General features: G+C 43.7%; 2 protein-coding genes and 1 long non-coding RNA gene across 5 annotated transcripts; 1 reads left to right on the top strand and 2 right to left on the bottom strand.

Annotated features, from left to right (window-relative positions):
* The first annotated feature begins 9,702 nt into the window (after window positions 1-9,702).
* Window positions 9,703-18,429, top strand: LOC124694419 (AAA-ATPase At2g46620-like). Its single transcript, XM_047227404.1, has 2 exons — window positions 9,703-10,119; window positions 16,599-18,429. The coding sequence occupies exons 1-2, from the start codon at window positions 9,703-9,705 to the stop codon at window positions 18,180-18,182; spliced, it is 2,001 nt and encodes a 666-aa protein (XP_047083360.1). The 3' UTR covers window positions 18,183-18,429.
* Window positions 18,430-26,302: 7,873 nt separating this feature from the next.
* Window positions 26,303-39,449, bottom strand: LOC124701225 (serine/threonine-protein kinase BLUS1-like). Of its 2 annotated transcripts, none has more exons than XM_047233272.1 (22): window positions 39,216-39,449; window positions 37,820-38,074; window positions 37,620-37,744; window positions 37,473-37,517; window positions 36,041-36,122; window positions 35,513-35,581; window positions 35,179-35,349; window positions 35,050-35,100; window positions 32,892-32,960; window positions 32,743-32,805; window positions 32,440-32,507; window positions 32,014-32,286; window positions 31,245-31,378; window positions 30,822-30,907; window positions 30,679-30,723; window positions 29,909-29,968; window positions 28,947-29,048; window positions 28,801-28,852; window positions 28,686-28,726; window positions 28,517-28,581; window positions 27,459-27,510; window positions 26,303-26,904 (listed from the first exon to the last, which is right to left on the bottom strand). In XM_047233272.1, exons 1-22 carry the CDS (start codon window positions 39,432-39,434, stop codon window positions 26,827-26,829), a joined length of 2,205 nt encoding a protein of 734 aa, XP_047089228.1. In that variant the 5' UTR covers window positions 39,435-39,449; the 3' UTR covers window positions 26,303-26,826. The 2 variants fall into 2 exon arrangements, with proteins under 2 accessions (XP_047089228.1, XP_047089229.1); XM_047233273.1 differs by having other exon boundaries at window positions 32,449-32,507.
* Window positions 39,450-51,007: 11,558 nt separating this feature from the next.
* LOC124701224 lies at window positions 51,008-56,849 on the bottom strand. 2 transcript variants are annotated; one of them, XR_007001946.1, is made up of 4 exons: window positions 56,380-56,849; window positions 56,004-56,298; window positions 53,852-53,934; window positions 51,008-53,330 (listed from the first exon to the last, which is right to left on the bottom strand). It is a non-coding gene; the product is annotated as an uncharacterized LOC124701224 (long non-coding RNA). The 2 variants fall into 2 exon arrangements; XR_007001945.1 differs by having other exon boundaries at window positions 51,008-53,934; window positions 56,380-56,845.
* Window positions 56,850-68,908: the final 12,059 nt, after the last annotated feature.

Below are 68,908 nucleotides of genomic sequence, written 5' to 3'. Positions count from 1 at the left end.
AGTCGAGGGACGAAGAGATCATCGAATCATTGTTCACAAACCCTAGTTTTCATAATCGTCGAGTACTTTTCGGCTGAAACCTTCGAGATCAACTTGCCCTCTACTTCTAACTAAACCCTAGCCTATAACCCGTAGGCATTGACAAGTCGATACCTTGTCAGGAATCGCATATATAATTTCTGGCCTCATGAAGGAGAGAGTATTGCCCAAGCATGGGAGAGATTGAAGTCTTTAATGCTCAAATGTCCCATTCATGAGCTTCCCCGTAATGTTATTATTAATAATTTTTATGCAAGGCTTTCAGGACACCACAAGGACTATCTAGATGCCTGTTTGGAGGGATCTTTCACAAGTAAGGAGGTTGAAGCTAGGTGGGATCTTCTTGACCGGATTGAGGAGAACGCTGAAGATTGGGAGAACGACAAAGGTAAAGAGTCGGTATAAATTATGATTATGAATGCATTGAAACTTTTATGGATACTTGATAAAATTCGAAGTATGAGTGCTACTTATGGTCTTGACTCTCAAGTTGTTGCAAATCTTTATAAAGCTTTTGCCTCTCATTTTGAATTGCCTAGGAAGAATTTTGATAAGTATCATGAACCTTTTAAAGACACTTGCATGAAGGATGAAAGCTGTTATTAATGATTGCAATGAACATGCCCAAACTACTGTTTCTTATAAGCATGTTAATTTTTGTGGAATGCATAGACCATGTGGAATTAATCAAATCGAAGATGAATATTGTATCCACCATATGAATGAAAAAACTAGAAAGTGGTCTAGGGCTCTAGATAATCTTGGTAAAAAGGTTTGTGCCATCTATCCTTTTATTTGTGAACTTTGCCATAGAGTGGGTCATTTTAATTTTCAATGCTCCTCCAATGATAATTCGAACCCCATGAGTGCTGCAAATTTGTACTGTGATGATGAAATTACTCCTAATCAGCATGATAAACTTACTTTATTTTTGTGGTGTGAAGAGTTATCAAGAAAAATCTCTTTGTTACATATGAGTGATCTTGATATTGACGATGTCCTGCGTGGGTGTTTTTCTTAATGCATTGATAATTGCCATACAAATACTTACATACAAAATATTTTAGAAGATGACACTTTGCCAAAATATGATAGGACCTCTGTGTGTTTTGAACTTATTAATGAAAAGGAGGAATCCTCCCAAGTTTCTTCTATTGTTTCTGGAAATAAATCAGGTTATGTGGAGGAGCCTCCCTTCAAGCCTCTTGAATCAAGTTTTTTCTGGAATGATTATTATGATAATGAATCTGAGTACAATGATCTTCCTAAGCCCTTTACCTACATTAGTGATCATGATTTGAAAGAGCACACTACTTTTGATATTGGAAATCTCTGGGAAACTAATTCGAAAATGATGACGTTAATAATTGCCATAGTATCGGTACTATCCATGCTTCCTCCCATAATGATATAGAAAGCTCTAAGCTTGGGGATGAGGTGTTTGAAAATCCTTTTGCTACTGATCATTATATGTTTGATACATCTCCTTCTAGTAACAACGATGGTATGGTCGCGGATGAACATACTTGTGAAAGATAACTATTCTATTTCTTATGATGACACTATGCCTCCAATCTTTGATGATTATTATAAAGAATGCTATGATATAGGTTATAACTATCCTTATGAAACTTGTCATAGTTATGATTGGATTGCTAAAAACAATTCCCTTAGTATGCAACTTGTTTACCATGTTCAAATTCTTGATAATGATCCTGCTCCAATTACTATTAATGAGTAGAACTCTTCTTATGCCAAAATTAATGATACTTTTATGCATATGAACCATGATAAGAATGTTTTAAGTAATGGGTATATTGTGGATTTCATCAATGATGCTACTGAAAGTTATTATGAGAGAGGGAAACACGGTTATATGCATCTTAATAATATTAAGTTTCCCCTCTCTATGTTGAGAATCTTGAAGTTACTCGTGTTTTATCTTCCTATGCTTGTCACTTTGCTCCTCATGAATGTATTTGTGTACAAGATTCCTATGCATAGGAAGTGGGTTAGGCTTAATTTTTTTTTGAATTTGCTTCTTGATGCTCTCTTTTGATTCAACTCTTATTTCTTGTGTGAGCATCATTAAAATTGCTGAGCCCATCTTAATGGCTATAAAGAAAGCACTTCTTGGGAGATAACCCATGTGTTTATTTTGCTACTGTTTTGTTGTGTCTTGGAAGTTGTTATTACTTGTAGCAACCTCTCCTTATCTTTATTTTATTGCATTGTTGTGCCAAGTAAAGTCTTTGATAGTAAAGTCAATACTAGATTTGGATTACTGCGCAGAAACAGATTTCTTGCTGTCACGAATTTGAGTAGGATTCTCTGTAGGTAACTCAGAAAAATCTGCCAATTTACGTGCGCGATCCTCAGATATGTACGCAACTTTCATTCAATTTGAGCATTTTCATTTGAGCAAGTCTAGTGCCTCTAAAAAATTCGTCTTTACGGACTGTTCTGTTTTGATAGATTCTGCCTTTTATTTCGCATTGCCTCTTTTGCTGTGTTGGATGGAGTTCTTTGTTCCATTAACTTCCAGTAGCTTTGAGCAATGTCCAGAAGTGTTAAGAACGATTGTGTCACCTCTGAACATGTGAATTTTTGATTATGCACTAACCCTCTAATGAGTTTGTTTTAAGTTTGGTGTGGAGGAAGTTTTCAAGGGTCAAGAGAGGAGGATGATATACTATGATCAAGAAGAGTGAAAAGTCAAAGCTTGGGGATGCCCCCGTGGTTCATCCCTGCATATTTTAAGAAGACTCAAGCATCTAAGCTTGGGGATGCCCAAGGCATCCCCTTCTTCATCGACAACTTATCAGGTCACCTCTAGTGAAACTATATTTTTATTCAGTCACATCTTATGTACTTTACTTGGAGCGTCTGTGTGCTTTTATTTTCGTTTTATTATCTTAGTTCTCTGAATAAATTGGATCATACCTTGTTTGGGAGAGAGACACGCTCCGCTTTTTCATTTGAACACTTGTGTTCTTCGCTTTATTCTTAATGTTCATGGCGAAGGTTGAAACTGCTTCGTTAATTGTTATATGGTTGGAAACAGAAAATGCAGCATGTGGTAATTGGTATAATGTCTTGAATAATTCGATACTTGGCAATTGTTGTGCTCATATAGATAATGTTTAAGCTCTTGCATCATGTACCTTGTACTCATTAATGAATAACTACATAGAGCTTGTTAAAATTTGGTTTGCATGATTAGTTTCTCTAGAGTCTAGATATTTTCTGGTTAAGGTGTTTGAACAACAAGGAGACAATATAAAGTCTTATAATAGTTACAATATGTTCATATGTGAGCTTTGCTGCACCTTTTATACTTGAGTTTGCTTCAAACAACCTTGCTAGCCTAGCCTTGTATTGAGAGGAATTCTTCTCGTGCATCCAAATCCTTGAGCCAAAAACTATGCCATTTGTGTCCACCATACCTACCCACTACATGGTATTTCTCTGCCATTCCAAAGTAAATTACTTGAGTGCTACCTTTAAAATTATATTCTTTGTCTTTGCAATATATAGCTCATGGGAAAATAGCCTTAAAAACTATTGTGGTGAAGAATATGTACTTATGTATCTTATTTCTTAATAAGTTGCTTGTTGAGCGGTAACCATGTTTCTGGGGACGCCAGTTGCTATGCATGTTCGTCTTGTCTGAAGTAAGGGAGATTTTCATGATCATATGGTTTGAGTATGCATACTGTTAGAGAAGAACATTGGGGCGCTAACTAAAGCCATGATTCATGGTGGAAGTTTCGAGTGTGGACAACTAATCCTCAATCTCTTATGAGAATATTAAGCTGTTGTTGAATGCTTATGCATTAAAGAGGAGTCCATTATCTGTTGTCTATGTTGTCCCGGTATGGATGTCTAAGTTGAGAATAATCAAAAGCGAGAAATCCAATGCGAACTTTCTCCTTAGACCTTTGTACAAGCGGCATAGAGGTACCCCTTTGTGACACTTGGTTGAAACATATGCTATGCAATGATAATCCATGTTAATCCAAGCTAATTAGGACAAGGTGCGAGCACTATTGGTAATCTATGCATGAGGCTTGCAACTTATAGGATATCTTATACATAACACATATGCTTTATTACTACCGTTGACAAAATTGTTTCTATGTTTTCAAAATGAAAAGCTCTAGCACAAAAATAGTAGTCCATGCTTCCCTCTGCGAAGGGCCATTCTTCTACTTTATGTTGAGTCAGTTTACCTACTTCTTTCTATCTTAAAAGCAAACACTTGTATCAACTGTGTGCATTGATTCTTACATGTTTACCTATTGCACTTGTTATATTGCTTTATGTTGACAACTATCCATGAGATATACATGTTACAAGTTGAAAGCAATTGCTGAAACTTAATCATCCTTTGTGTTGCTTCAATGCCTTTACTTTGAATCTATTGCTTTATGAGTTAACTCTTATGCAAGACTTATTGATGCTTGTCTTGAAAGTATTATTCATGAAAAGTCTTTGCTATATGATTCAATTGTTTACTCATTTTCTTTACCATTGCTTCGAATCGCTGCATTCATCTCATATGCTTTACAATAGTATTGATCAAGATTATGATAGCATGTCACTTCAGAAATTATCCTTGTTATCGTTTACCTACTCGAGGGCGAGTAGGAACTAAGCTTGGGGATGCTTTATACGTCTCAAACGTATCTATAATTTCTTATGTTCCATGCTAGTTTTATGACAATACTCACATGTTTTATATGCACTTTATATCATATTATGGAATTTATTGGACTAACCTATTAACAAGATGCCACAGTGCCAGTTTCTGTTTATTATGTCTGTTTATCGCAGAAAAGGCCAAAAAACCAAAGTGCTCGGAAAAATCCAGAAAAATCACGAAAATTCTATTTCACCGGAAGACTCACAGAGCCAGAAGGGCCAGGCCAGAGGAGGCCCAGGGCCTCCTCACAATAGGCCGGCGCGGCCAGAGGGGTGGTCACCCCACCCTATGGGGTGGGCCCCTCGGGACTCTTCCGACTCCGCCTCTTCGCCTATAAGATGCCTCGTGACCTAAATCTTCGACACCGATTGACGAAACTCCAGAAAGACTCCAGGGACGCCGCCACCATCGCGAAACTCCAATTCGGGGGACAGAAGTCTCTGTTCCGGTACCCTGCCGGGACGGGGAATTGCCCCGGAGCCATCTCCATCGACTCCACCGCCATCTCCATCGCCATCGCTGTCTCCCATGATGAGGAGGGAGTAGTTCTCCCCGAGGCTGAGGGCTCTACCTAGCTATGTGGTTCATCTCTCTCTTTGTGATCTAGTTGAATATCATCTATGTGTTACTCTGGTGATGTTATTAAAGTAGTCTATTCCTCCTCCATGATGTAATGTTGACATCATGAAGTACTTGGTGTAGGTTATGATTGTGATCTCTTGTAGATTATGAAGTTAACTATTACTATGATAGTATTGATGTGATCTATTCCCCTTTCATAGCTGATGTTGACAGTGTGCATGCTATGTTAGTACTCGGTATAATTGCGTTGGTCTATCTTGCACTCTAAGGTTATTTAAATATGAACATCGAATGTTGTGGAGCTTGTTAACTCCGGCATTGTGGTGCTCTTGTAGCCCTACATAATTAATGGTGTTTGTCATCCAACAAGAGAGTGTAGAGTGGTTTTATTATGTGATCAATGTTGAGAGTGTCCACTACTGAAAGTATGATCCCTAGGCCTTGTTTCCAAACATCGAATCTTCGTTTATTTATCGTTACGTTGCATGTTTACTCGCTGCCATATTTTATTCAGATTGCTATTACCACTCATATACATCCATACTACTTTTATTTCACTATCTCTTCGCCGAACTAGTGCACCTATACATCTGACAAGTGTATTAGGCGTGTTGGGGACACAAGAGACTTCTTGTATCGTGATTGCAGGGTTGCTTGAGAGGGATATCTTTGACCTCTTCCTCCCTGAGTTCGATAAACCTTGGGTGATCCACTTAAGGGAAAACTTGCTGTTGTTCTACAAACCTCTGCTTTTGGAGGCCCAACACTGTCTACAGGAAAAGGAGTGTGCGTAGACATCAATCCCCTAAGTCTTCATGAACTAGTCAAGTCTCCATGCCCTCCACATGTACCTGATACGTCCAAAACGTATCTACTTTCCCGAACACTTTTGCTGTTGTTTTGCCTCTAATTTGTGTGTTTTGGATGCAACTAACACGGACTAACGCTATTTTCAGCAGAACTGTTCTGGTGTCTCATTTTTGTGCAGAAATCCAACTTTCAGGAAAAACCTCGGAATTTATACAGAAGGCCCTATTTTCCCAGAAGACTCACGGAGCTAGAAGGGCAAGTCAGGTGGAGGCCCGAGGGCCCCACACCCTACGGCGGCGCGGCCCAGGAGGGGGGCGCGCGGCCCTAGCGTGTGGCCCCCTCAGCCGGCCTCCGACGCCCTCCTTCGGACTACTTATCGCCCTCGACCTAAAAACGCACGGGGAGAAGTCGAAGTCGCCAGAAACCCTCCAGAACGCCGCCACATCGCGAAACTACGTCTCGGGAGCCAGAAGTCTCCGTTCTGGCACTCCGCCGGAACGGGGAATTGGAGGAGATCATCACCACCATCACCACCGACGCCTCTCCATCAACCGGCCATGTTTCCCCCATCCATGTGTGAGTAATTCCCCCGCTGTAGGCTGAAGGGGATGGTAGGGATTGGATGAGATTGGTCATGTAATAGTGTAAGATTGTTAGGGCATAGTGCCTAGTGTCCGTAATTGGTACTTTGATGATATTGTTGCAACTTGTTATGCTTAATGCTTGTCACTAGGGCCCGAGTGCCATGATCTCAGATCTGAACATGTTATTATTTCATCATGATATTCATTGTTTATGGTCTTACTGCAAGTTGTATACACATGTCGCTGTCCGGAACCAATGGCCCCGAAGTGACGAAATCGGGACAACCGGAGGGGATGGTAGTGATGTGAGGATCACATGTGTTCACGGAGTGTTAATGCTTTGCTCCGGTACTCTATTAAAAGGAGTACCTTAATATCCGATAGATTCCCTTGAGGCCCGACTGCCACCGGCTGGTAGGACAAAACATGTTGTGCAAGTTTCTCATTGCGAGCACGTACGACTATAATTGGAACACATGCTTATTGATTGCTTTGTACTTAGACACCGTTTTATTATTATCTGCAAATGCCCTGCTTGACTATTACATGAGTTTCTCTCATCCATGCAACGCCCGTTATCCGTCCCCGTGCCTACAGTATTTTAATCCTGCTGTTTACTATAATCACTACTGCTGTCTTTGTTACTCTGTCTTCGTTATTTCACTCACTCTACTCGCTATAAAGCGTTACCTACTGATAAACTCTTGCGAGCAAGTCTGTTTCAGTGCAGCTGAATTGACAACTCCACTGTTAAGGCTTTCAAGTATTCTTTGTCTCCCCTTGTGTCGAATCAATAAATTGGGTTTTACTACCCGCGAAGACTGCTGCGATCCCCTATACTTGTGGGTCATCAGTACCTATTGATCAGATTTTGGCTTGTTGGTCCCCAACTAAGTTGGGTCCTAAGAAGTTAGTCACAATAGGCTTGGCAACCCAAATGGTTCTTTTTGAGAAACCACATTGAGTGCCCATATATTTGGCAAACACATTTCCAACCTTATCCTTGCAAAGAGAATAAGCACCATCGATCAAGATAGGGTTGGGTGAGTTACCACTAGTGTAAAAGGAGGAGATGTGGCCCTTCTCACGGCATATGTAGCATGTTCTTCTCTTCTCCTTCTTCTCACTTGATTTCTCCACAACGGGAGCCTTGGCTTGAACCTTCTTGGGTAGCGGCCTTTCTTCAAGTCGAGGTAGACCTTGAGCTTGGCCTTGAGGTAGATCATGAGCTTGACCTTGAGTGGGTAATGGGATGGGTACACGTTTCTGGGAAGCTACATGGTTAGGAAAAAGGTCTTTAGCTAATATCCCTCTTTGTATAATATTGTGCATCACAAAAATGTAATAGTAGCTCATGGGTTAGCCCAAACCCCTCTGAATACTAGTTTCTGACGGGTGTTGAATGGTAACAAATTAAATGGACTTCTTGGTTACAATTGTGTCGCAAACTGATGATGGTAAACTTTAATGAAGAAAGTGATCATTTTGTCTGGGATCTCACGCCTAATGGATTGTTTAGGTCAAGTCTATGTATGAGGATCTTATGAGTGATCATACCCCTTTTTTAAGAAAATATCTATGGAAGGTTAAAATTCCCCTAAAGATAAAGATATTCATGTGGTTTTTGAGTAATAAGGTTATGTTAACTAAATATAATCTAGCCAAACGACATTGTAATGGGTGCACGAAATGTGTCTTATGTGGAGAAGAGGAAACTATTCAACACCTATTCATTGAGTGTCCTTTAGCTAAGCTTCTTTGGCGCACGGTGAATTTCACATATGATCTTCCACCTCCAACCAATATTACTAATATGTTTGGTAATTGGTTGAATGGAGTAGATAGACAATCTAAGACTTTTATCTGGATTGGGGTTTCTGCTTTATGCTTGTCTATATGGAGGGTCAGAAATGATATCATCTTTAACAAAAAACAATATTTTCATTTTTTGGAGGTTATCCATATGGTGTCACATTTGGTTCAGCTTTGTGCCCTCCTGTCGCCGAAAGGACAGCGGGATGCCATGGTTTCTGGATGCACACGGCTCCAGATGGTCGCTCAGAATATTTGGTGCTAGGCTAGCTGGCGTCATACTAGGAGATTACTTTAATGTCTACTCACAGTAGTTTGTGCTTTTTTCGCTGGTTGATTTTTGTATCAATTCTGGACGATGCTTGAGTTGTAAAACAATACTTAACTTGAATTTATTAATAAATGGCTGTGTGCATCATCATGATGCAGAAGCCAGGGTGATATCCCCATTTCGAAAAAGGAAAAAAAAAACTAGCTCATTTGTGAGAAATTTTCTAGAATATTTGGTCCTAGTCGCAATATAGGGTTACAGGGTGGACATTTGGGAGTACAGTGGGGGTAGTGGGACTTGGGATTTTGGAAGTGCGGGTGGGGCAAAGGTTATAAAATTATATAGATCTAGGAGTGGGGAGTGGGTGTTCCGGTTTTTATGGGCCCTTCCACACCTGCAAGTCGCTAAACATTATGAGCCGTGGTTGCTACAAGGGCCCATAAGCTTGTGAAGTTTTGATTTCGAGAATATCCCCAATAGACATACCATAGCTATAAGCTTGTGAATTTAAATCAGAACTATAATAACCAGATTCGTGATAAACTGAACAACGATGATGACTAATATGCTAATAGTGGTCACATGGGTCTCTATGAACATCAGTTTATCGAGAAGCCACATTCTATGCCTCCGGGCAACGAGTGATCAGTGGCTCCTCAGTCATTTGGATGGATGGATACCCACACAGTTGGATCTACATTGAACAGAAAATATATAAGTAAGAGCATCTTAGTTCAGCCAGGGAAAGGAGTGTGGTTTCCTCAACCGCACACAACCATGCTGACTCCTATCATGGACATTGCATTTCTTCACGACAAGCTATATGGATCACGTTGTCCGAGGATCTCATCTCGCTTTGTCTCGCCGTTCATAGCCGTGGTGCGCCCACCGTTAGCAGTATGGGGTGTGTCATCAATCACCTTGGTGACGTCTCGAGCGGTGCCGATGTGCCCAGTGATGAGCACAATGATGCAAATTGCAATGACGAGAACAAGAATGTTGACTACGAGGATAGCAAAGAGGATGAGACCGATGATGAATACCAGTCTGCATGTGACGAAAGTGGCTACGATACCGCATGCGACGATATGGACATGGATACTAATGAGGACACGGCAGACAATCACGACGACATGAGTGAGAGCAAAACGGATAATAACGAGGCACCTCACAAAGAGGAGGAAGACCACCATGCTGTAGAAGAATTCAAAATCGATAACGACGGCCTGAGCTTTAATCGTGATGATAAAGAACCCTACATAGATCTCATTTTCACGCCCTTCGGTACCTTAGATTCGCGTGGGAAGATGCTTATGGTGAGGCGCCAATTGCAACGCCCGCTTGATGTTACCTATTTCACTTGTCGGGTGGAGGTTTTTGAGGCAGACATGAGCACAAGAGCGTGGGTGCCCAAGTCGGTTGGGCTAGACAGCCATGCTCTATTCATAAGCAAACGCTTCAGCAAATCTGTTTCAGCGGGTGGAGAAGTAGATGAGGATGCTATTTATTTTATCGACACGGGTGAAGTATTTAACATGAGCCCCAAAACTATGTCCCCACCGCATACTTCGGGGACCCCTTTTGTAAGCAAGTATAAGGTGTCATGTTTGTTTATTCCCGGTTATATTTAGATTCCCGTCTACTATGGGTTATTTGTTTCCCAGACATTCTATCAGTATAGAATTATACATGAGAATTGTCTTGATCTTTTCTGTATTTTATACTATATATGAAGTGTGCCTGCACCAACAAGTCGCTAGGCGCGTAAAGTTTGTATACGTAAAGCTATGTATGTGCTACTCCGTGATGTGACGGTAACATAGCTACTCTATTCGTTCATACTTACCTACCTTTTTGATTTAGTTAAATTCATAATTGGTAAACTTTGATCAGATATTTAATAAAAATATCAACATGTACAGTATACAATTTATTGGATTGGAATTGTAATAAAGTATTTTTCGAATTATATGCATTTAATATTATGATTGTTGATATTATTCTTATTCTTGGTTAAACTTTACAAATTTTGACTTTGACTAAACCCAGAACACGATGTAATTGTAATTGGAAGTAGTAGTTATAATAATCCTCTCTTGTCTTAATTAATAACATATAATATCATCAAAATGTTTAGTTGTAGTTGTATGTTACTACCCATGTTACCCACTATGGTTAGCCTTAGAAACAAGGAGAAACAATTAATTAGAGAGAAGTACGAGAAGGAATACAAACTCGATGATATGTCTAAAAAAAATGTTGATATACACATTTGTTGCATCAAGCGGGATTGCAAAGACGTTAGGGCTCCTTTGATTCATAAGATAAGGAAAATCATAGAAATAAGAAAATCATAGGATTGGGATGTCATATGAAAAGATGAAGTGTGTTTGATTTTAGCAAGGAAATTTTCAATGAGGTATGACCTCATTTTTTAAATAAGATTTACACTATAAGATTCTTATAGATCGACTTAGTTTCTATATGATATGTTCCTATTAATCAAATAACTTGTGTAGAATTTTTTTCATAGGATCTAAATACCAATTTCCTTATAAATCATATGTATCATAGGATCATGTATTTTGTAGCCTAGACTAATGCAACAATCCATGAAAACTTAGTCAAATTTCTAAGCACAGTCGCAAGTCAGGGCTCATGAATGGAAGATAAAGGTTTTTGATTATTCTGGTCAAGGAATAGATGCAAAGTGTCTGTTAAATTAGTCAAAAGGCATGCGTGACAAATATGTGAAGCTAGGGGCTCATGGATGAAGAGGTTTTGTTTGTTCTAGACAAGGAATAGATACGTGTTCGAGACAGAAAAAAAAAAAGAGAGAGAGAGAGAGAGATTGGGATGCCCCGACGAAGGCAATTTTTCTCGTGATGGCAGTTATTTGGTGACGACACACGACAGTTAAGCCAAACCGTACGAGTACGTGGCTTTCCTCTTCTATAAAACTCTTGAATCTTAACTCTTAAGGCTGTGCATATGCCTCTGGTTCCTGTTGATTAGTGAGGAGCTAATTACACCTCTAGTCCAACAACTTGTGCATCATGTGATAGTTTAGTCCTACATCTTGCAAAGTGTGAAACTGCAGTCCTAGAACTTGTATCATATGTGAAGTTTTGGTCCTCAATCAATCAAAAACTGACACATGGCGTTGTAGTTTTTGCACAAAAACCCCTAATATTTTTATCTCCTAAATCTGATCTTGGTACCGCCTCCTTACATGTGGGTCCCATCTGTCAGCGACTAACGAAGCAAATAAAATAGTTTCTGAGGAGGAGAATTCGACCTCACGACCGGAGGGTCAAAGCAAAGTGCTTTAGCCACTAGACCAGCCAACACTATTCGTAGAATATCAGCACGTCTTTCTATTTCACCGGGAATACTAGAAAGAAAAATGAGGATTAACACATAAAATTTTGTTTACCAGATGAGGAAGTCACGAATAAGTTAGTACTGACGCTTAACTACACAACTCATTATGTTTTACTTGAGGAAGTAGTTTTCTTATACACGCTTCGTTTGTTAAATTTTATAAAATTATTATAGCAAGAGTTTTAAATACGAATCATATTCCAGGTTCGAAACATCAAGCACAAGATCTTTAACGTATATAGGAACTAGAGCATATGAGGTTTAGTATACACATTCAAGTATATCTTTAGCATTCTTAAATTAATATCCATTATGCACAACAGTATATTGTTATCTTTTTCGTAAAGAAACATTTTTTTTACATCAGCACCGCCTCCAGTTAACAAACATGCAACACTTCTAATGGGCAACCTTTATACAAACTAATAAGTAATATGAAACAGTAGAAGAATACAACCTTTAGAAAACTATTATTTACTACATGTATATATTAGAACTCAATTTCTCTGTATTAACAGTTAAGGAGAAAACACTCTATTATATAAAATAGTATATATGTTGAATTGTATTTGCAATCTACTGCATATTTCTCTAATGAAATATATACCAATTTCACAAAGTTTACATGTTCATGTTTCTCCTGTATTTTACTTACTACACGAGTTGCAGTAAAAATGGAATACACAATTAAAAACACCGATAATATATTTAGACAATATATCAAAGATGGTGATGATTTCTCGATTAATTTAGAAATAAGTTATACTAGTTAGTTATCGATGTTTCTAGTAAAGTTCACAAGTGACATATTCTCATGTATTTTACGTACAAATATAATTGTTTTCCAAAAATGGTCTTTAGTGTCGACTTAAAAATAATTATTTCTTAGTCATCCCAGGAACAAGATAACTTGTAAAACAAATACTCCGAGGCCAGGGAAAATATATCTATTTATGAAATGTAGGATTGCAATAACAAATATGAGGTGTACAAATACGGGGATTGCAATATCCCAGGAACAAGTGCACTATGAAGTTTTAAAAAACGTGTTCTAGATCTAGCTAAATGGGGTGTACATTACTTAATTTTTAAGTACAACTCCCAGTCCAGGGAAAAAAATACTCTCATGCTAGGTAAAATATATGTGTTTACGGCTCTTGCAGTAAAAATTCGTGCTCTATGAAGTTTCAGAAAACAAATGCTTCACCGTGGAAATTGTATACAGTAAACTAGTTTAGAACAAACGGACATGCATTTGTATTTCACTCCCGACCCAATAATCGTTTACTGGAATAGTTTTTTTTCTATTTTCTTAAATTGGCTAGCATAGATGCATAAAAGCTCTCAAGAAAAATAACAGCATGCATCCATCTTATACATACAATCAGAGAGAAAATGACAACATGCATCCATCACTCTTCCTAAATTACATAATGTACAATTTTCCCAAAAAACGTGTGTCTTGCTAAAGAAAAAATTTAGTTGTTTCATGTCTAATCAAGGGTGGTGAAAATTCACCTAAACAAAAAGGTGGTGGAAATTTCGTGTAATCTATCTATAAGGAAGGGACTAAAAGGTTGGATCCGATTGGTGCAGCATCTATTACTTTGTATAATTTTATGTCGTCCATAATCAGAACGTAAAAGTATTTGTGGTCCAGTGGCCACCGAGAAATTGAGCTAGCAGCAGGTCGTGAGTTCGATCCTCAACGGGGAGTTTTATTTATTTCGTACCCTGACAGATGGGTCCCGCATGTAAGATGGCATCAAAGGTCACACAGGCAAATTAAACATATTAGGGGTTTTTGTGCAAAAACTACAACGCCACATGTCTATTTTTGATTGATTGAGGACCAAAACTTCACATCTGATACAAGTTCTAGGACTGCAGTTTCACACTTTGCAAGATGTAGGACTAAACTATCACATGGTGCACAAGTTGTTGGACTAGTAGTGTAATTAGCTCATTAGTGAGCCTGCAAAGCTAGCCAACGTACGTTGACATGCGGAAGCTGCTGGTCCTGCCAGTAGCCTGAGGAATACGCTTTGGAGATTAGATTCCCCGTGGCACCGCTGGCCGGGCCGGTCATGGCTGGGCTGCCACGGCGAAAGCGACCGGCCGGACGGCCAGAATCTGTCGCCCGTGCTCTCATGACTTTTTTTTTTTGCCGTGGAGATGTGACTTTCTCCCGATCTTTTGTCATTGTGTACGGTGGGATCTAGCTATAAATCTCATCTAGATTTTCTAGGTTTTAACCTGTGATCTCGTAGGCGATGGGCATTTCTGGCTCCGAGCGTCTCTGCACGTCTACCTGGCCTTGGTAGGACGGTGAAGTGAGGCGTTTGTGTAGCTGTCGGTTCTGGGCTGGGGGAAACCCTAGTCCTTGGTGGCAAAGTTTCCGAAAGAGAGAGCTCATCGAACACGAAGCCTCCGATTGATCTACAAGCGTTGATGAAGATGCTGGTATTAAAGGATGAAGAGCTTGACGATGTGAGGAATTGGGGGGGAGGTTGAATCTTGTAAGCGACCATTGGGTGAGGCACCGATCAATGTCAAGAACACGAGCAATACTGAACATGGGACTAGAGCGTTCCATTAGAAAATGGAAAGAGTGGGACAAACCAGGAGAATGCAGGTAACCTGGTTGTGGTGCTCCTAGAGAACTGGAAGGGTATGTTGCCCCCATCGCTGGTGAAGCCACCGGTCAGAAGAAAACCGAGGAAGGAAGATTCAAGCAATTTATGGGAGGGCTCCACCCCAGAGCGCCTCCAGGGAGCAATGAGTTGCATATGTATGAGCTGTCACAGACTCGGCGGTGATGCGACAGTACGAGAGCTTCGTGATCTCGTGACGCGTTTCAATACCGTGCTTTGTGTAGTAGAAACACAATTGCAGAAGTCACGAGTCAAAGGTTTAGCTAGAACCTTAGGTTTTGACCATGGTATTGTTGTAAGTAGTACGGGGCATAATGGTACACTCCCTATGTTCTGGAACGATGAAATAAACTTGGAGATTTTACCGAGAGGGACTCCGAACCCTGGAGATTGACGTGAGTTAATGGTGCAACTTAGACTTTAGAGAGGTTTGAGACCGAGGATATGGCCAAATATATCAGATCGTCAAGCTCGTTGTCGTGGATGTGCATAGGATATTTTAACGAGGTCCTTGCCATATCTTCTTGTGGTTGCTTTCCATTGGGTACCCTGCGGCATCTCACGGGTATGACATGTGATCATTGCCATATCTTCTTACGGCAGACCGAAAATGGTAACCGGCTCATGGTCTAGAGGGGACAAATGAAGAGGTGAGCGGGCGACTGGCTCGAACTGTGTCATAATGGGGAGGGGGGTAGGGCTCCAACCACGCCATTAACTGTCGTTTGTCCACAACCATCAATTGCTGCCACGTTAGCCTGACGACAGGACCCACATGCCAGTTTTGTTAATAAATAAGTCTTGGGGAGTTGATGTTTTTTATTTATTACGTGCTCTTGCTGGATCGGTGGTTTTTTGAAACCCTAACATAAATTGGTGGTTTTTTTTACCCCTCTAAATTAGGGTGGTATTTTTTTCAATTTTCTCGCCCACGCCAGGCGGATGCCTGGTTAGATTCAAGGCACGCATTTGACCTCCATCCGGCTAGTTTGAGTATGTCAATGCATGGGCGTACATACCAGTCAAGAATAGATTACACTAAAATTATACTCAAACTATATTCAATGCCCAAGCAGCAGTCTCAGGGTGTCAGTCGGGCTACCTGTTCAACGGCTCGTCATTGAGTATTAGAGTTGAGCTAGTATGTTGGTTGAATGATACACAGAGGAGCCAGCCAGGGGCGATATGGAACAAAATCATTTCCAAGACATCAGAGATGCAAGTTGTTAGCAGGGTCGACGACGGTTGGGCACCGCTGTAACTCCGGCCGCCGACGCCGACGCCGACGCCGACGCCGCGCCGTCCGTTTGATTACATTGCATTCAGCCATCACGTATACAGGCTGTTCAGCGAGTGAGTAGCTAGCTAGTGGTTGCAACCAAGAGCTGAAATAACTATATTTTTTGAAAAAAAAACAGCTGTTGCTGTCCGTGTACGTATCTAATATCTATACTTTCATTCAAGCTACGATTTGTGGAAAGTCTTGCCGTTGTTAAACCAGCGGCAAGAGATTGAAAGAGGCAAGACAAGTCAGACGATCGAGAAGGCGGGCAGCAGAATGATCAGCGCCGACAATGTCAAACACACGCTACCTGGCCCCTGTACGTCCGTTTCATTTCATTTCATTTACCGCCGCCTCTTGCCCTGTTTGACCATCGGAACGCCGTCGCGCGCCAACTCTTCCGTCCTCTTAAAAAGGCCCAGCCCCACGTCCCGCCATTGCAGACTCGACTCACACTCGCAACACGATCGTACAGGAACGTACACTCCACGCTCAGCTCGGCGTCATGAGCGCCGTGGGCGTCGTCCTCGCCTACGCCGCGCTCGCCGTCGCGGTGGTCCGGCTGGTGCTCTCGTACCGATCGGCCATCTACGCGCTGCACCGGCTCTGGCGGTGGGGCGACGAGTGGGCGCAGGCGTACCAGTACCACGAGGTGCCGCGCCGCGTCTCCATCGACGGCGGCGCCGAGAGGGACAACCCACTGTTCGCCAAGGCCGCGGCGTACGTCTCCTCGCTGCCGTCGCTCGAGGACGCCGACGCCGCCTCCGTGCTCTCCTCCTCCGCGTCGCCCAGCAAGAAGACCAACGGTGGCTTCTCGCTCCACCTCGGCCCTGGCCACACCGCTCGGGACGCCTTCCAGGGCGCGCGCCTCGCCTGGACCTACCGCCCTGCCCGCGACGAGCACGACGAAGCCCTCGTGCTGCGCGTGCGCCGGCACGACAGGACCCGTGTGCTGCGGCCGTACCTGCAGCACGTGGAGTCCGTGGCCAACGAGATGGAGCAGCGTCGGCGCGAGCTGCGGCTGTTCGCGAACGCCGGCGGCGTGGACGCGCGCACGGGCGCGCCGCGGTGGGCTTCGGCGCCGTTCACGCACCCGGCCACGCTCGACACGGTGGCCATGGACCCGGACCTCAAGGCCCGCGTCCGCGCCGACCTCGAGGCCTTCGCCAAGGGCCGCGCCTACTACCACCGCCTCGGCCGCGTCTGGCGCCGGAGCTACCTGCTCCACGGCCCGCCCGGCACCGGCAAGTCCACCTTCGCGGCGGCCATGGCGCGCTTCCTCGGCTACGACGTGTACGACGTCGACCTGTCCCGCGCGGGGGACCTCCGCGCGCTGCTTATGAGCACCACCCCGCGCTCGCTCATCCTCGTCGAGGACCTCGACCGGCACCTGCTGCACAAGGGCGATGGCGACGCGGAGGCGAGGGTTCTGAGCTTCATGGACGGCGTCGCCTCCTGCTGCGGTGAGGAGCGCGTGATGGTGTTCACGATGCGCGGCGGGAAGGAGCACGAGGGCGTGCCCGCGGCGGTGCTGCGGCCGGGGAGGCTGGACGTGCACATCCGCTTCACGCTCTGCGACTTCGAGGCCTTCAAGGCGCTGGCCAGCAGCTACCTGGGGCTCAAGGACCACAAGCTGTACCCGCAGGTGGAGGAGGGCTTCCACGCCGCCGGCGACCGCCGCTTCAGCCCCGCCGAGCTGGGCGAGATCATGCTCGCCAACCGCGGCTCCCCGAGCCGCGCGCTCCGCACCGTCATCACCAAGCTCCAGCGCGCGTCCGTGTCGGGCGTGCCGCCGCGGCTGCCGCACAGGCGGATGACCAGCTGGTCCGGGGCCGCGCAGTTGGATGCTCCTGCCAGGACGGAGGTGGCGGAGGAGGAGACGGGCGGTGGGCTGTTCGGGAAGGACGCGCCCATGAGGGAGTTCAAGAAGCTGTATGGGCTGATCAAGGTCAAGAGCCGGAGGGAGGGCGCCGGCGTCGTGCCCTTGGATGACGACGCGCCAACGCCAACGGCGTTGAACGTGCGCGGATCGGGCAGCAACCACGACAAGGAACGCTGATTTTGGTTAGGCGGTTCTAGGCAAGAACACAACACTAGTACACGTCCAGCAGGAGCACATTTTTGTCAGTCTTTTTTCACACGACACGCCAGTAGAGTAGTATACTGTAGTAATGACACGTCGATGTACATGAAGAGGCAAGTCATACCTCATCAGGCTTGTGGTTTGAATTTGATTAGACAAATTTACAATGTGTGGAAGAAAGAGGACAATCTTAGGAGAAAACAGAGGAAAATCTTGAAATTAAGTTGCTTGTGTGTTAGGCCATTTACTTCTAGCCGGACCTAGTTGATCCCTCAAATTTAACTCATTAAGCAAAGTGACCTTATATGAAAGTCTCTCTTCATCATCTTCTTCCTTCTTCTTTTTTCTCTTCTTCTTCCTTCGGACGCATGATGCCTCACACTCCGTCATTGTCTTTTAGGTTTCAAATGGCACCCGCCTTTGTACACCCGCACCACATCGAACGTACATGCGCCGCAGAGGTCGGTGATCTCTAATTCTCAGGGTAGGCGCACAACCTGAGGTAGTTTCGCCGATGGTGTTATTGACAAGTCACTAGAAATGTGATGCAGCTTCTCTGGAGACGCACAAGCCGTAGGCGCGAGGTCGGCAACTCGCACTACCGTGAGATGGCCTAGAATCTCACGAATGGAGGCCTGAAGGCTGTAAAAGCCTGGGTAGCGCTGCCACCACCCCTAGCAGCGCCACCACCACTCTTTCCCTCCCCGAGCATCCACATGCATCCATCCAAAGCCCTACCTTATGGTCTTGACCTAAAATACATATATAAAGGTCTCCAGACGCATCTTTAAAAGGAGGCGGAGTGTAACAGAGAAACATCGAAATAGAGTCAGAACCATCGAAGATTGGATGGGGAACCTCTGCCGGAGCCGCCGTCGGTGGGATATCAACGCTCTCCAAATCTACATCAACACCACCATAATGAAGATGGAGTAGTCCAACTCTGGATTATGGGTTCGTGGAAGTAGCTTGATCTATCTCTCCTTGTTCTATCATTAGTACCATATGAGTTGTCCAACATGATTATGGTCATCGATGTAATTTCCTTGTGGCGGGTGTCTATTCTATGAGTTGATATTTGAGATTAGAATTCTCTTATGCCTGAGATGTATGAGTAGATGCATATTACGTACCCATTTCTTTAGTACTTGTTTTGATCCAATTTGTATGAGAGAATATGTGTGGGGGAACGTGTGTATTGGGTGGAGTAACATGGTGGTGGTGATTGAATAGCGATACAAAATTCATGATCTACTATGGTTTTTACCTTTCTATTGTTACCTTACTAGGGATTAAGTGAATGCATGTACTATAGTTTCATCTAGTGACAATCTAGGTGTTCTTGTTTGTTCAAGGTGGCATATTTGACATTGAAACACCATGTCATAGTACTTAAGGTTATACTTTGTTTATTCTTAATTCTAGATTATATGGAGTTTTCCCTTTCTGGATGAATATAAAAGAGTTGTGTTGCATCATCTCTATGTTAGGACGTGATGCCCATATGAATGCTTATTACACATATAGAAGTTCCATCAATATTACGTCGCTTGTGAATTATTTTATGTCCATTGCACCTTTATGAGAGGTAGATAAGTGAAACCATGAACCTGGTCCACTTTTTATCATAAGAAACACCTTTAGATTGCTTTTATCATCCTTCACATTTTTAGTAATTATTACATTTGAAAACACAAAAATACGTTACTATTAGCAAATCCAACCAAAAACCCCAAAACACCTTTAATATTTTTTTTTTAATTTATGACCTAGTTATTGATTGTTTTTAATTTATTTGTTTACAAGTTTGTTTCAGCTTACTTACACGAAACCTTGTGCTTAAGAACCACATAGCAGAGTTGGAGACACAAGGCATTATATTTTGTTTTGTGGGTTGTTTGAGAGAAAAAGGAGAGAAGTTCGTTGTCAATTCCCCGAGCGTTCGATATAAACCCTCGAGTCACCCTTATGGGGAAATACACTAGCTTGCTACAACACTCTACACTTGGAGTCCCATCGAGTTGGTACACACAGAGTTGTTGCCATCACTTATGCTAGCTCGTGGAAATAGTAGTAGATCTTCTTCCAGAATGTGCCACCTTTTTGTTGGGAACCACAAATTCGATATTGTCCAATCTCCATCCACGCCTCGTAAAGGCACACGTCCTCGATCTCAGTGTAGCCTCCGCTCCTTTTGGACCATTATGTGGCTTGGGGAGCGAGAAATGGCTCGTCCTCAAACAATGGCTCATCCTTAATGTTGATCGGGGCCGTTTGGGTGTCGGCATGGGTGGCACGTTGGGTCTCGGTCCTAGCCCCTTCGTTCATCATGGCCTCGTATCCATCGAAAAATGCATGGTACATGTGCCATTTGGTTACACGGGAGCTATGGACACAATGATAATTGCAGAAGAGAAGAACATACCAGGTCAGATGGCGAAACGGGCAACGTTGGCATTTTGTCGAGCAAGTTGCGAGGGACGGAGAGGGTGTCTGGCAATAAGCGTTTCTCGGCCTTTCTTTGCATGCTCGCGGACGACCCCCTCATCGGGATGTTGAGATCGATGTTTGGATTGGCCGATGTCTAAGACTCGTCGATCTCCGACAACTTGTCCCTGCACAACTGGGATGCCTCTGGCGCGTGGCCTGACGGATGCGTGGGCTTGTCCGCAGTGGATCCACAGCTCGTTGCTAGAGCGTTGGCCAGCACCTGGCCGCTGGTAAGAGGCGCCACTTGCGCGGCCATGGCCTCGGCGTTGGCATGGGCCTGCACTTGGGCAACATAACAAAATTGCTTCCGCTCTTTTTTGGACGACCTCCACCGCAACAAGCTTGGCCTTCACGTTGTCCCTATGTCTAGCTCGCTTCCTTGATTCCACCGCCCACTCCTCAGCCGTGAGCTCCTTCTTTAGCTTGACAAACCAGGAGCGACGGTGTTGGCCACAGAATCCATGGCCACAGTTGTTGGATCTGTGGCGGCGATAGGCGTGGTGTCGCAGTACAGTCTCAGGTAAAGCAGAGGGCAGTGTGGTCTCCATGGGCGTAGCTAGGTTACGTGTGCGGGTGGCAGCTGGAAGGTGAGTGGAGAGGGATAAGTCTGGTAGCGGGCCCGAGATGGACAAGTACTCGCGCCAAGCGGAAGTGCGGAATGTCGCGACCGCAAACCTACCCGGATTTTAGGCTGGGATTTCTTCCATAACAGATGCGTCCGTGGAGCAGGATCCGTCTACGTTTAGCCGTCAGGCTTCATTTTTAGACCTCACGGACATCAACAGATACAATGTGTCTGTTTGCGGTGGCCCGTTGGAGGTGGCGCTAGAGGACACGCGGACACCGACGGATGCAATAAACTTCTCTCTAAAACTACTCACAATGGGATATCATAGCTAGTATCATATACTACATGCATGCAAAAAAAGGTAATATGTCACATTAAATAATGATAAAAGAGATCACAGTGTTTCTATCATAGGTAGGTACCATATCATAATATCATAGCACATAGACCTAAAAAATTAGTATACCAAACAAATCTGGTACACATTTTTATTGAGATTCTACAAATCAGTACTTCACTTATTTGAGGACGGAGGGAGTACATCTAGCTCTAAACTTTGTTCACAAATGAGTGTACTCCTATTTTTTCAATGTATTTCAATTGCTTCTCTCTCATCGCACGAAAATCAAACCCAATAATATTGACCATATGTCCTCCTTGTTTTCTACATGCACTTAGCTCATTGGGGTAAAATAATTAAAGATGAGAGATGCATCTTCCCAATGCATTATTTACTTCACTTCATAATTTGTCTTGAAAAACCTTCGTGTACACTTATTTATGGACGGGGGAGTATGCATTATGGAGATAGTATCATATAATATGCATAAATATGAAGTACTAGCATATACTAATACTTACCATTGTGACTCGTCTAAATATTCAAGTATCGGCTAGGTGCCTTTGAATCCGCTATTGTCAGCTGCGTGGTTCTCCCGAAAGTGAAGCGTATGTACATGTACCACTTACAACGTCCAACGCCCGACTCCCACGCGCGAGCGCGACGCGGTCCCGTCTGGCCGTCTCCCGACACATACTCCTACGCGCAGAGCAACGCTCAATCAAAGCCAACAGATGGCAGCTGCGTCCGCGGGCGAGCAAATTATTGGCTCGTCAGAAACGGTCGTCTCCAGCTCGCCCATTGAACAGCGACGGTAAACTCCTCCGTGTCCAGCGCGCCGCGCGCGGCGTGGCACATGCACATCCAAATTAACCTCGCCATAAACCCCTTGCCGGCTGGCTGGTTGGTCCCTCGCCCGCCTCGGCACGCCGGCCGGCCGCCTCCCGCCCGGCAGCGCCGTGAATTCCGCCCTGAATGCGCCAACCGGATCTCTGCTCCGGCGCCCGCGGCCATGAATTCGGTCGGACGTACATTTCTTTGTCCTGTTGGCGTGTTGCTGGGACGAACCCACAGCACAGCTCCGGTGACCGGTACCTGGTGGCAGTGTACATAGCATCCGCATACCTGGCACGGACGACGGCGGTCTGGTGGTGCCGGTGCCGGTAGGCGTCAACCGCAACCGCAACCGCAGCGCAACTTGGGGGGTGTTTGGTGTGGCTTTTTTTGGCTTTGAGCAATAGCCACCAGCACCTAAATAGGTGCTTTTTTGGCTTTGGATTTTAGAAGCCAAAAACAAAGATCCTATTCTTTTGGCTTCCAAAATCCAAAGCCAAAAAAGCACCTATTTAGGTGCTTTTGGTGGCTTTTGCCAAAGCCAAAAGCCAAAAAAAGCCACACCAAACACCCCCTTGGTCCCCTGACCGATTTGGTTATTCTGATGCTCGTGTATTTTTTTTGTTGTATTTTTCTTTTCCGAATAGGACACTGGCTTTAAAAGAAACATAGAACAGTACAAAACAGTCTAAGAAAAACGAAAATTACAATGAGACTTTTTTAGAAGCCCTTTATCTTCAACATGTAGACCGTGTCGACAGCGCGCCGCCGCTGCCGCTCCTCCCTGAGTCGGCCTGACGTTGTTGGTTGCGGACGGGAAGTTGTCGAAGGGTCGAAAAGACCACATCCGTCCCAGAAACGAAGAAGTAGGATGAACTGCCGATGAAGCTCTCTGATGATCCGAAGATCCCCACAGCCAGACGAAATCCTCAAAGACCACACCACACCCACAAGCTTCTCGACGTCGCCGTCAAGATGGGGTTGAAGCCGGCGAAACATTATTGCGCAAGACGCCGCCACCACCACCTGAGCGCCGCCCCTACAAACAGCAACCCTAAAGAAGGGGAACGAAACCCCAAAACTGAAAACCGGAGTCCTCCTGCTGACGAGACCCGTGATCCACCGCACCTCCATGGCCCGAAAGCCACAGAGGCGGCCAGATCGGAGGCGGCCGCCCATGGGAGGCAGAGGAACCATAATCTTCTTTGGAGCTAAGGGGTAAGGACGTTTTTTTTTTTTGGTTATTTTGATGCTCGTGTATCCAGGCCGGCATGCAGTACTGCTTCCTCTATTTTCTTCTTTTTATGGGGCAAAAGGTTTGCTCCAATTCATTAACTAAGTATACTGTAGAAATTTTCCAAACATAAAAGATAGTTATTGCTGCATGTGATTACTTTTTCGTGTATTTCACCCAAATATTTTGCACCCGCTAAAACCCACGACCGGGCCTTCCTCTTAGCTTTATCCAGAATCACTTGTAGAGGGGTATGGCTATTGCAGAAATCCTTGCGTTGGGCTCGTTTCATATCTTCCACGTGGCTACCAATGTAACCGAAGATAGAGCTTTTAAATTCGGTGTAGAGCAACCCACCGTCATATTCCACCAAGTTTGAGACTGAGAGTCCCGTACGTTGTCTAGGATGAATAGTGGGGATACCAATCCACTCTTTAATGGCGCCCCAAATACAGAATGGTGAAACAACAATTGATGAAGAGATGATAAACGATCCTCGTGGTTTGTTTGTAAAGTGGGTACCGATCACAATTTGGCCATTCCAAAAGCGGTCATTTCTCTTATTTTACAAGTATATGCTCCGGCTCTGTTGGAGATTTCACGCCGTCGATAGAAAATATGAGTTCCAGTGGCCCGTCTTCGTGTCTCCGCAATCATGTCGAATGCCTAATTTTTCTATACCAAATAATGCTCTAGTTGAACAAATGAAAAAAAAGGACATGCACAAATTTGCCGTAAACAACAACAATGTAAACTAAAATAAGAAAATTACACATCATGAGCTTGCAAGCAGGAGCGGAGCTTCCCTTAGGGAAATTTAATTTAGGGCAGCTGCCCTATCTTAATTTTTTGGATAAAAACTACATATATTCATGTATGTTCTTATATGTAAAAGTAAATCTGACTTTTGAATCCCATAGAACTCGGATTTAGACATTTAAGTAGGCAAACGAAAGCTTTAGATAAGTCACACAACGCTCGTATCTTGATTTATTTTATTTGATATCATCTTCTCCGAGACTTTTGGCGATCTTGAAGAACTGGTCCACGAGGGATAAATTTTGAGAAACTCCGAATTTCAACGCAATGAGAAGCTACTTCGTTATTAGTACAATATCCATGCAATCCCTACATATCAAAGTGCAACTAAAAAACTTGTGCACTTTTACAACTATTAATATGTTTGTCCTAATAAATATAATAAAACTTATCAAATATCATGAATAATAACATTAAAAACTTTAAAATAGATAGATATTTTTCGTATGAGCGTGCTACATAGAGCGAGATATATTCAAAAGTCTTGATCGTGCCAAAGTTAAGAAATATTTTTAGAAAGATGCTATAGCTTTTCTACTTCCTAGGGCCTTTGGATGGAATTAAAATTTCACTTTTGGTACGTTTATAGGGTTCTACTTCTATTTAAAGATGTTGATACTAATAAACAACTTTTATCTTTGAGTGATGCGATTAAATCTTTGATTGGAATCCTTTCAACAATTTTTAAAACTGACTTACACAATACAAATATAGGAAAGGGGCAACCCCCAAACTTCCCATGGTTCAAGTTAAACAATAATGCATGCCTATGAATTTGCCCCACCAAATTTTCAGAACGTCCCCCGCCAGTTCACCACTGCTTGCAAGGAAGCTGCAATGTGCTGGTCTTTTGGGGAGCCCTGCTATGATCAGCAAGGAAAGATCCAATGGGCGATCCAGACAATTTTGCCCCGATCACTGGGAGAAACATCGACGAGTACCTAATGACAGTACAACGCTATGACCTGAAACTCCAAGGATGCATGCGAAAGATTGGCGGTCCATTGCGAGTGCAAATATTTCGCAACTAGTTAAGCCCACACCCCATCATCAGATGTCGCGCTTCCGAGTTTTCAAAAAATGTGAAATAAAATCGCGGACATGGGTTATGGTGTATCTTGTACACATATAAAATTTCATTCCAAAATATGACCATGTGTGACATGTGGAAAAAACAAAAGACCGAAGTGAATAGCATTTCATAACTATTCACATATCATTTGTATTTTTTGTGCAGGCCAGACACTTTAAAAAAAATGAAACTTCGCAGACGCATAATGCACAAGCACTACATAATATATTTCCCAGATTTGCTTTTGTATTTTAAAAAACTTGGAAGTACGACATCCACGGATACAACTAATTGCAAATGAGAGTTTTCCGTCCATTGCGAACACTGCAGGATTATGCTAGGTGGGGTTGCGTCGACATTGTCCATATGTACTGCTGAATCCAGCGCCGCCGCTGCTGCCGGAGATAGGGGTTGCCCTCAGGCTTGAATGCTTTACAGTCATCCTGTTGGCGTTGTTCAGGCATCGTAGGAACAAGGGCGAATGGCAATGTTGCTGGGTGTCAGTTGACATAACTTTGACCACATATCTAACGTCTTTATTTGTAAACCGAACAAATGAACTGTAATCATCCCGTAGTCTTCAAGACAATATTTACTAGAGTTTAGTCCACGTATCCAACATTCTGAAATTTCTACAAGCATGAAAGTAAACGGAAGACATTACAGGAGGTTCGGAGTTCAGTTAATTAATAATAAGTGAAAACACCATTAGGAGGGATCACATTCGTACTCTCAACCAAACAAAATGTACACGGGAGCAGTTCTCTTGCTTAAAATGGACACATACAATTGTTAGATTCACTACAAACTCAATTCTTTTCTCATATTTTCCAAATCATTCGGCATATATTATATAATACATTCAAGCTTCAATTATTCTAGCACTCCTCTGCGATCAAATGGGCTCAACTATACTGGCTGGCATCAATGGCCAACCGAATGACAAGCACGGCCAAAATGAATGGGCACCACAAGATGATAAAAATAAACAACTCTACTAACTATAAATAATATGTACAAACGGGGACCAACGAGATAAATCCCAGTCGACCATCAACGAGCATATTCTCTTACTAAACCTTGAAGAGCTCTCGGTCTCCTCTGCTCAAGCTCTTTGTGGATATGTCTTAGAGATCTCAAACACCTCGCTGGAAGGCAAGCCTGAGGGCAGGCAGCGTATAGTCACCAGAATACTCCTTTTTCTTTGCAGGTGTCAGCACTCACCAGAGCACACCTTGTAGTACTAAAAGGTGCCTTACCATGTCAAGCTTCTTGATTGTCCTGCTCTCTCGTGTCGATTATTTCTTCTTGGCAGTACAGTGCATTTAGCTCTTCTTGCAGCTGCAAGTAACGCAGAAGACCCATCAGACACATAATCATCTTTCACGTGGTATTAATTTCCACACTTGTTTTGCCATTTGTATGATGCTCTATTTCGATTTACCACCCTCCCCCAACCCTTAGCTGGAGATTAAACAATTCAACTCTTCACTGCAGATGATTCTTAAGAAGTCGTTTGGAAGCCAGGTTTTCATTTCATTTGTAGCATTTTGAAATGAATACATGTATTCATTTCATTTACATTGTAATTCCAGAAATGGACACTTGTTTGGTTGCCACAGGAATTGTAAATGACAGTAGAATTCAATATTGAATTTGTTTGGTTGCCACAGCAATTGTGAATGACAGGTTTCAGCTTGGAATTGTGATTACACATGGCATCATTTTGCTGGATTTCCTAAATGAAATGATGGTCAAATTTTGTGGCAACCAAACAGCCCACATATGGAATTTTAAAATGAATTCCAGGATTCCAGGCTCAAATGATGGATACCAAACGACCTCTAAGTGAAAACATAGGGGAGAAAACTCATGAGAAGTAGCTTGACACTGACCTGAACATGTTTCAGCTTTGACGCAATCAATTCATCAGTTAAAGAAATCATTCTGCAAGAGACAAATTTAGATTAATGCTTGGATTCTCAAATAATTGTTTGACATAAGAAATAATAAAGAATCTAAAAGCTAAATTACTGAAGAGAGAACAAAGATGCATCCTAGTCATGTTAAAATCTTGATTGGAGTACCCATTGAGTCTGACAAAGCCCAAAAATACACCATGATTTTCAGATTATGCTTAGCTGTTTCAGTACAAGATCTCTAAGACATATCCAGAGATCACTTTCTGCAGATGGCATGTACTATTTTTCATTTAATTTGACACACGAAGTCCCAAATTCACTAATGTCCACTGGATTTCCTACCACAGAATAATGCAGAAAGCAGTGTATTTTTAGCTAGTAACTACTAGTCAAAATATCATGAATTTGTTTCCTTGGAAACATTTATCGGTGAGGCATTACATCATACTTATAAAACTTTAACTCGGCTCACTACTGAGTTGAATGAGAAGATAGCTACACACACCTTGCAGAAGTAACTCAAAAAAACATAACTGGTGTGGGAGTAGGGATTGGAGAAGGCAATGAAGCAAAAGTGGAGGCAAGCGGTAGAGGTTGGGACAATGTGAAACAAGTAGACACGAACAGGCAGAACCCAAAATTAGCAAGACATGCACAAGATTGTCATGTGGTAACACAGTAACATGGAGATGATAAATGTTGCGGTTGGGTTAGGTTGGGTTCTAACTCTTGACGCAGCACATGCACACAGTAAAGCAGAAAAAACAGCGCACAGAATCAGGCAGCATTATCACTAATAATGCAAGAGAGCAACCTGATATCGGCAATGACAAGCAAAAGTCTAGCATAAGTCTAACAGATCACTGACATCCAATTGAGGTGTAGAACAGAGTGGTTTCATGCAGTAATTATAAAGAAAGTTTAGTGTTCACTGTTCGCAAATGGAAGTAGAAATTTCTCAATATACAAATTTTGGATGTGAGAGGATATGGTTACCCTTCCAAATACCAATTGCCAAGTAATTGACCTACCTAGATTGTAAATCGAATATTTTAGCAAGAAGTGTCCGTTCTCCCCCAGCACCTCCCGTTTCAACCTGGCAAAAAAGGAGCACACACTTATGCGTCGATTTTTTTTTATAGTAGCTATTCCACTGTACTGATCTTTGCAAGTGGATTTTCTATATATATTCATGCTTACCCTTGTATCACCCTCCACAGTCTGAACTCTAGACTGGAGCCCTGGAAAAAATAAAGTATTTTAAACATAGAAAGAGAAAAATAGAAACTTCCAGTAGCTACAGTAGAAAAATTACCATCCGTTTTCTCATTCTGTTGCAAGTTACTCATTAGGTTCGTGATGAGATCCTGGGAAAAGAAAATGGAATATGGTTACAGTACCGAACAACAAATATTGGTACCACACATGCGTTAAAGGTATTGTACTGAGTTACTTCCATACTTGCTGAAATGTGGTCTGCTGTACAAGGTTTTGAAGATGGGGAATCAGAACTGATGCAGAAACTGAGCTGTTGGAGAATTCCTTCCGATATTGATTATTAGACTGCAAAACCGATGCATTCAGGCATAAAAATAGAACAGAGATAAAAGAGAGGAAAGGGATATGAAGGTGCTCAATATTGTGCGTACAACAGCCATTACTGCACTGAGTTATCAAAAACAAATAAATGCAGAAGTACTACTGCTCCAAAATTGGGAACCTCTACCCTTCTATACCTCATAATCTTTTAAAGAGTCTAAATTCTTAATGAGTGGACATGTTAACAGCATGAGGGAGTGCATACTAATGGCCTAAAAAACGTATTAAATGCAGAAAATTAAGATCCAGATAAACTGTACACAATCAATAAAAATGATATGCGCCACAGGCATATGAATTAGATTTGATATACATAATTCAAACAGGGCAAATAAGCTCTACACAATCAATAAAAACAACATGCACCACAAGCATAAGAATTAGATTTGATATACATAATTCAAACAGGGCAAAATTGTCCATTTTCAACATATTTTCTACTGTACATGCTTTAGAGTTCAGTTCTTGCATGTGACTAATCCAAGAATTCAGTACCGTAAACCAGATATCAGTATCACCTGATATGCAGTTGATGTTTCTAAAAGAAAATAAAACATCTTATTCAGGTTACACACGTTCACACCAAATATGATCAAAGTAAAGAAATGGAGCCAAATAACTTCTTCAGAAAGATAGTTGCACAGACCTTAAACCATCGCATTAAATTGGAACTTGTGTAGTTTAATTTAAAATCAGAAAAAAAAAATATCACGAGTGTTACATCAAGGGAAAAACAAAAGATTAAGTGCAATAATATGTAATCACAATATAAAAAAAAACTCTCCAAGTGATATGTTTAATCAAGTTTAGATAAGAAAGCGTACCACTGGCTTGGCCTTCACTGGCCAAGCACCAACACTGGCTGATTTTCTCAGTGCAGATCCCTGAGAACTCCCAGTATCAGTGGTAACTCATGGTGAGGTGCATATTCATGTAGAGTGCAGTACAGATTTTTATGAATACTCCCTCCGTCCCGTTTTAATTAACTTAGGAGAGAAAAACGCTTCAGAAATTAATTTTTACAGTCCAGTCCTATACAGTTTCAAATTTTAAAATAGACTCCCTAAGATCTGAGATCCATTCCACCAGCTCTCCCCAATCGATCGATGGATCAGCTGAGATCGATCGAGGGAAACGGAGGTAGCCGCCAACGTCGAAGGTGGCGGACAGCACGTACCCGCCGGGTGGTCGGCCTGCAGGTGGCCGGCTTTGTCGACGAGGGATCGGCCGCCTCGACGTCGATGACGACGACGGCGTCGTCTGCCTCCTTCGCCCCGCGCGCGGCGGCGCCGGCGTGCACGTGGGAGCTGGCGTGAGGGTCCATGGATCGATCTGCGGCGAGCTGGACGGAGCACTTGATCACGACGAAGCGATCGAGCGGGTCGACGATGGATTGGGCTTGGGATTGGCGTGAGTGCGCACGGTTTGGCTGGGTCGAGCGGACTGATTCGAGGACGTGCGGGTTTGGCTGGGTAGAGCAGCCTGATTCGAGGACGTGCGGGTAGGGAGTAAAAAACGACACGGGTTTTTTTGCAAAATTGCGATCGAGTTAATTAAAACGGGACGGAGGGAGTAGATTTTAACCAATGCTTACCTCCTGTGGTCTAGGTGAAATTTTGACCACTGGAATTTCCTGAACCTGTCAAGTAGATTTTATTTAGTTTCCTTTGAAATGGTCTTGCTCTGCTATGGATCACTATCTACTGACATGTATGCATTGCTCAACTGGTAACCCACCTTTGCCAGATCAAAACTTTCGGATGTCACTGAAAATCGGCCTTTTATTTCAACCTTAGGTTTATCTCCCAAGGAGCCCACATACCCTGCATAAAAACAGAAAATCACATGCCTTTCAATGCACAAGTCACTAGGGATTAGAGTAGACAGGAATATTCTCTAAGGGTCAACACTAAGCCAATGTTAATGCGTGATTCCAAGTCTTTTCATCTACATTGAGAAAAGTGGTGAAATTTTATGTCAGAACAATGGGTGTTTATCCTACTTCCAGAAAATTGAATACGAGCAGACAGGGCACTTTCAGAAGCACATTGAATGATGTGCTGCTGTGTAAGCTAATGTTAGCCCATGGCAGCAGGTTTTTCCTGTACATTGACAAAATTGGTGCATAACAGTGTTAGAACAAGGGTTGCTTTATCCTACCTCCAGAAGACCGAATAGGGGCAGACAGACTATTTGCAGAAGCACGAGTTGAAAGTGACAGAGGACCACTAAGATCATCAATTTTTCCAGCGTCATTCTTTTGTTTACTAGATACTGATCGACCTCCTGCATCCCTGTGATGAGGAACAACAATCAAATGCAATTTAAACTGGTATGCTAATGCAAAGTACTAATATAATAGAACTTGCGTTAAGGAAGAGATCTTTTACAGTACCCATTATATATCACTGTCCATTCTTTTCAATCAAGTGTACCAGATTCTTTTTTGGAGGACATCAAGCGTATCAGATTAGTGTGGATTTGGTTGTACTCTACGGTAAGTATTGGAAGTAGCATTCACTTAGGGGGTATAACTATGATAAACACTTCTAGTTATTAGTATAGGGACACAACAAAATATCCAGTATGCTGGCGGATGGAAGTTAAAGATAATCAGTGCATAATGACTTTTAACAATATACAGTTAGATTATGCTCATACTCCATCCACATGTAAGGAAACTCCAAAATGTGTTATGTCCATGAATGCTTGGATATGCAAATTCGATTATCTATCAATACACTTATTTCAGAAATGAATTGGGTCATGATTTATAAATAAGAATTATCAGAACTCCATAGGTGAAATTGAAGAACTAAACAACAGTCCATTAGAATATAAACAGATTAAACCACATTTATTATTCAATCTGGAGCATATGCAATAGATCCAAATGAATGGAACTAGTCAGTGAAAACTGTTAATATACCTATCAATAATAGGACCTCTTCCATTGACGGAACTATCGCCGGTACCAGAATATATAATTGGGCCAGAGTAAGTTCTTTGTCTTTGTTTTTGTCTAACTTCACTTTTACAATTTCCCGCCTCAGAACCATGCTTCGGTGTAGAGCATAATGAGTCATTTTCTGATCCATCAACCTTCCATGCAGAATCGGCATTGCCAATGTCAGAAGCCAAATCTTCATCTGATTCAGGGCCATTTCCACCTGGATTTACTGCAGTGGCACAAGTTCGTTCACTGAAATATAACAAACTACTATGAATACACTATTAAGTATTAACACTAAAGGAGGAAAGTAATACAGAAATATGCATCAAGGTTCACTGATCCTCTTGTTATAAACCAAACATTGATCCTATAGAGTTGAATGAATGCTTAAATGTTACATACTGATTCGACCTATGGTTACTTCCATTCAGAAGTGTTGATTTTCCAAGATGACTCTCGGAAGATACATCCTGCCAATAGAGCATTCAAAGACATATTGTTACGATTCTTTCTTGCATGTAAGAAAACATTTGGTAACAACACAACGGGGAATGCAAATAATTTTAGTCTTAAAAGTTAGTGAAAAACTACATAGCAGTGACAAAAGGGTTGAAGATCTTTATCCTATACAGTTTCTATCATCAGTAGTTCACTACAGCACAGATTGAAAGTCATTAATTTGAAACTGAATCAAATCAAGCAAACCTTCTCAACTTCAGTTGTTCTGTCATCATTCTCCTTTATTTCAGGTGGATCGTCATCATGAATCTGCATAAGTTCGGGATTACTTGTAAGGTGATATCATAGGCACTATAACCTAAAGATTGTATTGGTGATGTAAGCAACCGCTTTACCAGTAATGCCTGAGCCTTTAGATCCTCAATATCAAAGTGCCATGCGCTGACACCTCGTTGGTACTCACTCTGTTGGACGGCAATCACAGACGACAAGAAAACAAGCTAAGTGGATTGAAAGATGGAATTCCATATATGCATTTGTTAAATAGAAAATTAATATGGAATTAGCTATACACAATGTTTTAAAAAAAGTTACGGCACTATCGTGATGCATCATGCATATCCCCCGAAAAAATTACAACAGCACCGTACAAGATTAGATTCCAGCAAAAACTCCACAGCGAGCAAAAGCACCTTAATTTGCATGGAGCCATAATATGGAATTAGTTATATAGAACGTTTTCAACAATTACAACACTATGATGATGCATTCCCCCCAAAAGTTTACAACAAAGTTCTGTACAAGATCAGGTTCCAACAAAAACTCTACAACGAGCAAATACACCTTAATTTGCAAGTAGCCATGATATTCTATGCAACTGAATAAGATGTGACTACCTAACGCTTCGTTTGGATGTTTGATTTGGGGTTAGATATTGGGTATTCGGGAGGGATTCAGGCCGAATTCAAGAATTCTATATGTTTGGATGGTCTAGGTATTCGGTGTAGGTATTGGGGCTTAATATCGAGGTTCAGTTTTTTTTGCCTGAGAGGAGTTGTCCCGAATGTTTAGCCTCAACCCTCGACATCGCTCCATATTCGCTGTTCCCGAAACGGTATCGTCTTCTCCGCTCCTATTATATCGATCTCATCGCAAGAGGTGCTCCCAGCTTCTGTGCAGGAACCCTAGCCTGACGTCGGAGCAGAGAACGAGGCCACAAGCAGCGATCAGCCGGCATCCGGCGCAGGTACCCCGCCGCTGGCCCCCCTCCCCTCTATTCCCGTCCGCCCCGCCCTCCCCTTCCCTCTCTTGCCGGCCATAGGTGCCTCGATTTCCTCTGTTCTAATTTTTCTGCCATACGTCCTCTGTCAATGGGTTTGATAGGCTGCTGTCTGAGGATCCCTAACGTACTAGTGAATATGGCCGTTGTTTGATGTTACCTGTGAAAGTGCGCGCTACATATAATACTGCAAAATCGATAGCCTGCTGATGTTTGATGTTGCCTATGAACGAACTAGTTAATATGGCTGCTGCTTGATGTTTCTGTGCAAGTTTAGCAGGAATTACGCGCAATGGACTCCGGAGATGGACCGTGCATGGTTGGGACTTGGTATTATCATCTCGTTGTCGTTTATGATGGAACTTGGTATTACATTGCATTACGCTTCGTTTATATTTGCTCGGTATTATGTTGTCACGAGTAGTAGAATGCTATGTTGTTGTACATTGTCCACACGTATGTACTAACATGGTACTGTTCAAAATCTAATACGACAGCAATTCACCACTTTGATCATCCAAACAACATTTGCCATTCAACCTTAATATCTAGTCCAAGTGATGAATATCTAACACAGCCAAACGTAAATATTGGTATTTGATCTCAATATCAATATCCTGGATATTGGATATTCAACCCAATATAATGCCTAGCTTCCCAAATCAAACATCCAAACGAAGCGTAATTGTTTGCATGTGAAACAAAACAGGTCTTCCAGTGAGTTCCAGACAAATGAATTGGTCATACAAACGAATGTCTTAGCTCAAACATGTTTTGGTTATCTTCTTTATATGAAGAGAATCAAATTATAACGTACAAGAGGTCAACTTCTAAAAATGGGTGGCTGTGAGTCTTATTTTGTTTTACACTTGGTCCGTTTCAAAAGAAGTGTCGCAAATTTATCTATATTCGTATGGATCTTCCACTAAATTAAGTCTAGATACATGTGCATCTAGATAAATCTGCAACACTTATTTTGGAATGGAGGGAGTAGATCCTAAAATCATCAATTGACATAGTACAATCAACCAACAAGTCATTAACAAAAGCAAACATATATTTAATTATTCATATAGTCAGCTGACCAAACTAATGCCCCGATTGCAAGTTCATTTTGCATAGAGCCTGGAATTACATCACATAGAGTGTGCGATTGCATACCATGCCATTCAAGTTTGTGTAGTAAATAAACTAAGTTTACTTTCATTGCTCTAATGGGAATAAAAAACTTCACTGAAAGCATAGAATAACATATGAGTGTTGATTTCACAAACCATAGAAAGTGCTTCCTGTTCGGAAGAAGCCAGATGTGCTGCATCCTTTTGCTGGAAAGGCACAGTAATTTAGTGTGATATAATTGTCCCAGTGTGAAGTAAGAAAATAAGATATCAAAAGAGCAAAACCTGGAGTGTCTTCACACGCTCCCATAGAGGGGGCAAATCAGTTATAATACTCTTAACTGTCAGCTGTGGGACCTTTGCGTTCTTAAAAAATGAATGCTTCAGTAACTTTTCAGCTGTTGGCCTCTTGGTTTGATCTTTTACCAAGCACATTGCAACCATTTCCTTAAAAGACTGTAATTAAAGCAGAAAAACCTTCATTAGAAGGGTAAAACATTGTAATCTAATATATCTAATCTGCACGTAACTGAAACAGCTTCCTAAGACAAGTAGGGTCAGTAAAACATAACAAAAAGACATTCACAAGCCAATAATTAGCTAAGAGGACCAGTACTACCTTTGAGAATTTTCTGTCACGGTCATAGTCAAGACCTGGTGGGGCATTTTGAAGGGTCATGAGAAGAACCTGCATCCAAAATGATAAACCGCAGTTAAACAAAAAGTGTATATACAAAGGGTTGCAACCTTTGACAATATCCTTGATTCACCACAAAAGTTTGTACACACACTAACTTCATGGACAAGACCACCTAGCTTATGCTTAACTTCTACAATATTGCTGTCATGGAAAGAAGATATGCACAGTAGCATAATGGGATTTTACCCAAGGAACAAGTGCTCTTTTCCAGGCAAAAAAAAGTGATGTAAGCACAGGTACTTTTTCGTATAACAGTAACATGAAAAATGATGAAAATTTCATGTCTGCAAACTGCCAATAGGACACCTTGATGCAAGTTTAAATATAGGAAAAATTATAATGACATTGCTTAAACACCTGTTACTAACGGTTGCTCATTCCAAAACAGGAAAACTGCAATAATATAGGAGTATTTTTATTTTTATTTGCAGAAGAACAACTCATTACCTTCATGGGAGGATACTTAGAGAAGGGAGCATGACCATGTGCAAGCTCCAGTGCAGTTATTCCAAATGACCAGATGTCGGCTCTGTACATAGGGTAAAAATAGTTACGAACACACCTCGAATATAGAATACTCTCTCCATTCCCATGCATTGGGTGTATATATTTTTCACGATTTTGACCATAAAGGAAGGCGCGGGTGCATTATTGCTATGACTTTGCCCAACATACCCGTGGGTGGTTTACCGTGCATGCAGCTTAAATTAGGCAATTGTTATTGTGCATGCAGCTTTTTCTTTGGAAACCTGTGTGCGTGTAGCTTGATTTGGTTGTGCCTAGGCATGCAATCTTCAATAGCTCACATGGGATTAATAGCACGGATAAGGAGGTGGCATATCAGTCGGGGACAGGGCAGTTAATTCTATAGAACGTGTATTATTTATGGTTACAGAGATATTTTTCATGGGTAAAATCGCCCACAACTATCGAACCAAACTAGTTAATCCTAGTTCTAGATATATGTGCCCTGTTTACGGACATGATAAAAATACAGAAATGCAACCCAAAGAGTATTGCAATTATAGAGTGGATAGATAAAAAACGACAAATGTAACAAAGATTGTTAGAATGATTTTTAAAACTAGAGATAGCAATTCAAAAACTATATTTGAGTGACCTCAGATGTACTAATGATGCATGCTGCCTAGGGTTGAAAACGGAATGAGCCGACGGAAGCGACAATTGAACATAAAGTGCAAATATAGTAGTTATACTACTTGGGCATCCTTCGGGCTGGGCCGGGCTGAAGAAAGCCTGACGCACGAAAACTGGTCCCAGGCCTGGCCGCGCCCATCGGACCGGCGGGATGGGCCACCTCCTATTTTGCTTATTTGGACTACCCAGGCTCGGCTCGGCCATTGGGCCAACATTTTCAGGCCTCTAGGACCAAGAATTTCAGGCCGAGCTGCCCATGCCCAGGTATGTAGTAGTACATAGGTTGGCCTGGTTGCAAGTGTTATGTAGGCCCTAGTTTCATGCATTCCATGGCCCGATGAGCAAGAGAAATGACCAAGTCGGTCTACTATTTCATACTTAGGCCTGGCTAGGATATATTTTCGAAAAGTTTCAGTATTTGTTTTTTCGTAATTTCCTTGTTGTTTCTGTTGGAACTGGCTCTCCAGTTACCTTTTCCATTTCCTTTTCCGTAAAATACCGTTTCCATATCCTTTTTTGCTCTCTGTTTCCTTTTTCTCCAGAAAAGGACGGTGTTCCGTTTTCAACCCTACTGCCAATGTAAATAGCTTGTTTATAGTGAAAAGATGATAGTCATCTGATGGACCAATGAAACTAATCAAGTGGCAACTAATGCATCAAGGTATTCTAGACTACACACTAGAGTAGCAAACATAACATGAATATGATATTCAAAACATACTTGAAGTTATAACCGGTTCCAGGCTGGAGAACTTCTGGAGCCATCCTAAACACCAAACCAAAAAACATAGCATGTCAAACATCTTCTCAAATGTTTAATAATTATTGAGCCTCTAGAAGAAGAAATTTTGAGAAAATATATAGCTACCAGCACGGGGTTCCCACAAATGTATTCCTAGATCTTTGTCTATCACCTCTGTCAAACAAGCAAGCAGATACACCGAAGTCCCCAAGCTTTACTATACCAGGGCTATCGACAAGGATATTACCCGCCTGCACAATGTCATATTTAGCAAAAGTGCTGATGAAATTAGCGCAAATTAAACATATACAGCAGATTAAGCTAACCTTGACATCTCGGTGGATATGTCCTTGCCTATGGAGGTAATCTAGAGCCTTTAGTGTTTCTTTTAGAATAGAGCAGATGACAGGCTCTTCGAGGCCATCGGGGTATCCAACCTTCATTAGGTGTAAACATGAACCCTCTGCCATGAACGGCATTATCACCCAAAGGTTGTGATCGACAACGAACGAGCAATAGGCCTTGATGACATTCGGATGATCTATCAAGCTCATTATCTGAGCCTCCTTCCGCACATCATCCTGCAGAGGACATGTATACATATTAGATACCACTGTGAGATGCTAAATAATACACTACGTACTAACTTCAAGAGGCAAGCGGTACATATACAAATACGTTCCCTATGAGATGTACTTTCACTGGTTGGTGTACTGTTTGGCGCTACTGAAGCGGGCACGCAATACTCCTGGTGATCATGCCAACTAAAAAAAATATGCAGTTACAGTTCCTTGCAACGAAGACGCAATTTAGAAAAAGTACTGCATCCTACTTTTCGTTAACCGCATCTACATTCCATCTAGGGGCCACAAGCGCACTGTCGGAGAAGAATTTGTGAAAGTACTGAATAGCAAAACAAAGCATGCTGGAATCGTGCCTAGCAATACAGACAGGAGTCCCACCGTATCTCAGCGGCAAGGGTAGTGCAAGTCAGCAGAAAAACGATGAAAACCCGACGATCAAAGTATAGTTCACGAACAGAAGTTGCTGAATCAAGTATGTATACATATCAGATACCAGTATGAATATACAAATCCATTCATTATGAGATGTGATTTCACTGTCAGGTGTACAGTTTGGCACTACAGAAGCTGGCAAGCTGTAATCCTGGTGATCATGCCAGGTAAAAATCCTTGCAACGAAGACGCAATTTAGAAAAGTAGCGCATCCTACATTTAATTCACCGCGTCTACGTGCCATACAGAGAAGAATTGGAAACTATCTATGTGATTTGTGAAATCAACCAATAGCAATCGAAGCTTACCAGAGTTGTGCCTAATAACAAACTAAAAGTACAGATAGGAGTCCTACTGTATCTCCAAACCAGCGGCAAGGGCAATGCAAGTCAGTAGCGAAATGACGAAAACAGAGGATCATCAAAGTAAAATTCACGGGCAGAGATTGCAGGATCGAGTATATCAACTCCTCAGATAGAGGTAAGTCGCATGATCCAGAGTCACCGTCTCAGCAACAAACAGGGTTGCACAGAGAAAGGGATGGGTAGATCGATCGATCAGCCCGGCTTACCACAGACCAGCTCGAACGAAGGAGTGTGTCCGCAATGCGTTCCTAAATGACCGATCAAAACCCTAGGACGCGCGCCCTCGCGCGAGCGAGGGAGAATCGGAGAGGAGAGCTGTGACAGAGAGAGGGGATGCTCACGAGGTTACTGTTGACCCGATCGAGATCGAGGCACTTGACGGCGATGGTGGTGTTGGCGGGGAGGAAGACGGCGCGGTAGACGACGGCGTTGGCGCCGAAGCCAATCTCCTCCATGAGCCTGTAGTCGTCGGGCGACGCGGTGAAGTCGGGCGGCGGCGGCGGGGCCGCCGCCGCCGCGGACGGCAGCGAGGCCCGCCGCATGCTGCCGCTCCTGACCATCGCGGGCGGGGGGCGCCGATCGCGGGCGCGCGGCCGCCGGCGGGGACTGCTGGGTCGACTGGGGGCGTTGGTTGACTGGTGTCGCGCGCGTAGGAGTGGGGACTCTGAGAGACCGAGGGGGGCGGAGCGGGGTGAAACGGAGGATTTTGCGGAGGGATTGTTTCTGGCGTGGCGTGGTGTGGCGGGCGTGGGACGCGAGGGTGTTTCCGGGTATGAGGATGACTTGTGGGGACCGGTGTGGTGGGGCCGGTGTGGAAGTGGGGGTAATAGGTGGTGGTTGGGGCAGGGTGGAGTGGCCTAGGGTGGGAGGTGGATGCGGCCGGTGCGCTGGGCTGAGAGATCTCCGCCTCCCGATGTTGGTCTGTGAGCTATCAGCCGGATCGTCTGTGCGCAATGCGTTTCACCATCGGTATAAAATACGGTATAGCCAGCCCATCTAACGGCGTGACGTAAACGACAACAAATATCTGTAAAAACTCAGCCTAGTGGCTAGATGTATAGTGATCAGCCTCTTCGCACATACTAAAAGACATATTTTCTCTCTCTCTTCTTCGTAATGAATGCAGAGTCCATGATGTTTAGTCATTTGCGGTAAAAAATGAGCACTACCATAGCCATGTTTGACCGCACCCTACCCACCACTTGGGCCTAGATTAGCGAGGATGTGCGAAAGAGGTACCCTCCGAGACCCACGGTGAGCTGTGATGATTGAGGCGACGACGCCGGTGGCGAGGACGATCAGCGCGCGCTGAGCTCTGCGGAGTGAGTCCTTCCAAAGCGCGTGGTAACGAGCCCTGCAAGCATCTGTAGACTTCTAAAGTTGTCTCGCTAGACAACGACCTGGGAGGAGCGCGGCCGCTAGTTCATGGCGGTAGAGCTCGACTTACACCGTGCGGCCGAAGAGATCGCCGATCGGGCGTCGGCAGAGGCCACATTCCAACAGGTCGCCCTCCACGCCGTGTTGGGGGCGGTACAGGTGGCCCGCAAGTAGACAAACTTCATCGTCGTGTAGGTTTCATCGGAGCAGCGACAAAAGGATCCATCGGCGGTGCGGAAGTCGATGGCGTTGCAGCAGGCGGCGAGGGCCGCCGAGATCGAGTTATCGGCGCCATCATAGCCGCTCAAGCGACGGTGCAGGTAGAGGCGAAGCAGCGGTAGGTCATGACCCATGCCGGGACCATGAGGAGGCATGCAACTCGAGAGAGGATGCGATGCGCCAACGAAGCCATGCGCCCGTGGCAACCAAGGGATGACGAGGGCCAAGCCAGCTACGCCGACGATGGGCATGCCTCTATGCAGCTTGGTTTAGTGTGATTAGGTTTACTGTATAATGGAGACATGTAGCCACCTAAACAAAAATCAAGATTTGTTCCATTGACTTGCGGGCAACGGGAAGGTGTGCGGCCTGTCCACGAGATGTCCTTACGGCAACAAACCCAATCCAATTTAGGTAGAGTTGGCTCTAAAAGAGACATGCCCGTGGAGCGCGGTAAATTTAGGGCATGTTTCTTAGAATATTCTCAGCAGGGAAAAAATAGGTGCGATTTGTCATTTTCGTGAAAATGCTCAGCTTCGTAGTAATCGACAAATCACATTTCTCACTTTATTTGCAAGTTGAGGTCGCTCTCCGTAGTGTAGTGCGCATCACCGTCGGTGCAGGGCGACCTCACAGCTGGCGAGCGGGGCATAGCCTCATAGTGCGTAGAGGATCCTTTGCTCGTGTGGAGCGGAGCAGCAAGCCCGGGTACCACGGCCGGGTACGCGGCCGTACCGTACGACCAGAACGGACGGGCTCGGCTCCTCGCGGGCCCACCCTGTGCCGGAGGTACTCACCGTAGTACGGACCGGATCATTCCCCCGACGCGTGGATGTGCTGGCGGGGACCCTGCAGCCATGTGCGTATGAGCCAGGAGCGCTGGGTAACAACCCTACACTAATTATTCATGGGTCCTCCCAAAAGAAAAAAAAAATGGTGCCACGGAGTGTGCACTTCATTGGAGTTACTACCAAAGTTCCAAAATATTTCACCAAAAAGAAAATGGTGCCAAGTAGCCAGCCAGCCAGCCGTGTTTGACATGTAGTAAAAAACAAAGCAGCTAGCTGCAGCTAGTTGTGCCGAGTCACCATGGCGGAGATTAATCTGCTGGCAGATGTTTCCAGGTTTGGCAAGTACAGTAATAATGTAACCAAATTAAGACGGAGATCGCGTGCCGACGGATGATAGGCCAAACAATCGCCCATGTTTCCGTATGGAGCCGATCCATGACGCGGGCTACCACGACAGGTTTGTTACAAGGCATGCGGTCAAACTAAGCTGCCGCCGCCTCCTCAGATTTATCATACTCCTCCCTCCGGTCTTTTTAATTGACTCAAATTTAGTACAAAGTTGTACTAAATCCGAGTCAAGTCAATTAAAAAAGACCGAAAGTTGTATTAAATCCGAGTCAATTAAAAGATACTGGAGGGAGTATTATTTTCCAAACTTTAGAGGATTGGTCTACTTATATTTATAACTAAAATAAGTTAGTTGGCTTTGCTTTGAAAATCATATGTCTGAATTTGTCTTGACAAGTACTTACGTTGGTTTACAATTTGTACTATTATGAGATTACAATTTAGAAAAAAACGAGGTTCAAGACAGTCGATTGTGCTATCCGACTAGATAGAATAGAGGTTTTACTCCAGATAGCACGCTGATTTTCAACAGAACCTTGACAACATAGCAGGAACAAACTCATACCATGCAGGCTGACGATGTTGATGCAGGTAAGAGTCCATCCCAGGTAGCCGCTGTTCTAGTGAATTGATTAGAAGCTAAAGAGATCCATGACTGTGCTGGTGTCTTCCATCGCTGGAAATGATCTCGCAGCACCTTCGCCACAATTTTGGGTTGGAACCGTCGAATTGTGGAAGATCAGCACGCCGGCCACAGCCAACATCACTTCCATGCGATTGGTTATAGTTTTGCGAAGCTAAACTAGGATGCAATTGGGTATAATGTGTACCTCCTTCCGGAGGAAGCATGAGAGAACTATATGACGTCCCCCAGTTGATGTGTGTCTAGCGGTGCCCTGGAGGGTGGTGGTTCCGTCCATCTCCCAAGCACGCGAGGCGGAGGAATCACGCACCCCAACGGCGGGATATCAGGGCATGAGATGTCCCAAATCGCCGTTGTGAGTTGAGAGACCTCCGTCCTGAGCATCATGCGAACGGCGTTGAGTTCCTAACTAATATGCACCTTCACTCCTTCGAGATCTAATGATAAAGTGGCCATACCCGAGTCGACGTTCTTGAGTTGCGCACTGGTGTCGATGATGAATGGGCGGAAGGCATCAAGGACCTCCTTCTTGTAGTAGGGGCGGAGCTGGAGAAAATATTTCCCTGATGCATGTTTAAGTTTGTTGCTTTTGCTAGCTGAATTAACACCTCCATGATACATACTTTTCTGGCTATAACCTGATGCACCACCTTAGTTTCAGTGCCGCCTGCTCGCCTTCAGCGACGGTCAAAGGCTGCTCGCCTTTCGCGTCGAGTCGCGTCGGCGTTAATTCGCTGCTCGTCTTTAGCGCCGCCTGCTCATCTTCAGCGGCGGCGTTAATGCCCCGCCAACGGGCTTCCTCGGCGCTATATAAACCGTTGCGTGCCTCCCATGCCGCGCAGTCTGGTGGTGCTTATCGTAACGCCGACTTCACATTGTTGGGAAACCTCAAGAAGAAGGTATGATGAGCACAGTAGCAAGTTTTCCCTTAGTAAGAAACTAGCATGAAACTAGCATGAAACTTAAGAAATTATAGATACGTTTGAGACGTATCAAGTAGGTAAACGATAAAAAGAATAATTTCTGAAGTGACATGCTACCAACATAATCTTGATCAACACTATTTGTAAAGCATATGATATGAATGAAGTGACTCAAAGCAATAGTATATAGTTTGCTAACAAAAAGATAATGACTAAACAACTGAATCATATAGCAAAATTTTTTTATGAATAGTACTTTCAAGACAAGCATCAAAAAGTCTTGCATAAGAGTTAACTCGTAAAGCAATAGATTCTTAATAGAAGGTTTTGAAGCAACACAAAGAAAGATTTAAGTTTCAACAATTGCTTTTAACTTTCAACATGTATATCTCATGGATAATTGTCAACACAAAGTAATATAATAAGTGCAATAAGTAAACATGTAAGAATCAGTGCACACAGTTGACACAAGTGTTTGCTTCTAAGATAGAAAGAAGTAGGTAAACCGACTCAACATAAAGTAAAAGAAAGGCCCTTCGCGAGAGGAAGCAGGGATTACTCATGTGCTAGAGCTTTTTATTTTGAAAACATGGAAATAATTGTGTCAACGGTAGTAATAATTCATATGTGTTATGCATAAAACCTCCTATAAGTTGCAAGCCTCATGCATCGAATACCAATAGTGCCCGCACCTTGTCCTAATTAGCTCGGACTTCCATGGATTATCATTGCATTACATATGTTTCAACCAAGTGTCACAAAAGGGTACCTCTATGCCACCTGTACAAAGGTCCAAGGAGATAAATCGCATTTGATTTCTTGATTTTGATAGATCTCAACTTGAGGACATCCATACCGGGACAACATAGAAAACAGATAATGGACTCCTCTTTTATGCTTTAAGCATTCAACAACAATAATATTCTCATAAGAGATTCTGAGGATTAATGTCCAAGCTGAAACTTCCACCATGATACATGGCTTTGGTTGGCGGCCCAATGTTCTTCTATAACAATATGCATACTCAAAACATTTAATCATGAGAAATCTCCTTTACTTCAGACAAGACGAACATGCATAGCAACTCACATGATATTCAACAAAGGTGTGACAGGTTGATGGCGTCCCCAGAAACATGGTTACCGCTCAACAAGCAACTTATGAAAACTAAGATACATAAGCGACATATTCATTACCACAATAGTTTTTAGGCTACTTTCCCATGAGCTATGTATTGCAAAGACAAGGAATGAATTTTTTTAAAGGTAGCACGCAAGAAATTTACTTTGGAATGGCAGAAAAATACCACATAGTAGGTAGTTATGGTGGACACAAATGGCATAGGTTTTGGCGCAAGGTTTTGGATGCACGAGAAACATTCCCTCTCAGTACAAGGCTTTTGGCTAGCATGGTTGTTTGAAGCAAACACAAGTATGAACCGGTACAACAAAACTTACATAAGAACATATTGCAAGCATTATAAGACTCTACACTGTCTTCCTTGTTGTTCAAACACCTTTACCAGAAAATATCTAGACCTTAGAGAGACCAATCATGCAAACCAAATTTCAACAAGCTCTACGGTAGTTCTCCACTAATAGATTTAAACTACATGATGCAAGAGCTTAAACATGATCTACTTGAGAGCTCAACACAATTGCCAAGTATCAAATTATTCAAGACAATATGAGGCATTTTCTGTTTCCAACCAAATAACAATAAGTATAAGTGCTGCGGCTTTCAGCTTTCGCCATGAATATGAAAAACGAAGAACACAAGTGTTCAAATGAAAAAGCGGAGCATGTCTCTATCCAACACAAGGATTGCTAGGATCCGAATTTATTCAAACATAAACAAAAATAAAAACAAACAGACGCTCCAAGTAAAGCACATAATATGTGACGGAATTAAAATATTGTTTCACTAGAGGTGACCTGATAAGTTGTTGATGAAGAAGGGGATGCCTTGGGCATCCCCAAGCTTAGACGCTTGAGTCTTCTTGAAATATGCAGGGATGAACCACGGGGGCATCCCCAAGCTTAGACTTTTCACTCTTCTTGATCATATCATATCATCCTCCTCTCTTGATCCTTGAAAACTTCCTTCACACCAGACTCAAAGCATTCTCATTAGAGGGTTAGTGCATAATCAAAAATTCACATGTTCAGCAAGGACACAATCATTCCCAAAACTTCTGGACATTAACCAAAGGTACTGAAATTTAATGGAGCAAAAAAATCCACTCAACACAGTAAAAGAGGCAATGCGAAATAAAAGGCAGAATCTGTCAAAACAGAACAGTCCGTAAAGACGAATTTTTTCGAGGCACTTAACATGCTCAGATGGAAAAGCTCCAGTTGAACGAAAGTTGCGTACATATCTGAGGATCACGCATGAACTTTTTCAGCATTTTACGAGTTTCCTACAGAGAGATCAACTCAAATCCGTGACAGCTAAAAATCTGTTTCTGCGCAGAAATCCAAATCTAGTATCAACTTTTCTATCAAAGACTTTACTTGGCACAATAATGCAATAAAATAAAGATACAAAGGTATTGCTACAGTAGTAACAAGCACCTTGACTCAAATATAAAACAAAAATTGCAGAAATAAAATAATGGGTTGTCTCCCATAAGCGCTTTTCTTTAACGTCTTTCAACTAGGCGCAGAAAGTGTAAATCAAGTAATATCAAGAGAAGAAGCATCAACAGAGGAGTTTGGAGTTTTCTCAACTATGCATTGTATCTTATCTATGTAAGAAGCTCCTCTTTCATTACTTTTAGGCTTACTATCCTCCTCAAATAAATTTTCAGGAACAATCCAATCAAAATTGTTTTCTAGTGCCTCATGCATTCCTATGAGTTTATAAGGTATTGGTATTTTAATCTCCCCTCACAATTGGCTTCATTAGTGTACTTTAGCCTATCTTTTTCCATCCTTTCAAGGATATTTGCAAAATTGGTATAAAAGCCAAGCATCTTATGTTAAATAAAAACTTTCCTAGCTTCTCTAGCTACATCACCAAATTCTTTAAGAAGGGTTTCTAAAATAAAATCTTTCTTCTCTCCTTCTTCCATATCACAGAGTGTAAGAAACATATGTTACATTATAGAATTAAGATTAACAAATCTATCTTCCAACATGTGCACTAAAGTGGCAGTAGCAATTTCATAATTAGGAGCAAGTTCTACCAAGGATCTATCTTCAAAATCTTCAACCTTACTAACATGAGTGAAAAATTCTTCTATATTATCTCTTCCAATGATAGACCCACTCCCTACCAATATATCTTTCAAAGTGAACTTAGGGAGAAGCATGATGAAATAAACAAAGGTAAACTAATAAATAAAGTAAATGCGAGTAACTATTTTTTTTGTGTTTTTGATATAAAGAAAGCAAACAAGACAGAAAATAAAATAAAGCAAGACAATAAACAAAGTAAAGAGATTGGATGTGAGAGACTCCCCTTGTAGCGTGTCTTGATCTCCCCGGCAACGGCGCCAGAAAAGTTGCTGCTGGCGTGTGGGAGTTAGAAATCTCTGAGGTGTAACAGCGCCAGTGGTAGCTCCTTGTGACGGTAAAGCACACGTCCGTTGGGAACCCCAAGAGGAAGGTATGATGAGTACAGCAGCAAGTTTTCCCTCAGTAAGAAACCAAGGTTTATCGAACCAGTAGGAGATGAAGGCCACGTGAAGGTTGTTGGTGAAGGAGTGTAGTGCGGCGCAACACCAGTTATTCCGGCGCCAACGTGGAACCTGCACAACACAATCAAACTACTTTGCCCCAACTTAACAGTGAGGTTGTCAATCTCACCGGCTTGCTGAAAACAAAAGATTAAACGTATGGTGTGGAGAATTATGTTTGTTTGCAGAAAACAAAAGAGAACAATGATTGCAGTAGGTTGTATTTCAGATGTAAAAGAATGGACCGGGGTCCACAGTTCACTAGTGGTGTCTCTCCAATAAGATAAATAGCATGTTGGGTGAACAAATTACAGTTAGGCAATTAACAAATAGAGAGGGCATAACAATGCACATACATATCATGATGACTACTATGAGATTTACTTAGGGCATTACGACAAAGAACATAGACCGCCATCCGAGCATGCATCTATGCCTAAAAAGTCCACCTTCGGGTTAGCATCCGCACCCCTTCCAAGTATTAAGTTGCAAACAACATACAATTGCATTAAGTACCGTGCGTAATGTAAACAATACAAATATCTTTAGACAAAGCATTGATGTTTTATCCCTAGTGGCAACAAGCACATCCACAACCTTAGGGGTTGTTGTCACTCCCCCATATTCAATGGAGACATGAACCCACTATCTAGCATAAATACTCCCTCTTAGAGTTACAAGTATCAACTTGGCCAGAGCCTCTACTAGCAACGGAGAGCATGCAAGATCATAAACAACACATATATGATAGATCAATAATCAACTTGACATAGTATTCCATATTCATCGGATCCCAACAAACACAACATGTAGCATTACAAATAGATGATCTTGATCATGATAGGCAGCTCACAAGATCTAAACATGATAGCACAAGAGGAGAAGACAACCATCTAGCTACTGCTATGGACCCATAGTCCAAGGATGAACTAATCACGCATCAGTCCGGAGGCGGGCATGGTGATGTAGAGCCCTCCGGTGATGATTCCCCTCTCCGGCAGGGTGCCGAAGGCGATCTTCTGAACCCCCCGAGGTAGGGTTGACGGCGGCGGCGTCTCTGGAACTATTCTCGTATCGTGGCTCTCGGTACTAGGGTTTTCGCGACGGAAGGAATAAATAGGCGAAGGGGCCGCGTCGGGGGGCGCCCGAGGGGCCCACCCCATAGGCCGGCGCGGCCAGGGGCCCCACCGCGCCGCCATGTGGGGTGACCGCCTCGTGGCCCCTCTTCGTCTCCTCTTCGGTGTTCTGGAAGACTCCGTGGAAAATAAGACCGTGGGCTTTTGTTTCGTCCAATTCCGAGAATAATCGTAAACTAACTTTTCTGAAATCAAAAACAGCAGAAAACAGGAACTGGCACTGCGGTATCTTGTTAATAGGTTAGTCTCGGAAAATGCATAAAAACATTATAAAGTTTGAACAAAACATGTAGGTATTGTCGTAAAACTAGCATGGAACACAAGAAATTATAGATACGTTGGAGACGTATCAGCGATGTACCCCCGCGCCCCGGCAGTTGCTATTTTTTTAATCTATGTTTTAAAATTTGTACAAATATCGGCCAAATATGGCCGAACTATCAATAAATTTACTTTTTCTTCGAATTTTGTTATTTTTTAAAATTTTAATCTTTTTTATATAGGGACTACGATTGGCAGCCGCCCGACCCCTATTTTAGTTTTACCGCCGGTGTTCCCCATATCTAATCTATATCTATACCTAATAATAAAGGGAGAAGCGTTTCCGTGGTATCCTCCGTTTCGTCCGTTCCGTTAAGTTGGTTTCGTCCGTCGCTGTGTGTACCTTGGCCTCGCGTAGAATCTGCATCGGTTGCGTGGCTCACGGCTGAGTCCAAGTTGATTACGTATGCATCTTGTTTGTTCATAACCTATAGAGCCCATGCACTTTGGGACGGCCCAGAGTCATCGCATCCTCCCGAGCTTCACGTCGTCTCATCGGTTTAGTCTCACCGGTTTGGTCTCCAGGCTTCGCACGAAAAAGGGTTCAGCCCGATCGATCTGCAGATTTTCGTCTGGTCTCTTGACCTGGCACGGAAAAGAGTCCACCTTGATCGACCTACTGTTTCCCTATGTAAACGCTCGTGTATATATACTAGTATAAATGCCCGTGCGTTGCCACAGGTAATCAAATTTTATTTTTCAATGCACATATATAGTTTACAACTCAATATGAAAATTCAAAAGACAGCGAAACGACAAAAAGGGCGTGCCACTATTTTTCCTTGTAACATGTCACATCCAAAACTTCACATTTGAAAAAAGCCACAATATAGTCTACAAACCAATAAGATTATATCTCGTTTAAGGCTGTGTTTGGTAGAAAAATATTTTTGAAGTTTTTGGGAAAATACTGCAGTTTTCTAAATTACTGCAGTTTAGAATACTTTGATGTGTTTGGGAGCGATGAAAAACTGTGGTATTAATACTTAAGTATCCCAAAAAACTGTGTTGTTTCGAAGTATTAAAAAATCAACTCCAGACCTCTTTTTTCTGAAACGGAGAAAGCGAGAAAAAGAACGACACACATGCTCCCTAGCTATCATTGACCGCAGCCCACCATTTTCCTCACGAGATACGATCGCAAACATGGACGACCAGGAAAGACAACCATCATAATATATAGCATAGCTACATGTGGCTCGGACCTAGTTCAGTGCATGCACTTTGCTGGCTCTGATGCATTTTCTTCATCTACTTCTCACAAGTCCAATGTCCTACACAGACATACGAGTGCTTTGCTTGAATCATTATTATTAGCTTGCTACACTTTTTTTTAGTTCTCGTGTAGTAGTATATGACGTTCACACAACTCCCATCAGTCGGTCAAATGGACGGTAAAACAACATTCTCCAAATACTTTGCAGTTTTTGTCGAAACAGAGAAATACTAATGTATCACAAAACTGCAGTATTCCTTCACCGTGCACTGAAATACTTCAGTTTTGCAATACTTCAGTTTTGGAAAAACTTTGTTGCCAAACTAAGACTAAACCATATTTTAACTACCGATACAATTGACATGATTTAAATATAAAATAAGCAATCTACTAATACATTTGTATCAATAAATAGTTAAATGTTCGTGTTTTACCACGAGAAAACAAGAAATGTAAATGTAATTTGATTTTTTGGTACCCTTCATCTCTATGACGACTTATAGTTTGATATCCCTTTTCATAACGTCATGTGTCTCATTTGCAAATATCACGACTTGACATCATATTAGCCATCATTGCATAAAATAATTAGCAACACATGTCATTTGGACTCGGTTCTTAGGACATGAGTACTCTAAATATGAAATATATGATTTATTTTTTTCAAAAACCCATAGCCTCATAGAAGGCAAAGATAATTACAATATCATACCATATCACCAACAATATGGGGTAGAGAACACATGCAAGTCAGTGTACAAGCTATTGCAATATACACTCGGTTTTGTCAAGCCACAGTACAAGCTATTAATTGCACTATTATCTACAACATAGTAAGGTATGGTACGTCTTCCCTTCCTACTACCTCTACTACACGCCTATTGCATTATCTATAGAGAAATCAATCCATAAAATTATCTGCAAACAGGACAAACTTATGTTGTTCTACAGAAGATATAATGCTTCTCAGTGGCTACTCCTTTTGTCTAACTTACTGAACACATTTCCAGAAAAACAAAAATAATTAAATTTAGAAAGAAATTTCCTTACAACATAGTAAGGTATGGTACGTCTTCCCTTCCTACTACCTCTACTACACGCCTATTGCATTATCTATAGAGAAATCAATCCATAAAATTATCTGCAAACAGGACAAACTTATGTTGTTCTACAGAAGATATAATGCTTCTCAGTGGCTACTCCTTTTGTCTAACTTACTGAACACATTTCCAGAAAAACAAAAATAATTAAATTTAGAAAGAAATTTGAACCAAAATATCTAGAAAAAGAAATGTGTACTTATCTGATAGAGAAGATCTTCTACCAGCATTCAACCACGGCATTCAACCACGGATGATGATCATAGGACATTGAGCAGATGATGTCAAACACATGCGGTTCCTGCATGGGGCAGAGGGATCAGACTTCCAAAGGCAAACACGCCACTACAGGCACCTTTCGGTGCAAAACATCACTTCTTCAATAATGTGCACAGTGCACTACATTCCGAATGTGCAAAAGTGAAACCAGGATTCTCTTCATTTCAATAGAAAAGAGATGTACTATATATGGTCGATCCTACAACATTGCTCGACCCAAATCTTATTGGGGAAAAAACAGAGAACAACACCAGACATACGTCAAATGTTCTAAGTCACCATGTAACATTACAAGGCATCCCCAGGGGCCTGATAAGAGAAAAACGTTCAATGAGCAATGGCAGCCGCCTTAAGGATGAGCTGCGGAGGTATCTCGCGGACCACTCCAAGCATCGAGTCGTACTCCTCGTCTTTGTGAGCAAACTTCTTCCTCAACTTCTTCTCAAGCTCAATCTCATCGAAGCTCTTCATTCTCGGCTGCATGAACTTGAGCTAAGTTGAAATAGTTGGTTGCTGAGTGGGAGATGAAGGCAATCTCCTCCACTGTAAGCTTCCTTAGGAACTTGGCAGGATTACCAACCCAGTGGGGTCAAACAAGATAGGATTTTTTTCAAAATTGAAAGCTGAACATATCTGTGTCTTGCAGCAGTTAAATAACCAGTTCAACAAATTATTGAATCCAAAATATGAGTATATGAGCTTCTAGCTTCCAAACATAAAATAGAGCTTATAATATAGACACCAATATACGCTTGGTTCGGTTGTTCTCAAGCAGAAATGCTCGTCAACGCCAGACAGATTTATTTAACTATATTGCATAGGAATAAAGCATTTAAATTGTATAATCAACCTTTGCGGAAACATGGCTACATGCTTAACCCAGGCGCATAGATTGAATTATTTAAACTGTGCATGCCATTTGTTTGGAGCAGGAGAATGACAATCTTCTAAACAACATGTCAGTATGTCACTGCAGAATGCCATCTTATAATGTACAAAGGTTGAATGCAGAATACTACTTTGTAACATAATGATGATAGTTGAATGCATAGTGTCCATCTACCAAGTACTGTAAGATTATCAAACTTAAGAGAGCAAGAAAGTAACCTCTCCAGAAGTCATGCATACAAGTGAGAATAGTTGATCTTTACCACTTCACACCTCATAGTGGACCAAAAGAAAACTAAATCATCTAAAACTTGCACAAAGTTCCATCCCATATTGTAAAATGGTTAAGCGTAAATCGTTACTAAGTCATTACTAACAGCACTCCAAGAGACATACATGACTGGCTTCAAAATACAGTAGAACTTAAATACATCATGTGAAAGAGACAGAGATAATTACCTCTGCTCACAAGGTTATTATAGATTACCTCCTTTTATTGATTTGAAATCGGTGCATCACAGCCAACACTCTCAGAAACTTACATCATAATTAGCAAAAAAAAAGAGAAAAATTAAACTGAGATACAAAAATCAGAGGTGATTCAATAAATTGGATAAACATCAGGTGTTAAATACATGGAAAATAAGAAATGAGGGCACATCTTGTCGAATAGCATATCGGTCCATGAGGCAATTGGCCTACATAACAACTATTAAGTGCAGCCATAGATATTGCCAATTCATTGGAAAAGGTTGATAGGCCCCCAGGAAATAAATACATGGAAAGTAAGAAATCAGGGCACATCATGTAGAATAACTCCGCATGTATTTCTGACTGAATAGAGCATAAGTCACAACAAATACCTCACCATGTATTTATGACTGAAGTTGATAAAGAAAGGGAGAAAAGGGAACTGAATAGTACCTGAAGCAATTCATACGCAATTAGTGGTTTCATCTCTACACATCACAAATTTGTAGCCCTAGTACTGCAGTAGATCATATATAGTGAAGCAATTATAGAATGGAGCAAGGGAAACTTGACTTTGTACCTCTGATTCACGTGGGAAAAATCCTGTCCCTAGTCGACTTTCTGCTCACTTTCTTGGTCACCTTGTACAACACCTCTCTTGTTATTTTCTCAAGACTTCTTTCAATGTCACTGAGCTCCTCATACTGAAGTTGCCAGATTCATGTCTCTGGTCGTCTTCTCTTCGGCTCCGAAAAGTGAAATATTATGTTTGACGCTTGCTCTCCTGCATTCACAGTAGTACATACACCTATGTTCGTCTACAAGAAAGAGAGGAACACTTCTGAGTAAACTTAGTTATTAGTAGGAATGATGTAAACTTCAAACGCCATACAAATATTGACCAGCCTTAGGTAACAAAAGAAAATCTATGGTTGTTATCGAGGATTAGACTACTTGAGAGGCCAAACTTCACAACTAACTGGCTATTAATGCAGCAAGAAGATCCATGTAAGTATCTTCCTGCTACGGCCCCAAACTTTTTCTTCTTGGCATTATGGATGCCTGTCATGGAAAAAAGATCAGATTAATAAATGATATAAACGTCCACATTAGTTCATATGTAACATATACTCAAACTTAAAAAGTAGTAGAATCCTAAGAAAACAAAGACACCAAAGCATGAAAAGATTAACCTATACTCAAACTTAAAAATACTATTTGACCTATACTGAAACTTAAAAAGTAGTAGCATCATAACCTGCAAAATTAATAGAATAAAATAGTATTTGACAACTACTGAACTATATAAAAGTGATTAAATTTCTAAATTTGGTGCACCTTAACCCAACAAATGAGTACATTATAACCTGTTTCTAACAGGTCGAACCACTGGAGCACTGAAAATTTGACACATAAGAGTAAATTCTAAAATGGTCACTAACAAGAGGCTAAAATAGCCTTAACAAAGACAAGGAGAGTGGTGTCAGAGTGGTAATGATAAAACTAATGGAAATCTTTGAAAAGATTGGACATAACATTCAAGAGTAGTGAGGAATCAGATGGTATGCATGAAGAAACTATACCTTTACTTCTTTATGGAAGTATGAGCAAATAATAAATGTCTCTGAAGCATTGTGTACATACATACCATCTCATTCTAGAACACCTGCCATGTCATATATGGGCTAGTTAGTTCATATGACATAGCTTATTAGAAATCCATTTTAGGTAAGCTCATATTACGCCAATGTTATGACTCATAGCTTACATAAGGGTATACTTAATTACTCATGTTGAAAAACTACCCTCTTCTAAAGTCTGTCAAATAATAGCCAGAGTTAGAACAATTTATCATCTCTGCTATTTATTTTCACCTCACAACCGAAGATATACATGGGCATGCGCCTCCACGTTGCTTATCTTGAATGTTTTGTATAGTAAAAACTATCACACGTGTATTAGTACATGCAAGCATTATGCATTTAACAGTTTTCACTTCTCGCTATAAGCAGACAAATATGCAAAGTATGAGTAAATTACTGCATGCAATTTGATAATGATATGTACTGCTGAAAACGAAGTAAACCAATCTGATACAAAATAAAATGATCAAACATCTGAATAGAAAACTGTCACCATCACGATAGACACAGATGGCAAATGTTTGCAGTATAAGAACCTAGATACACAGTTGTGCACCACTAAAAAGTCGGAGGTTCAAACATTAATATAGAAGCATTCAATTTGAGTTTTCACTGCCATAAACTCACCAAAGATGATGGAATCATTCAAATATCGCAGTCTGCCCAACAACTTGACGAACAATACTCAGAGGTTCAAACATTAATAATATTGGCAATGGATTACATGCACAATGCCACAAAAAAGTTCTTTATTTCTGTAAAGTCGGTAGGTCATTTTCCATCAAGTGAAATTCTCTCTGATAGAGATCAATTTCTGCCATCACTATATTATACAGGACATGAATACCGATCTACTCCATGGTTTTTCCGGCCGCGGCGTCCATCAGATCTGGGCTGCAGATGGTGTTGTTGGCCTCCGCACTCCTTACAGCAAGACAGTGGAATCGCGTGCGTGGGACGAAAGGCGAGGGAGGCGAGGCGCAGAAGAATCCACAGTGGGATGGGGCAGCAGGTGAGCTTGATGCGAACGGGATTCATCCACAGGTGCTTCTTCGGCGCCATGCCATCATCTCGACGCCCCTGAGCTCGGTGGTGGTGCGTGGTCCCTGCGCGAGGCCTTGGGGAAGGAGAGGTAGGCGAGGGAAATGACTTCGTCCCCGCGAGCACCTGAGGTCTGAGGGGCCGGGAGGAGATGCGACAGAGGGGGAGCAAGCCAGGAGGAAGAGATGGGGCCGGGTCGTGACGGCGGCGCTGGAATCTGGGGAGGACGCGCGACGCGGTTCTCAACTGCGGCGTGAGCGGCAGCAGGCGGAAGATCTACGGGCGAGCGGAGCGGCGATTGCGGGAGGGTTTCCTCCTTCCGTATAGAGGATAATGAAATTGGGCCAGGCCCATAAGGGACGAGGCGACGACACGGACGAAGGGGGACGACGAAAGGTTTGACGTATGGCTGGGCAGAATAAGGAACCAGTTTAGTCTTTTTAAGTAGTAGAGATAGAGAAGTAACATCTAACCACATAAATCATTGTCAACGGCCAGTAAAAGGCAAGCCCACAAAATTCCTTTGATACAGAAAACTATCCAATTAGGAACACTCACATACTTAACGGCAAGGAAGCATTTTTTCTGCAATTAGTTTAACTTGTGTACAAAAAATATGCCGAAATGCCTTTAACATGTATTAAGAAGCAAACACCAGCTTTAATTGGAATAAATATAACTCGCATTTGCAGTTACATAAACAACAGGCCATGCGTGATAACTAAAACAAGAAAATTATGTGATGCATCTGGACCGAGCAGAAATTTGGCTGCCGTACATGAAAATACACATAAATTAGAACCTCTTTCGCTTATGTTGACCAATTGATCTAATCAAGAACATAAATAAGAGTACTTGCAATTGGATCTACTGAAACTGGATCACCCACTATTTCATCTATGTCAATCGCACAATTGTGGTAACTTGCATAGTACCAATTCACCGTATCAAAGAATCGATAAAAAAAATAGATGACAAAATAAGAATGTTATGTCATGGTCATTCACAATCCAGAATGCTGCTACAGACAAAACAATCATTCATAACAAACCTTGGAGGACATCTGGATGTCACGGATCTTGGACGTGAACTGCAGGTTGGGTAACTCAGGTACAGAGGCTGGTGGTTGATTTCAGCGGCTAGTGGAGTTAGGGGACGGTGGGTGATGATCATATTCGATTTCAGCCGGCGATGAGACCCCAAAGGCATACGAGCCGCTGCTTTTCCAGCCGGCGGCGCTGGTTCCAAGCGTGTTGTGGACTCAATCTCAGCCATGGTAAGGAGCACTAACAACGAGGAGTCAAGGATCTTCCCTGGCTCCATGGCATGCCCCTTCCGCTGAAATCCTGATCCAAAAAATTGCCAGGTAAAATTAGTAAAAGCAAATCGGGCAAAGAGGTATGATTTTGCGAGAGGATTCCTCATACCGTGATAGCAGTAGAAGAACGCCGGCAGAGAAGAATAATCGCTCCGCTCGCACGAATCCACTCGCGCCGAACACCACCGATCCCACCAGCCGTGGTGGCCAAAATAGGGGTACCGAGCTCACCAAACCACGCCACTCGCCCATGAAAATCCCGAGACCACGGAGCCACCCGTTGCCGCCGGGTACAAGGCCGCCCGCACACATAGCCTACCGCAGCGACGCGCGCCGGCGAGGTCGCGCGCTTGCCCCGAAACCGCTGGCGGCTGTCCCCAGCTGCAGCCGCCCGCCGCAATCCCAGGTTCAGCCGCCGGCTGCAATCGCGGGTGAAGCCGCTCGCCGCCAGCAGCAATCGCCAGTGCAACCGCTCGCCCAAATTCCAGAACCACCGATCGTGCCAGGAGCAAGCCAGGAGGAAGAGATGGGGCCGGGTCGTGACGGCGGCGCTGGAATCTGGGGAGGACGTGCGACGCGGTTCTCAACTGCGGCGTGAGCGGCGGCAGGCGGAAGATCTACGGGCGAGCGGAGCAGCGATTGCGGGAGTGTTTCCTCCTTCCGTATAGAGGATAATGAAATTGGGCCAGGCCCATAAGCGACGAGGCGACGACACGGACGACGGGGGACGACGAAAGCTTTGACGTCAGGGTGGGCATTCGGTTTTAACCGAAATTTCGGTTCGGTTTTTGCGGTTTTTGAACAAATTCGGTTTTCAAAAATGGTAACCGAAATTGGCATGAAAATTTAGGAAACCGAAGATTCGGTTAACCGACAAATTCGGTTCGGTTTTCGGTTAAAACCGACTGAACCTACTCACTTGAACAAATAGTAGGCATCACCGAAGACAGAAATACTGATTGACATATCAACACAAAAAGCATCAACTGCGTAAGAAATCGACAAATGAGCACCAATCATGGAGGGATGCTATTTGGTAGGCTGCGGCACTCGTGGTACAGGTGCATCACTCGTGAGCGATTAAAAGGGGTAGCTAAGACTTCGAGCGACATGTTCTATTATGCAGGCTTCACGCTATATTCAGAAAAATGTAGTACATCAAAGACCAAAGTCAGACATTGAATGAACAATTTTGGGAACATCAAACGCAATTGGGCTTCTATGGAATGATCGGTTTATGCACAAATTGATGGTAGGTTACTCAATTCGGTCTATTCGGTCTTGTTCGGTTGGTGGGGCTAAAAGCCAAATTCTACCAAATTTAATTCGGTTAGTATAAATGGAAACCGAAAAAATAGTGGTTAATGGAAAAAAACCGAGATTTCGATTAGTTCGGTTTCGGCTTCGGTTCGGTTTTCGGTTTCACGGTTTTTATGCCCACCCTGACTTTGACGTATGGGTTGGCAGAATAAGGAATCAGTTTAGTCTTTTTAAGTTCTCAAAAAAAAAAAAAAAAGTAGTAGAGATATGATCGTGTGCGCACCGGATCAGAGGTGGAGGGGAGGTCCCGCAAAAAAGAACGCGTTCGTGCGCATCCCTGATCGGCACGATTGGCAACAATTCCGAGATCTCAAATCGGGGGAGACGGAAGGGGAGCTCTTCCCGTCAACACGCCCCACCTCGCTCAACAACATGGCGCCGGAGGTGGACAGTCTGCTCGCTCGAACCGGAGGAAGCAAGCGCTGACCAGTTTCGCTCGCGGTTCACGTGCTCGCACTCGATGTCGCGCGGGGACACGGTGAACCAGGCATGGTTGTGGAGCGCGCGGAGATCATCGATGGCTGGTATGGCCATGTAGTCAAGATAGGCCTTGGGCCACCCCTTGGTGACGACGACGACAATTAGAAGTTCGATGCTCGTGTTGTGGCGGTGGCAGGAGTAAACCACGCACGGAGTCGTCCGTGCACTATCCTGGAGTTCGCCGGCAGGCAGCCACTCGTAGCACCAGTGAAGTGATTCGGGGCTCCGGGCCTGGACGGGGGCATACGCGGGGACGCAGAGCGCATCGACGCGGAACACCGGGACGAGCTAGCGGCGCCTCCTGTGACCAGTGTTCGATGGCTAGGGGCAGTCGAGGAGCACAAGCTCATGTCCAAGGGGCACATACGGCCCTCCAGGTACTATTTTTGGTTAGCCTGAAGCCTAGATTCCTACAATCTCAAGCCGTATGAAACTATGCTGAATTAAAGATACTAGACAGTAAACTCGTGGCTGAGTTTGGAGGGAGAAGCCTACATCGAATTTATGGTTCCCCTGACGTACTCTACTTTATGGTTCCCCTGACGTTCTCTACTTAGTTCTCAACTGTATTCATCGGAGAACAGGCCTGGTGGGAATCCAAGGAGAGAAGCAGGGGGGAGGGGGAGGGCAACTCCCCTGCTGTTGCATGACCATGGACGGGCCTGCTGCAGGCCAATGTCTGGGCGGTCGAGCCGATGGCTGCTGGTCGAGGCGGGAGATGAAGAAGCGTTTTATGGGATGGCGCTGGCCTGATGAGGAGCCAGGAAGAGACAAAGGTAGGGATGAGGAGATGATCTATGGCCGGATAGCCCTGGGTGATCCGACAATGACCGCCGCTGTTGTTGTTTTATCTTCCTGCCTTTCAGGTTGGACGCCAGTGTGGAAGCCGGTGCTCGTCGTGAGCCAGACGTGCCAGAACATAGAGCTCGTTGAGCACAAGAACAAGATGGTGTCGAAGCTGGACACGACGGATGGCGTCCCGAGCCGTACATCATGCTGTCAAGACTGTATTCCCCATACATCATAGTGAGTAAATCTACATACCAAAAGTAGACTATATACATACCAAAATAGATGAATCTATAAAAAACTTAAACATCTTATATTAGTGAACGGAGGGATTACATAGTAACCAGAATACAACCGCAATCACGCATCAGAGATAAGTCAGTTTTCACATTTAGTTTGCAAAAGGAATTTACTAAATATAAATTCTATGTTAAAATGTATCTAAATTCTATTTTTTAGGTGATCTCGTATACCGCATTTTGTTAGAATTCTAAAGTCCTTCCTTGGCACATGAAGTAACAAAAAAGATTGTTGAAAAGACCCATCACCAAGCAATGGTAGATCATATTTCTATACAAGTCAAAGAGATGTCAGTTCTCGTAAAAATGATGTGTGTCGCTTAAATTTTAAAAGTGGCGCATGTCCATCACTATATCTTTTAATTAAACCGTAGCAACGCACGGGCAAATTTACTAGTGAACTCTAAAACGGCTGCGCCGGAGCCCAAGGGTACGGAGTGGAGATGCTCTAAGCTACGCGCCAGCCGGCGCCGCCCGCATGTGTAGATCAACCTATCCCTTCGTTCCTAGGTATTCTAGGTACGTGCTGCCTGCTGAGATCCTGAGAGTGTACGACACAAAACAAACCTAATGTAGCTGAGAAATATGATCGTGTCATGCATGCGCGCCATCGGTTTTCTTCTTTAAGATTCAATGCAGGACTTTTTGGCTAAGTTTTATTGAAACGTACAGTATAATGTTTAAGTTTGGTCAGACATATTGAAACACAATGGTACATAGCAAAATAAAATAATGCATGGGATAGTCGCCGGTCTCAAGTATATCTTGTATTCATATATATATAAGCCCTGACTTGACTGAGCTTCACGTATCTCTCATGCATGAGTTTTGACGCCTCCATGGAACTCTAGGGATTGCTGCATTAGTCAACAAGCTGCGAAATAACTTATTTTCCAATCACACACGATGCAAGTAACAATTGTTTTTTTCTCTGTAGACAGACATAACATCGACTTTGTATATACCTTTTCGTACTTCCATCAAAGTAGTTTTTTCTTGATGTCTCTAAAACATATACTCTGATCTTAGTATCTGTAGGAACTTTACTGCTTGTATTCATTACATTGTGGTAAATCAAGATATTATTTTTCTTTTTTTGACTGTAACTATGGCGGGCATGAGCCAGCCTGAACATATATTCAGTAAGTTGCCTACGAAGCTTTTCAGCCTCTACAAGATAGGTTCAAATGAACCAAAGTACACTACGGTTACAAGAGAGGAGAAGAAAAAGAAAAACACACACCGAAAACACACAAGACCGAGGAGAAAAAAGTGACCACCCCACAAAACTGGGGGCAGTTGGCCGATGAGAATACTCATCGCGACCCAAGCACAACGATCACAAGGAAGAGTCCCGAGGACACACCAGAGGGACAACCCAGCTCGAGGCTCCATTGGAGTAATCGAACGGCTTTGGTCTGCCGAGACCCAGCAACGACACTGCACCATCGACGTAATTGAAGGGCCACGCGCATCCGAGACCACACTACGCACCGACACCACCTGTGTCGAGGGTGTCGCCGAAAGGTCGCACGTGGCCGAGATGACGCCACGACGCCTGTGTGCGACCAGCTGGAGTCGAAGGGTATCACAAAGCAGAGACACGCCCATTGAGCACTCGCACATGGAGCACCCTCGACACGCCAAAGAGCTCCGACAAGGACCCGACACCGGAGCCCAGCAACCGGCAAGAAGCCACCACCACCACTGCCATAGCTCACCTTGCATCGGAGAGGAGACCGCACCCATGGCCGCCATCTGCATCACCATGGGGCAACCAGTACAGATAGGAGCATCGTCACTGATGGCAAGACAGAGGGGCTCAACACCCAGCCACGATGAACCCCCGTGTGGGGAGCGCGTCACCACCATGGCCGCCACTGCGAAACCACGACACCCGCCAACCCCAGCGACGAACCGCTGCAGGTTGATGACTGAGTAAAGAGGAGGCGACCCTCGCAGCCACAACACCAACCAGCAGTGGCCAGCATATACTGCCGCCAAGACAGCCGAACGCCAACCACCACCGGACCGCCAGAATTGGAGAACTCGTCGACCCGAACCGGAAGCGCCACACCATGTGGAGGCAAACCACAACGGAGATGACAGCTCCGCCCAGCACCATGCTGGCAGGAGCACCGCACAACATCCCTCCCAAATGCCAGCCTAGAGAGGCAGACCGCTCCAGATCGAGCGCGCCTGGTCTTCAAGGGATCATCCTAGCATGCCGGCTTGGGAGAAGATAGAGGGCAGCAGCAGGACCTCCAACACCGCCTGACGCGCCGCCCGACACAGCCACGCCGGCCACCACCGCCAAAAATCACCGCGGGCCGCCGCCCGGAACCCAACCACCACCCTCTACGGAGGAAGCCGTCGGAAGAGGCACAACACGCAGCAGCCGCGCCGCCCCTTCCGCCGCCGCCAGCCGCAACCGTCGGAGAAGGACGCCGGAGCCGGGCCGCACAGATCCTGCGCACCGGAGGGCGCCCACCGCCACCGCGCCGCCAGGGCTTTGCCCGACGACGCGCACCGGTGGCGGCGAGGGCGGGGGAGACGGGGAGGCCGGCCTCTCGCCGGATCTGAGGCGCCCCGGTGCAGCTCGGCTCAGCCGCACGGGGACGGGAGCGGGCGTCTTTTTCCTGTATCGTTTTTCACTGTCCTAGTATCGATATTATTTTTTCTGATAAAGGCACTTTTATAGAACTCAAGGCGTCTAGTCAAGGGATATGGTCATAGGGAACGATAGAAACAATGGAGTATAAAAACGAGTAGTTGTTACATTTCTTGGCAAATCGTACATCTAGAGATCCATTTCGAAAAAAAACGTACATCTAGAGATAAACTCTCTCCGTTGCGATGTATAAGACATTTTGATAGCTCAAACTGAACTGACAAAATAGTTTAGATTTAGCAACAGAGGTGGTAGTACGTTAACAATGGAGTGTGATCTAGAAACAATCCGGTTGAAAGAGCCATGAAGCAGAGAAATTAATAGACAAACTATTCGGGCTTATAGTGTTTGATCTCACGTCGAAGACTTCACGCGTGTCAATAAAATATACAGCATCCGCCTCTACTTGGCCACGCGCAAGAACGGACTTGCTGAAGCGTCTGCTGGCGAATATCGCATGGCCGTGTAGCCCAGCTGTGACGGGCACCCAAGCCCTGGCACCGGCATCCGCCTTGAAAACCTCCACCTTGCGAGTGATATTGTGACCGCAAGGGAGATGTTGCACCTGGCGCCTCACCATAAGCAGCTCCTCGCACGATTCGACCAGGTACCAGATGGTCAGGATGTAGTGACCGTGTTTCTCGTCGTCGTGTGCGAAGTGCATACCGTCGTTGACTATGTAGTCGGCGTTTCTCCTCCTCAGCGCGTCTCTCTTGGAAAATCCATCAACGTTAGTATCGTGGTGTTTGATGACCCCGTTGATACTGGTGACCGTGGGTACGCCCTTCTGGGTATGAAGGCCAACACTGAAGCAGATGAGATCCTCGTCCCGTGTGATCCCGTAGAGCTTGTCATGAAGGAAGGCGACGTCGATGATACGGGTGAAGGGCCTTGATCGTGGCGGGGGTAACCACACATCTTTGCCTGGCTTGAGTAAGATGATGGGATGGTTGCGGTTGTTGGTCCTTATAGCGACGAGACCGTCGAGGCCTGACTGCAGGAGCACCTTGTGGATCGCAAACGGTTCGGAGACGTCGCCGATCACGGCGTCTAGCTCCGGGAGCGGCACCATTGTCTTTGAAAAGTAATTGATCAGCGCGTAGGTGTGTTTCTTGGTGCCAGCATCGGTGGTGTCGACGGCGAGCCAGCCGTCGGTGGTACCAACACAGCGGTGGTGCTCGGGGAAACGGTGGATTTCATGGAAGCCGCCCGGGATGGGGAGATGCAAGAGTCCGACCGGATGCACGGCCATGGGCAGCGTGCGCGGCGGGGGGATGGAGCGCCAGGAACGGCATACAGCTCGGAAGCTAGCGTGGTCGGACGGGAAAGGGAGGCCGGCGATAATGATGCGTAGGAGTTCTTGCGGGAGATCCGACCACGCCGAAAGAGACGACATCGATCTATTACTATCTATGCTCGATTCAGAATATAGTGGACCGTACGTGCAACTTTGCACCATAAAATGACAAATTTATAGATCGCGCTAGCTAGCTAGGCTTCGATCGGGCTGCGTCCGAACCGAGAAACGACTGAGTCATACGGGAAACAAATCCGGCGCGGATAACACCCCGCCCGCAGTTCCGGTCATGGGCCGCTAAGTTTTTTTTCCTATTCAACTTTGAAAAATGTTTAGATCCGAAAAATATTTAAACCCAAAAGAAATGCAAACCTGGAAAATGCTCCAATATAAAAATCTTTAAATTCAAAAAAATGTTTACATCTGAAAATGTTCAAAACTGAAAGATATTCCAACATAAAAATGTTCAAATTTAAAAAGTGTTCAGATTAAATGTTCAAATTCGGAAAATATTTAAAACTAAAAAATGTTCAAACTTGAAAAGGTAGTCTAATGTTGGTTACCCGAGAGTAGTGCCCACATCAGTATCCCCCCGAGTAACTGGCCGAAGTAAAACTTCGAGCACGGACTATAATTGTCTTCATCCGAATGTTCATAGCTATTGAAAATACTTGATCCATCTTCATCATTTTGAAGTCGAAACCGCTTGATATCGGGTGCGTTCAGCGCTCCCGATAGGAGTAGACCCCGAGTTTAGGGATGGATGCTTACAACCCTGCGTAGACTTAAATTCTACCACTCGAAGATTCTGATGCCGATATTTTCTAAATTGCCTTCATCATCCGATATCTTTTTATATATCGGGTCTTCTAAAACTTCGAGTGAAGTCAGTTTTATATGATAGTACGCAGGGAGGAGGCGCAACTATGGGCTGCTGCGGCGGAGCAGCGGGCGGCTCCGGACCCACACTCGGCCTGGGAGGAGGCCCTGTGATCGCCGTGGCCGGAGTTCCCGACGCGGTCGAGCCATAACAGCGCCTCGCAGGGACTAGGTGGCGCACCGGCGGCCACCTCGTCGTCCTCAAACCCTAATAGAGGGTTTTTTATTTGTTTTTAATTTTAAAGCCCATATAGAGGGCTTCTTTTGGTAGTTTAAATTTGCCCAAAATAGGGCATATGTACAAATTTACCCAAAATAGGGCATATGTTTAATGAAACTTTGTTTAGGTTTAAATTTTTTCCTTTGTTTTTGATTTGATTCACATATGCGATGCGTCCGTGCTTTGGGCGCAGCGTGCAACCCAAATGGACACGCGGACGCGGGCCGCTGTCCGGGTGTCCGCGCGGATACCCAAACGGCCTGCGTCCGTTTGGATCACCGCGTTGGAGATGCCCTAAGAGCATCTCCACCGGCGCCCCCCGATGGCAGCCCCGATAGCAATTTGGGGGCCGGGGGCGAAAATGGGCTCGCACCGGCGTGCCCCAAATGGCGCCGGCCAATTTTGGAGCCCAATAGAATCGCCGGCAACCCCGTGCCGACCCCTTCGCCAAGGGGGCGAATCGGGCGCGCCGGCGCCTCGCGGAACAACGGTTTTCGCGGGTGGGGGCGGCTTGTCAGCGAGGGGACGCGGCGGTTCGCATCGGAAACGACACGGGGAGGTTGGTCATCGGCTTAATGGTCTCCCGCACTGAAACCAAAACGGCGATGGCGGCGACTGTCCACGCGGCGTCCACCTACCTTACCCACGCGCCTTCAATGCGCGTCCGCCGCCTTCCTTAAAACCACACCGGCGCGCACTCCTCTCTTTTCCCCGCCGTCCATCCCTAGCCGTCGCCGTCCTCAACCTCCGCCAGAACCACCGCCCACCCGTGATACGTCTCAAACGTATCTATAATTTCTTATGTTACATGCTAGTTATATGACAATACTCACATGTTTTATATACACTTTACATCGTTTTGATGCATTTTCCGGCACTAACCTATTAACAAGATGCCGAAGCGTCAGTTCCTGTTTTCTGCTGTTTTTGGTTTCAGAAATTCTACACAGGAAATATTCTCGGAATTGGACGAAACAAAAGCCCACGGTCTTATTTTGCACGGAGCCTTCCATAAGTCCGAAGAGAAGACGAAGAGGGGCGACGAGGCGGCCACACCCTAGGGGTGCGCAGCCCCACCCCTGGGCGGCCGCCCTATGGGGTGGGCCCCTCGAGCGTGCCCCGACTCTGCACCTTCGCCTTTGTAATCTCTCCGTCGCGAAAACCCTATCACCGAGAGCCACGATACGAGAAAAGTTACTGTGACGCCGCCGCCGCCAATCCCATCTCGGGGGATTCAGGAGATCGCCTCCGGCACCCTGCCGGAGAGGGGAATCATCACCTGGAGGACTCTACATCATCATGCCCGCATCCGGATTGATGCGTGAGTAGTTCATCCTTGGACTATGGGTCCATAGCAGTAGCTAGATGGTTGTCTTCTCCTCTTGTGCTATCATGTTTAGATCTTGTGAGCTACCTATCATGATCAAGATCGTCTATTTGTAATGCTACATGTTGTGTTTGTTGGGATCCGATGAATATTGAATACTATGTCAAGTTGATTATTGATCTATCATATATGTGTTGTTATGATCTTGCATGCTCTCCGTTGCTAGTAGAGGCTCTGGCCAAGTTGATACTTGTAACTCCAAGAGAGAGTATTTATGCTCGATAGTGGGTTCATGCCTCCATTGAATCTGGGACAGTGACAGAAAGTTCTAAGGTTATGGATGTGTTGTTGCCACTAGGGATAAAACACTGATGCTTTGTCTAAGGATATTTATGTTGATTACATTACGCACAGTACTTAATGCAATTGTCTGTTGTTTGCAACTTAATACTGGAAGGGGTGCGGATGCTAACTGATGACCCACAAGTATAGGGGGTGTATCGTAGTATCTTCGATAAGTAAGAATGTCGATCCCAACGAGGAGCAGAAGGTGTTGACAAGCAGTTTCGATGAAGGATTCACTGTAAATGCTCACAGACAAGTATCCAGGGGGTTTTGATGTAACAGATGAATAAAGTACGAGTAAGTAAAGTGCGAGAGAAATAATTGCAGCGAGTGGCCCAATCCTTTTTAGCACAAAGGACAAGCCGGTTTGTTTACTTATAATGACCAAATGTTCTTGAGGACACACGGGATTTTAGTCTAGTGCTTTCGCTTCATACAGCTGATTAATCTTCATTGTTTTGATAAGTGTTGTGTGGGTGAACCTATGCTAATGTACTGCCCTTCCTAGGACTAATACATACTTGTTATTATACCCCTTGCAAGCATCCGCAAATACAAGAAAGTAATTAACACTACAAGAAAAGTTGCCATGGCCGACGAAGTTGAAGTCGCGCCGTGGTTGCTGGTGTACCATGGCCGACGATTTTGGTCCCTCCGTGGTGCATGTCAAAACTTTTTTTTCTCGTTTTTGAGGCCACCTAGCCCGACGAAAGCGGCCAAAACGTCGCGTATGGTGGCCCGGGACGTGGTGCATCGCGAATTCTCGGGTTCGCCGGCCGAGTCAACGCAAATCCGCACCGCCGAGGGATGTAGTGCCCAGATGGCAGCCTCTGCGGCATTGTTTTTTTCTCGATCGCGCCATCTCGTTCAACGTTCTCCGATCGAGCCGTTTACGATGCGGGATCATGGGTCCCGCATGTCATCCTCTATGAACCAAAATTCTTTCTATTCTTGGATTTTTTGACCCCACGATTTACTGGCTACTTCCTTTTTCTTTTGATCCCTTGCCGCCTTGGAAACGTTGAGACCGCTGTCTGCTAAATGGGACCCGCATGTCATCCTCTATGTGCAATCAACTTTCTTTTCTTGGAGTTTTTTTGGCACCTCAAATTTGGTCACTTGCCTTTTTCTTTCGATCCCTGCCGCCTCTCAAACGGTGATACCGCTGCTTGCTAAATGGGACCCGCATGTCATCCTCTATGTACTATAAAACTTTCTTTTCTTGGAGTTTTTTTGGCACCTCAAATTTGGTCACTTGCCTTTTTCTTTCGATCCCTGCCGCCTCTCAAACGGTGATACCGCTGCTTGCTAAATGGGACCCGCATGTCATCCTCTATGTACTATAAAACTTTCTTTTCTTGAATTATTTTTGGCACCTCATATTTGGTCACTTACCTTTTTCTTTCGATCTCATGCCACGTTTGAAACGTTGAGGAACCTGCGGGCTCATGGGACCCGCATGTCATCCTCTATGTACTATAAAAGTTCATTTTCTTGGTTTTTTTCACCCTCGATTTTTGGCAATTTCTTTTTCTTTTGATCCCTACCGCCTCTCAAATGGTGATACCGCTGTTGCTAAATGGGACCCGCATGTCATCCTCTATGTACACTCAAGTTTCTTTTCTTGAATTATTTTTGGCTCCTGATATTTGGTCACTTGCCTTTTCTTTCGATCTCATGCCACGTTTGAAACGTTGAGGAACCTGCTGGCTCATGGGACTCGCATGTCATCCTCTATGTGCTATAAAAGTTTATTTTCTTGGGTTTTATTTCACCCTACAATTTTTGGCTATTTCCTTTTTCTTTTGATCCCCTGCCGCCTTGGAAACGTTGAGTAAGCTGCTGACTCATGGGACCCGCATGTCATCCTCTATGTACAATCAACTTTCTTTTTCTTTTGATCTCAAGCCGCATTTGAAACGTTGAGACTGCTGCTGCTAATTGGGACCCGCATGTCATCCTCTATGTACAATAAAGTTTCTTTTCTTGGATTACCTTTGGCTCCGATATTTTGCCACTTGCCTTTTTCTTTCGATCTCATGCCGCCTTTGAAACGTTGAGTAAGGCTGTGGCTCATGGGTCCCGCATGTCATCCTCTACGAACAATAAAAGTTTCCTTTCTTGGAGTTATTTTTGACCCCTAATTTCCGGCTATTTGCCTTTTTCTTTTGATCTCCTGCCCCCTTTGAAACGATGACGACGCGGTGGCAGGTCGGTCCCACATGTCATCCTCGTGAACAATAAAAGTTTCCTTTGATGGATTTATTTTGAACCCCTATTTAATTTCGGGATATTTCCTTTTTTTTCCTTTGATCCCCTACCGCCTTGGAATCGTTGAGGATCTCTGCTGCCTCATGGGTCCCGCATGTCATCCTCTCAGAACGGTAAATGTTTCTTTTCTTGGATTTTGTTTACCAAATGATTTTTGGCTAATTTTTTCTTTCGATCTCCTGCCGCCTTTAAAACGTTGAGGACGGCTGCGGCTCCACGGGTCCCACATGTCGGCCTCTATGAACAATAAACACCGAGGATGCTCTGCTTGCCTCATGGGTCCCGCATGTCATCCTCTTAGAACGAAAATGTTTCTTTTCTTGGATTTTGTACCAACATATTTTTGGTTTATTTTTTCTTTCCATCCCACTGCCGCCTTTAAAACGTTGACGACGGCTGCTGGCTCATGGGTCCCCGATGTCGGCCTCCCCGTACAACAAACATATGATATCTTGATTATTTTGCGGACAATAAACGGTGTATTGCGCTGCGAGCTATATCAAACGGATAATTAAATCTTTATTTTTACATAAAAAAACTTGTATGTTGAATCTCCTTGTTTTTTTGTCTTTGCGAAGCATAGGACTTTCCTGTTTTTTTAGAAAATTCGGAACTTTCCTGTTTTGGAGTGGGCTGAAATTGTACGAGTCAAAAGGCCAAGCGGGATAGTTCGAAGGCCCGGATGTCCGGATGCGGCCCAATTGAAATCTTTCTTCTTGGATTTTTTTCACCCCACGATT

Source organism: Lolium rigidum, chromosome 3 (genome assembly GCF_022539505.1).
Source record: "Lolium rigidum isolate FL_2022 chromosome 3, APGP_CSIRO_Lrig_0.1, whole genome shotgun sequence".
NCBI classification, from domain to species: domain Eukaryota; kingdom Viridiplantae; phylum Streptophyta; class Magnoliopsida; order Poales; family Poaceae; genus Lolium; species Lolium rigidum.
Note: the sequence above shows the minus strand (reverse complement) of the source record. Positions and strands in the feature narration are given on the sequence as shown.

Coding starts and splice junctions, on each gene's coding strand:
- LOC124694419 (XM_047227404.1), top strand. CDS start 9,703: ATGGGGTGTGTCATCAATCACCTTGGTGACGTCTCGAGCGGTGCCGAT. Junction 10,120..16,598: donor CGCGTGGGAAGATGCTTATG/GTGAGGCGCCAA, acceptor ACGATCGTACAG/GAACGTACACTCCACGCTCA.
- LOC124701225 (XM_047233272.1), bottom strand. CDS start 39,434: ATGGTCAGGAGCGGCAGCATGCGGCGGGCCTCGCTGCCGTCCGCGGCG. Junction 32,508..32,742: donor GAACAACTGAAGTTGAGAAG/GTTTGCTTGATT, acceptor CTCTATTGGCAG/GATGTATCTTCCGAGAGTCA. Junction 30,908..31,244: donor CCCTATTCGGTCTTCTGGAG/GTAGGATAAAGC, acceptor GTTTTTATGCAG/GGTATGTGGGCTCCTTGGGA.